This window comes from Sander lucioperca, chromosome 15, assembly GCF_008315115.2.
Source record: "Sander lucioperca isolate FBNREF2018 chromosome 15, SLUC_FBN_1.2, whole genome shotgun sequence".
In the NCBI taxonomy this organism is placed as follows: domain Eukaryota; kingdom Metazoa; phylum Chordata; class Actinopteri; order Perciformes; family Percidae; genus Sander; species Sander lucioperca.
The window spans coordinates 9,428,274-9,500,362 of NC_050187.1; the positions used below are offsets into that span (position 1 = coordinate 9,428,274).

General features: G+C 40.2%; 2 protein-coding genes across 4 annotated transcripts; one reads left to right on the forward strand and one right to left on the reverse strand.

Annotated features, from left to right (window-relative positions):
* The first annotated feature begins 6,913 nt into the window (after nt 1–6,913).
* Nucleotides 6,914–12,890, forward strand: LOC116047857. Of its 3 annotated transcripts, none has more exons than XM_031296865.2 (3): nt 6,914–7,235; nt 8,362–10,612; nt 11,572–12,890. In XM_031296865.2, exons 2-3 carry the CDS (start codon nt 8,380–8,382, stop codon nt 12,261–12,263), a joined length of 2,925 nt encoding a protein of 974 aa, XP_031152725.2. In that variant the 5' UTR covers nt 6,914–7,235; nt 8,362–8,379; the 3' UTR covers nt 12,264–12,890. The 3 variants fall into 3 exon arrangements, with proteins under 3 accessions (XP_031152725.2, XP_031152726.2, XP_031152728.2); XM_031296866.2 differs by lacking the exon at nt 6,914–7,235 and adding an exon at nt 7,324–7,794; XM_031296868.2 differs by lacking the exon at nt 6,914–7,235 and adding an exon at nt 7,324–7,696.
* Nucleotides 12,891–13,708: 818 nt separating this feature from the next.
* Nucleotides 13,709–50,877, reverse strand: blnk (B cell linker). The gene is made up of 24 exons (XM_035992478.1): nt 50,597–50,877; nt 50,232–50,294; nt 39,338–39,384; nt 32,082–32,147; nt 30,531–30,577; nt 28,992–29,029; nt 27,548–27,665; nt 26,590–26,693; nt 26,332–26,404; nt 25,710–25,793; nt 24,109–24,134; nt 23,988–24,016; nt 23,810–23,866; nt 23,662–23,689; nt 23,498–23,549; nt 22,195–22,249; nt 20,432–20,459; nt 20,296–20,326; nt 18,280–18,355; nt 18,096–18,124; nt 17,888–17,943; nt 16,956–17,033; nt 15,783–15,938; nt 13,709–14,768 (listed from the first exon to the last, which is right to left on the reverse strand). The coding sequence occupies exons 1-24, from the start codon at nt 50,663–50,665 to the stop codon at nt 14,652–14,654; spliced, it is 1,527 nt and encodes a 508-aa protein (XP_035848371.1). The 5' UTR covers nt 50,666–50,877; the 3' UTR covers nt 13,709–14,651.
* Nucleotides 50,878–72,089: the final 21,212 nt, after the last annotated feature.

Consider the following 72,089-nt stretch of genomic DNA (forward strand, 5'->3'; position numbering starts at 1 on the left):
ATTTAGAGCCAATAGACCTTGTTTACATAAAAGTATACCCTGTTTTTGAGTAAAAATAAAATGAAAATATGAATTATTTTTGACTTAAAATTATTTTGACTATTTGACTTATCACAGAGTGGTATATTTCAAAGTTTAGTGAGGATGCTGTTTCTTTCGGATCTTTTTAATGGCAGCCCATAATCACACCTGTTGTCCATATTGGGTCAAAATTGACCCCATATTGTTTTACTGTTATTTAAACAATATTTAGTGGATACTTAATTTAATTTTTAATTTATACTGTTTATTGATCCCCAGTGGGGAAATTACAATTTACACTCTGTTTGTTAGAAATCACTACACACAGGCCTGAAATACACACACATGCTCAGGACCTATTCATGCACAAATGGAGAGATGTCAGAGTGAGTGGGCTGCCAGTGCTGGACCAGTGCCCTGAGCGGTTGGTACGGTGCCTTGCTCAAGAGCACCTGGCATCTCTCCAGCTACCAATCCACACACTGTACTTTGGTCCGTACTGGGACTTGAACCAGTGACCCTCCGATTCCCAACCCAAGTCCCTACGGACTGAGCTACTGCCACTACTTCACCTACTACTGTTACACCTTTAATAACACCTTCATTCAAACACATTAACAGCATTTCTTTATTCCATTTGAAATTTAAGGCCAATAAGACAGGTCAAAAGTGGACTTTATGTCATCAATTCGAGACCTTGCATATGCAGTTGGACCATGGTGGCTTGTCTCTCTCTCTGCTGTCAGCATGCATCATCCGTCACTGGGAGGGATGGAAGACCAAATCAATGTTTCATCCTTTGACTGGAAATATTCTTCTGTCTCAGCTGGGTCCTCTTCCTCAGATTCTTTCTCATCAGTTGATTCTTCCTCTTCATCATAATAGATGCAGTCCTCCACTTCTGACACTTGTTCCATTTCAGCTTCAGATTCTACCTCATCCATTGATTCTTCCTCTTCATCATAATAGGTGCAGCAGTGCTCCACTCCTGACACTTCTTCCCTTTCAGCTTTAGATTCTACCTCATCATCAAGTTCATCAATTTCCTTCACTTCATACTCATCTTCCATTTCTGCAGCAGGCGATGTGGGGGCTTCTTCAGAGGAAAAAGTAGCATGCGGTCTGTATGTTGGATCTATCACCTCATCATTATTTTCCTCCTCTTCTGTCCCTGAATCCTCCTCATCAGTCGATTCATCCTTCTCATTATCTTCAGCATTGTCCTCCTGGTCTTTCTTTTCTTTCTGTGCAGTATAGAGCTTCTGCCTCCTCATTGTGCTGTCGGTCTCTCTCAGACTAAAATGTGAAATGCCCCAACACCTGTGAGATAAGACCTGTTTTGTTGTTTTTGTTGTTGTCATAACCATTGCTTGACCCCACGCATCAAACATCCATGATCAAAGATGTTTTGGCAAGCAGTATGGTGTGACAATTTGCTCCATTGCACCACTTTGTGCTGTGGGGTCTTTTTGACCCCAGAGGACAACAGAAGTTATTAAATTCAGTAAAACACCCAGAATTCAATCAAATTACTTCAAATTTATTTTAATCATTAAGAGCATAGTATAAAACAACTACCATTATTTGCAGACCATTTGATGAATAAAAAACATATTTTGACAGCAAAAGATTTCATTTTGGGGTCAGAATGACAACACGAGGATTAAAGCAATGTGGAAATCAAATCTATGGAAGAGTACTTAACATATATTCTCTTTGATTTGATTTCAAGTAATATATTGTAAAATATGATATTCATGATTAATGACAGGGATTTATCCAAAGCTAGATCACACTTGACGTGAAAGTGCCATTTATCTTCTTTGATTGAAATGTAAAATAAATAATGCTGGATTGTTAAATAATGATTATCCTGGAGATAAACTGAGGCAAGGTTTTCAAGTGTTAGGTCAAACATATCCTATTTGTTTTGGACTGATATCTGTACATCGCATTGGAGAAACCCCATCTATCACTATCCCTGTTATGTTTTCCATGCTCTATTGCATTAGCCCTGAGGCACGCTGAGCATCCCTCAGCTCATCTCATCTCATCATGATGCTGGTTAGAGGCTATAATGCTGCAGGGAATGTATCGGTTTAGTCCCTCTCTCTCATTAAGTACGAAAGTGACAAAATAGTTTTTGAAGGAACTGGAATTCACAGTAAGCAAATCCACAAGTGTTGTGTCTTAAATGTATGAAATATTGTGCAAATCTGAACAAAAGACAAAGAAAAAGACATCAGGGGTTTTCCTGCATAGAGGAATTGCTGGCACCCCCCAAATAGGTTTTAGCCAGCGCCAAAGGAAAATCCCAAGTGCCTAATGTCTTTGACTTCCAGCAGTCAACTCCCCTCTCTCTTGTACTGTATATGGCATCAGTAATACATTTAGACAGTTTCATAACCAGTTGAGAACTCCTTGTAAACTCCTTGTAGACCTGGTAAATAGTTGTCCAATTCCGTGTTTTGGTGCAGTTGATCCTTTTCCTTTTACATTTGGAATTTTGTGTTTTCCTTCACATATATAAAGACATTTTCGGTGTTTAAGCCCCCAATGTCGTCTTCCAGGCAGCGCTGCCTGGAAGGCACTAGGATTAGGCAGTGGTTAGGGTTAGGCTTAAGGTTAGGGTTAGGTGCCTTGAAGTCGACGGTCGCAGCGATGCCTTGAAGTCGACGTTGGGGGCTTAAAACACCATTGAGCGACATTTTCACCATAAATTGGTGTGTAAAAATGTATCAGTATGAAAGAAATGAAGTAATTGACGCTCAAAATTTCCTGGGGAGAGACCCCCCTGACCGAACGCTTAATGTGTGTCCCCCCAATGGTCCATTCTGAGTCAGGAAAAACCCTGAACATGGGTGCATGAGTGTTAGCATGCACTTGGGTCTGGGTACACTGCTATGAGAGCAATGTTGACATCTAGTGTAACAAGAATCACATATTTTGGCATATATACTATAACCAGATATAACCACATGTTAAGTTTCATGTTGACAAAAGAATTTATTGAGTCATTTTTGTAGTATGCATTCAAAGTAGGGCAGTTTACCCCAGCAGCAGAGCACAGTTCAATTTGACCCAAATAGGTGAAAGTGACATCAATATTACAATGGCTTCCCTGCCTTTCAAAAGCAGATGAACTAATCTAATGCCCCAGGTTACCCGACCACCTCAATTTGGTGCAGAGGGAAACTGATCGTCTGTATCAGTGGTTTTCAAAGTGGGGTCCTTAAAGGGGGTCCCCAGCGAAAAGATCTATCCGATGGCGGACCTTGGGACGAAATCGTCCATGGGGGTCTGTGGTCTAATTGGGGTCAGTTTAGGGGTCCTTGACATGTAAAAGTTTGGGTATACTGGTAAATATCATTAAAGATATCAGCTGATAAATCCCTTCTTAGTACAGGCATTATGCAACATGACCCCACACAAATTGTAACAACTCTTTCAACTGATCTAGTCTCATAAAAGTCTCCTCTATAACATATAAAAAATCCTAAGAAATAGATATATAGAAAGTATAGAAAAATACTGAAATTGATGATGTCAATTTCCCATTGCAGCCCATGTTAAGTGGAAACACTACCGGTTAATAGGGAAAATATTTTAACTAACAGATATCTCCAAGAAACTTCCCCCGATGTTTACTTTAAGACAATATTTTTTTGTATGACAAGTTTTCTTAAGTTTTATGTTTAATTATACAAATGAGGCATTGTCTAATTAAATATGTGCTAATTTGCATCAATAATGGTGTTTCAGTATTTTTCAACTTGGACCCTTGGAATTTTCCCATGCATTGGTGTCTAAGTGACTAATGTGAACCAAAACCTTTGAAATCTGGGAGATTATTATTAAATGATTCTAGAAGGTAAAACTAGTGTGTCAACCATATTTCTATGGTGTCGACTATTCTATAGCTTCCAAGGAGATGTATTCATGGAGCCAGTATGATCCAACTGCGTCACTTATTGTCAGGAAATGCATCTCGTAAATTCCTGGCATAAATAATTATTTGAATGTGTGACTTTGGAAACATCTACTAAAATTCAGAAACCACATTAAATTTGATCATAGCTGTAGCATATATATTGTGCTGGAAGTAACCTTACACTACTTCTTTATATGTTCTGTAGGAAGCACTAGTGCAAAGATATCATAGGTTCCATGTTGTGCTTAAATAATAAAAAAGGGCAGTCCAGAGAGTCTTAAAAGGATTGGAAATGTTAGTTGCTCTATGGTAGAAGCTGTTGAGGTGGTGGGTAGTTCTTCTTAATGTCTCACATAGAGGAAACAAATGGTGTCCTGCGAGAAGGGAATTGGTGGCCATCCTTTCTGTGCTTTTCTTTCCTGTGCAGTCATGCAGTGCCTTGGTGGAAGGCAGCTGACAGCCATTGACCTGCACAGGAATGTGAATGGTCCTGTTCTTTTTCCGTAAAGATACAGACAGAGTCAGTTATTGTGATGGCAGGGTTCAGAATGAACTTTTTCATCCACCAGTCAAATGACTAGTTCATTTTTAAATTTTACCAGCCACTCAATAAGTTACCATTGTTTATTGGCTGGTGAGTGAAGCAAACCTGCCAGCCACTTGCATGCCAGATCTGTAAATCGGACCCAGCATTTGGCTGGTGGATGGTGCTAATTTTGAACCCTGTGTGTTGGTTATTGATATTACACTGGATCAGTACTGGCAATGTGTCTCCTTAATGTTTGCACAAGTAGCATACTCTTTTGGGTCTGCTTATATCTGAAATAGTCTGGTCAGGGGTGTGTTGGTGAACCTGGTTTCTAAATCACAACCAATGATTTTTTTTTACTGATGTTTCTTGGTAACACAAATGCTCATCTTTACCTTATCTTAGTTTTTGGAGGGCTCGGTTTCAAGTTGTTGGCAGCACAAAGGTCACTCTGCTCTTATAGACTCATTCACATAAGATTTCATGACAAAGCAACTAGTCACGCTGCAATGATGGAGTGCTATGCATAGTAATTGCTGACCTAGTTCACAATGAAAGTCAAGAAATTACATGTGCAGGCTTCCTTGCTTACCATAAGCTGTAAAGTAGAATTAGTAAGTGGGTCCAACACATAAAATCTGCTAATTGCACATATATATTCTTTGCAAATTCTACACTGTTTGTTTTCTTTTTCTTAAACAACAGTTATTTTGAATGTATATATTTGTTTTTCTGTATTTATTGTTTTATTTTCTTTTGTTTGTTTGTTAATGTATGCATCTTTCACCAAGGCACATAAGTGTACTTATTCTGGCATTAAAACCTTTTCTGATTCTGATTCTGAAAAGGCAGTAATATGAAGTTATTCTGGATCAAGTTTTCAGGAGAAAACCTGACATCCGATGTGGCTCACGCGCCGGATGTCCCTTACCTTCTGCTCTCTGTGTATTGCCTTTCTCAAAATCCCTTTGCTACGGGAAACAACAACAACAAACTTCGAGCAAGCTACACACTGAAAATGGCAAGTTTTGAAGAAAATTGGGTCTTGTGATAAGGCAGGCCTGCTCGGTTCTTTCAGTGAATGATTGTAAAGATTTACAAAGAATATGTTACAGCATTTACTCTCTAACTGGGACGTTTTAGTACTGATTGGTGGGGATTCCTACGGACGAAGTACACACGGTGATACACTGGTAAGAGCAAATTACTTTAACCATGTATGCAGCTAATTTAAATAGCTCATGTTACTGTATAGTATGAACAGTTAACTTCATTTAATATTGTATGTCCCGTTTTCTTTGGGGGGTGCAAATGTTTCAACAAAAAAAGTTCCTTCCCGAGACCAATTTGCACCGTCGCTGCGTCCGGAGCACGATTGTGATTGGTTTAAAGAAATGAATGTCCCAGAATGCATCTGTGGTGTAGCCAGACCTTACTCCACGCGCTGTGGAGATAGGTCTGGCAATGTGAGACTAGCATGTTAAACAGTGATCACAAAGGTCACTAGTGTGAATTAATCTACAGTCTAGCATCTTAATGCAATAAGGTGTCTCACGTTTACTGAATTTAGTTCCACTGGCCTATTTTTATAGCTGCTGTTGAACTGTGTAGAGTGGCCCTTCATTGTATGTTAATATGATTTATGAACAGCTGGGCAGACCCAAAGGGTGTGAAGCCTCTGGCAGAAGTAACCTACAGCTATAAATCAGCCTAACTCCCAAAGTGTTTTGCAAAATAATGATTGCTATGTCTTGCAAAACACTTAGGGAGTGAATGTGGAAGTGTAATGCCATTAAATTACTCACTGTACGTGCCTGGAATATCAAGGCACATACCAGCCTGAGCATAAGCAAATAGACCCCAAACTGAGCATGAAAAGGGAAAAACATCTCAATTTTTGAAAATATTTTTTAAGTATCTTTCTATTTCAGAATAATACTATTTAAATTTGATTACATTATACAGCTTTTTATTTTTTAGACAAAAACTAGAATACGAACAGTACACTGATTAGAGATGATAGATTATACATTTTAAAATTAATCAGTGAAGGCCTACTCCTTCAATTTGAATAACCTATATAGGTTATTTAAATTATACAAAATGCATGCAAATGTTGTTTTTCTTTTTCTTTAAATCTAAAGCCTTTACCACCACTTTGAGTGTCTTGTGTTAAGAGGCTGATAGGTGGTTTCACTCCAAATGTGCATGGTAGCCTATTGCAGCATGTAATGGCTAAACATCTTTTGGAATTTCGTATTTCATGGTAGCCTGACGTGTTGAGGTGGGCACATTTGGTCCAAATATTTGGGTGCAGGGGGCAACAGACTGCTTGCCTGGCGGCTTTTATTTACAATGAGGAAACCGTCACTGTACGAATATTTGAGTTTAATTGTTTAACATGCTGCCCTCTCCAGTATCCAGAACGGGGATTGTGGGTACAATTTTAACCTGAGACTATTTGTAGCTACTAGTTTGGTTATTTTTACACCATTTTGTGGTTGTTTTACCTTAATGCTGATAGATGTGAATGGTCCCCATATGAATAAAGCACTACATTATGCATTAAGAGCAGTATTTGCATTAAAACAGCTCGGTGATTGTGTTCAGCTGTAGGCCCAGGACAGCACTCTCATACGGCTCTCTGTCGGAGGTACCAGGCTAAAGGCTAAAGCAGCTCACAGGCTGTAATCCCCGTATGAAACCATCATGGCTGCCACTCGCTGAGCTGTCAAGCTCTCCACAAAAGAAAAGGTAAAAAAAACCCGAGACAACTACACACACAACTACAGCTTCATGATTTATCTACAACTCGGTGGGTTTATTTGCAGTAATAACTCGATGCAATGTTTAAAAAAACTGGTTTGGCGTAACTTTGTTGCTACGCTTTTTATTCTTCAAGTTATTTCGTCTTTTGTAAGCTCTTGTCGCGTCACGTTAACGTTAATTCAAATCACTCAGACGCTATGTCAAAAAACGTTTTAACAGTTAGCCCAGGTGGTAAACAACAACAACCGTGTGTTTACATGCAAAATGTAAAAGGCTCCAGTGGTATGACAGTGGGATAGTTTTATCGTAACTTCGCAATTCCCAAGGCGGTCGTTGCTCGCTACAAAGGCAGTTTCATCACTTTGTTGTGGTTAAGTCAAACTGCACAATGGCCGCACATTCGCCGATTAATCTGCTACTAAGAAGTGCTACCTCAAGCTTTTCCAGTCTGTTATTGGTGCATTTGTTAGTTAGAGGAGGTTTTTAATATCGCCTCTAGCGCTAGCTATGTCTTAGTTCACAATCACAACTAGTATGTGGGCAGGTGAGTTAAAGTGCATTTTCTTACACCTGGGGGCAGATAAGAATCTAAATTCGTTGTTTTACGCCTCATATGAGTGGGATGAATTAATATCCATACAGAGGCATTTTACACCAAAGCCAGCAACAGGTGGACTAACATTACCAACGTGCAGTGTAGTGACTGGGAATGCAGTTTCTTTTCATGGGTTTACTGTGAAATGATGAACCAGCAGTCTTAACACACACAGCATGCTGTCTCTTTTGAAAGCATTTCATAGCAAGAGTAAATGCATCTAAAACAGGCACCCTTTGATTCGTTGCATTGGATTTAAAGCTGTTTTTTTTTTTATTTATATGTGAGAAAAAACGGGTGCACGGCGCTACCCATGTACCGATTCTGGTTAGTAGTGAATCCGGGTCAACTGAAGGGGGTCCGATAAGAACCAAACAAGTGTCACTTCTTAATTATCCTTTATTGCCACAAGCTAAACACACACTCATTTCTCCAACAGTATGTGCATGCCTAGATGGATGTGGTTTTGAAATGATATAAGTACAAATATGATTTTTTTGTTCTCTGCATTTTCAGAAACCTGGAAACAAAAACATGGATTCAGTGAATATTTGCGCAACTACCTCCAGAGGAGATAATAAACCGCGAGATAATAAACGGCGGGTCAACAAGAAGAATAGAGATCGGCACAAACGGCTCCACCTCAGGAAAACTGCCGCTCAGCCTCCAACTATGCAAAGTGAAGATAAGAATGGCCCAAAAAAGATAGCAGAGTGGGAGCAAAGCACAGTGTGGCCTTCATCAAAGAAGCCCCCCCAGAAAGCACAGCAGGCTCAGACAAATGACAGCGGAAATACACTCAGGTTCACATGCTCTCAATGTAGGGACAACTTGGAATATGTTCCCAAAGACTTAGTGAAACACTTTGAGGAAAACCACAAAGGGAGCCCACCAGTTTTTTCCTGTCATACGTGTACTTTCAGTACGCATGTGTTCTCCTACCTTCAAGTTCATCTTTTAAGCCACAAGGACACTTTTTCTAGTTGCAGCATTTGCAATGACAACGTTCAGCGCACATGGCCTGAATTCAGTGCACACCTGACTACGTCTCACCACCAAAATGGCAAATATTCATGTGAAATGTGTCAGAAATTCTCCACAGGTGATGTTAGAGTATTTTTAGAGCACATGTATGCACATCATTTGGGCCTGGAGGGAGCTAAGAATCTATCACTGCATACAAAGGGCAAGAATAAGTTTGGGCCTAAAAAAACTGATCAAACTTTATGTTGTCAGCACTGTGGCTATGAGGCATCTCAGAAATGGTTGATTACTAAGCACGTTAAAGCTGTCCATGTTTGCCAGAATGGTAATCAGAGGAAGAAGAAGAAGAAGGAGGAGGAGGAGGTTTGTTCCATAGCAATGAAACCAAATGACCCAATCCCAAAAATTAAGCCTAGATTAACAAGAAGTGCAGTTAGGGAAATGTGCTGGCTGACGCAGGACTGCCTTTCTCTGCCAGGGAGAGAGTTCCTGGATAAATACTGCCATCTGTCAGATCCACAAACTACACTAGAGGAGACGCAACAGTTTTTGATGAAATCTGTTGCCGGGGAAAACGGTGACCAGAAATGGACCAAGGCTCTTAAAACCGTTTGGTCAAATGTCCCACAAGATATGAATCTTCACCCAAAGTCAGAGAACGGCATTGTGTCGAACTCGTCGGATCTCACCGTCCTGACTGTCAAGAACAAGATAACTGTGGCTCAGAACGGCGCTACTTACGCCAAAAGGTTGAAAATGATGACATCATCATCATCATCAGACAAGGAAACGGTTTCCCCTGAAAGAGCTCCCGATGATGCTCATCGTGCAGTTGACCAAAATGGATGTCGGTCAGATTCGAAGGATCATACCCCTTGTCCACAGACTGACACCAAACTAAATAATGACATCTCAACGCCAGCCCAGAGTGAGCCACCCGAGCGCACTCAAATGCAGGAAAACAGAGAGAATCAGGAATTAAAGACTGATCAGGGAATTCAGAAACATAGTAACAAACCTGTGGAGCCTATGCACGAGGATGGGATTAATATCTCCAGTGAGGTGAAGTTGACGAATGAGAGCGAAGAGCAGACATCTGTTCATAAAGCTGCACCAAGAAACAAGAGACGAAGACAAAAACGAAGGGCCAGATCTAAAAGAGTGGATAAAAGGTCATCGGGATTGGCCTTAAAGATAGTGTTGAAGAAGAATCCAGTGAAGGAGAAGCAGTGGGTGTCGCAAAGCTCTTTGTCTCCATCAGTAGGTGGTCCGACGGATGACCATCATGGACCGCCAAGCCCTCACACAACACTGGAGGAGACGGCGCAGATCCTCCCCAACCCGCTGCTAACAGGAGAACACCAGAAGAAATGGACCAAAGCATCTGAGACTGTTCTGGACGGCCCCTCTGAAGCCATGACTTTAAGTCCACAACCAAAGCCAGGAGAAGAACTAACCCCCGGTTGTGCTGCAAAGCCAACGGCGTCTAAAAATATGAACGGAAACACGCACGGCGTGTCATCGACACAAGACGACGCAGAGAAGGCCCTCTCGGAAGCAGAAGTCGACGAGAGCGGTTCAGCTTGTAAGACGGGCCAGTCAAATTCGACGGGCGCAGCTGAGACTGAAGTACAGAAGGGCCCCGAGAACGCACAGCTCCAAACATCAGGCAGTAGCACGGACTGCTATCTGTCGGCCGATGAGATGGCTGCTGATGGAGCGACGACTCGTAGCAGTTGCACCAAGTCCTCCCCTGTTTCGCACCCTGTTATTACAGCAAAGGGTAAGACTGCAAATTATAGTTCCTACATATAGACATTATGGTTAAAAGATTTAGCATGCAATGGCAATTTTTTTGGAGTACATTTGTATGTTTGATTTTTGTTTGATGTTTTGAAATTTTGAAATTTGACAATCGGGAGCAATAGCAAATAGGGCTGGGTTAAAATAATCGATTCTCCAATTAAATTCGATCGATTGATCTGATATCGATTAAGAATCCCCAAATGAATCTTTTTAATATATGCCTTTTCCCCGTGGATGTATCTGTTAGTCCTGTAAAAAGTACTTAAAACTAACTTTTTGGAGTCAACTCTTACTGTAAACATTAACCTGGTGCTTTATAGAAAAAAAAATACTTGAAAGTTTCTTCTTGCTTGTACAATTTACAGCAGAGATCTTCAACACAGTTACTGCTGGGCGGCCCCAAGTTATTGTTTAATCATTTAAAAAAAAACAAGTGTGAAAGTAAAAATGTCTGAAAATATACATAAACATGAGTCCAACATATTTAGCAAAGATAAATGGGCCTATTTTTGATTTCTTTTTAAATTAACACATCGATGAAGGTAGCCATCCATCCATCCATCCATTAAGGAATCACTGTGCTACATGTATGTTAAGCAGTAAAACATGATGTATAATATGAATGTCAATTATTTTAATAGCGTAGTATTGTATGCACCACAAAAAGGTATGTGTAAAGGCTTTAGGCCGCCCTACACGTTATTGTAGGCCCAGTTGAATATCTCTTTCAGCTAACATGTCCTTGGCCTAAAAAACGTTGAAGACTCCTGATTTACAACATAACTTCTCTGAGAATCCCTTTTTATGTCCAAGCAAAATTGGAATTGTCACTGAAATTTCCCTAACCTAATTGATATCAAATCGTAAATGTAATCAAATTGATTTTAATAGCAAACCTGTTTTGAAATGAGTGTTTTTTCACCTTTTGTCTTGCAGATAAGCTGAACTCTGAAGATGTGAGCCTTGCTCTGTGTTCAGAGCCGAGCGATGAGGTTGTTGAGGGGCTGAGAGGCAGAGAGGTGCCCGCTGACTCTTGCCCAGATCTCCTCAGCAACATCCGACCGGAGCCCTCGCCAGCCTCCGGGCATCGGTGGCAGACGCGCCCAAAGAACCTGGAGAGGACCCTGAAGTTAGTAGCCATAAATCCCTCTCAGTTGGTAAAGCGCCCAGCGGGAGACCAGCCTGTTGTGGTGCTAAATCATCCCGACGCCGACATCCCCGCGGTGGCCAGGATCATGGAGGTCATCAACAGGTACAGAGGAGAGGTGCAGAAGGTCGTACTGTCACGGAGGACCGTGAACGCGCTCGCAGCCATGGACGGCGAGGCACCCGAGGCCCCCGAGGCGAACGAGCCAACGGAGGCCCAACCCGATTCCGCGGGCCACGCCAAAAACTCTGTGCAGGAGCGATTTATGTTGAAATTGAAACTCCGTAGGTTGAGCAGGAAAAAGTACGAAGTAGTCGGCGCTGTCTCTCCCCGCAGGGATGTCGCGACCAAGTTTCGCTGCTGGTTTTGCGGCAGGGTCTTTGCATGTCAGGAAATGTGGATGGTCCATCGGCAGCGACATCTGATGGAGTGGAAAAGGCCAAACTGTGAAAAACTCTTAAATGTCGCACACACTGGATGACCAAAAACTAGTCTGGAAAATGATGACTTTGCAATATAACAATCATGGAAACGGTGATAGCCAGTCTCAGTTTTTTTTTTTTTTCTCTAAGTCTTAATTATGATTGGTTGGTTATGGGAGAATCAAATGATTATTACACCTCCTGGAGGGTTCACATTCTCAGGGTGAACATTTACCTTTCGTCTCTCTCCCAGTTGGAGTAGCTTGATACAAAGTATTTGTACATTAGGGATTTATTTGTAAAGCCACACAGACATGGTGTGGATAATTTAGTTCTTTGTAGTGTTTGTATTTTGTGTACGCTTTATAATAGCTTATTTAAGGTGATTTCAGTACACTGTCTTGGATGGATTCTTTTATAGAACACTGTAATATGTACATTTGCCATACTATCTGAATCAGTTTATGTACGGGTAGGCTCTACAGTGTGGTAGCTATCATATTTATGTTTTTGGAATGGGACGCAGAGACCCACAAGTTATACCAAAACTGCGTTTAAAGAAAAAAGAAAAGAAAAAAAAGACAATAAGCTGTTTTATTCTACATATATTTATGACTCATAGGTTTAGCCTTTATGTTTTTCTTGATGATTTATTTTTGGGCCATTGACAGACTCTGTGTATTTTTTGTATAAACTCCAAATTATGTTCAAATAATAGTATGAAAGGACAAATCCATCGCAAAATGAACCTAGGGGTTAATAACACTCTCTGGGATATGTTTTCATGCTAATCGAATGTGACCAGTTTTAGGGCAAACTGCTAATTAGCTTATAATGCTAGTCGTCAGGGCCACACGAAAGTAAAAAGAAATCGCTATTTCTATACCACTAACAAGGCTCAAAATAGCACCACACTTCCACGGTAGCGCGGTAGTCGAACGACGAACGCCGTGCTTGAGCTATGTTACTGCTTACTGGTTACATAGCGTTCAACTGCTCATGACTGTTTTCCCAAGATGGCTCTCGCCTGTATACGAGAAGGTACAGTCTTTCTAAACTATCTTTTTAATAAACTGTCTGTACACTTACAAAGTTCTCAATGCTTGAGTGTGTGATGACCCTCATTATGCTACCGTTGAAGTGTGGTGCTATTTTGAGCCTTGTTAGTGGTATAGAAATAGCGATTTCTTTTTACTTTCGCATGGCCCCGACGACTAGCGTTATTAGCTAATTAGCGGTTTGCGCTAAAACTGGTCACATTCGATTAGCATGAAAACATATCCCAGAGAACGGTCGATTCGGTACCCATGTGTTATTAACCCCTAGGTTCATTTTGCGCCGGAATTGTCCTTTAACTGTAAAAAGGGGGTTATATTTTCATGCATTTATTTAGTGGAAGCAGATGTCCCTAAAGACGCGCTTAATTAATGTAAATTAAAAAAAAAAAAACAACTAGCAAAATCTATTTAAAATCTGGACACGGGGCCTGGATGATTTCATCATGTTTTGTTTTTTTCCTTCCTCTTTTGACTTGAAATGATAATCTAATCTTTTTAATTGCACTATGAAAGGAGGATTTATATTTCCCATTACCTCACCTTTATCAGGCCTAAGCTTTTGACAATCTCAACCAGTGTCCTACTGTAGCTCAGCATTGATCCCTCAGTATTCACAGCAAGGGAACAGTGGCTCCTGTGTGCGTTTGTTAGTCAAAGACCATTACACAGGTGCACCTGTCCTGTATGTACTGATGTTGTACATGTATCCCTGTTTCTGGAATGCACACTTCAGTGTCACTCACTGTGTATATACTTTTTTTCAATTTAGATAAGATTTATAATTGTATATAGTCCAGGTAGAGGGACTGTAAAAATATTACCTGAGAGTTTTCACCAAGTGCCTATAGGAATTCTTGTTATGCAACAAATATGCATGATAGCATAACTTGTTGACCGGACAATAAATGAACCAGTTTTGTCAGTCCCTGGTGGCATTTTTGTGATGACTGAAGATGTGAGCTAAATTATACAACACAAGAAAAGAGTTTTATTAAAACAAAAATATACAACCTTTGTATTTCTTTCTTTGTGGCTCCCCCAAAGTATTTGCTGTCATAAACAAATGATTTGTCTACCTGCATCCTTCAGCCACAGCCACACTGTGTCATTACTTGCATTCATTTAAATACCGACTGAGCATAAAAAAAAAAAAATCTAAATAAAACAAGTTAAAAAAAGACAACTGAGTCAGTGCTATTTTTGGCTCTGCATGGCCAGCAATACAGGCAAGTCTAGCATACAATCCTGTTGACAGGACCTCAAATTAACACTAGAGGAGGAGGAGAAAAGCATCACATAAAGGAGTTCTGTAAACAGTCTGACGGTTAACACAGCAGGTTGGGATGTACGAGTCTAGTCCCTTGGCTGTTTGCACTCAGCGGGGGTGTTCTAAGGCCTCACTGGGTAGCACAGTTTGGTGGCTTCCTTGGTGTTACTCTGGCTGTCAATCAGCATCAGAGGATACTTCTGGTGGTTGTCGATGATGTGGGAGAGGCTGCTGAAATACTGCAAAAAGTGGGACAGTGATGAAGTTGGAATTAAAAGTTTAAAAGTTCTCGAAATCATCAAATTAGGTCAATGAGCTAATTATTATTATTATTATTATTATTATTATTATTATTTATTTATTTTTTGACATTTTCCCAAAGGACATTTTGAATGATCTTAAAAGTGTATTAATGATTGGCAACAACATTGATTTTTAAGCATTTCTTTAAAAAATTTAAGAAATTGTGCAGTGTCACAAAAATGACTCTTCTTAAAATTGCTATAAAAATATATATTAGCTTAGTGAAAGTGGAAAAAATTAATATACAATGTTATGGCGCACACATTTTTGTCCTCTAAGGACATCACCTTTTTAAAGAGAGACACCAGGGTTGAACATTATTTGGCAAACTAGTATGCGTACAGAATGTCTGTAGCTTTAGTCTAACAATCCTAGCTAGGGCGTAATTTCCACTGGAGACAGGGGGGACAAGAAAATCCAGTTTGTGTCCCTCCCACTTTCAAATTTGTTTGATATTATTTTATTTATAAGTCTCAGTGATCGGCCCCTATTTTAAACAAAAAAGAAAGTAAGACATCATTTTCTTATACATAGTTTAATACTATTCTTTCTGGCATAATTTATCATTATGATCAACTGAATTATTTCCTGGATTTTGTATCAACATAGTCCCTAAACTTATGCAGAAATGCAGGAAACAGGATTTAAATAGAAAACATTTTGGCGAGGACCACCATACCCCCTGTTTTATGTCCCCCCCCACTTCTCAAACCAAAGTTACACCTTTGAATCCTAGTGTCAGTATTGGACTTCAACACCCATAGCCATTACTCAGGATAAGCAGCTAGATCAACATGCATGCCAAGTGAGACATAAACACGGCTCCTTCTACAATTGCTATATACTCAAAGCCAGACAAAACATTGATTAACCCCTACACAGTTCATTCCCCATAGGCCCCAGTGACAGTCAAACACAGAATAAGGGAACTGAAAAGTCCTCCACTGTACCTCCTCCCCTTTCTTCTCTCTTCCCAGAGCGTACTGCTGAGTGGTTGGTATGAAGCGGATGGGGATGTTGTACACTCTGCCCTTGTAAAACACCACTAACGTATATGGCTGCTGTGCGTCCTGACCGGAGCTCTTCCTCACCATAAACGCCCCGTCCTGAAACACAAAAGCGCTCACAGTCAGACCCAGCAGGGGGCGATGGGATATAATCCATCACAGTTCCAAAAAAAGACGATGTTGTGCACATCCATGTAGTTGCTGATGCAGGACAAAAAAGTGAATGTTCAAAGAAGGTAAAGTCCGCACAACAGCTTAATGCTCCGAAAAAATACTTTAATAGTGCAAATAAGGCACACAACGTTTCAGCCCACAATATGGCCTTCGCCAGGTGTATTTGATTACAGTGACCTCTGACCCTAATCTGTTTTTATCACTTCACATGGTCAGATATGCAGTATGTGATATGCGAAAAATAAACATACATTGAAATACTACTCAGACATAGATGTACACACTAACATCCTGCTTTTTTTTTTACTTTTATTTCTTTGTTTTTCAACATGGTGCTGAACAGGTGTGTGTGTGTCTGTGTGTGTGTGTGTGTGTGTGTGTTTGTGTGTCACAATGTGCATTATACTGATGTAGGATTTGTGATCTGTCTTGTGATCTGTTGTTTTGTTAGATGTTGTCATGGTTTTACTGTTGGATTTAAATTGTGCCCTGCCCAGGGACTGCAGATGTAAATTAGCCTATGGCTAACTCTGGTACAATGCATCAAATGGCAACATTTATGTTAAAAATTGTACATGGTCCCTAACAAATAAAATTAATAAAAAAATAAAAAAGTACTATTGAGATTAGGCAATTAAGATGACAAAATAATGACCTTTCACTTCACTAATTAATGCATGTAGTTGTTTCAGACTCCAGCGGGTGTGACTCTCATAAATACAATTCAAAATCACAGCACAACAATTTAAGATGGCAGCAGTTTAAAATAGGGCTTGTTGAGATTGGCCTCACTGCTGCACCACAGACAACTAAAGTGTCTAAGATTAAAAATAGTTACAATTTGGTGCAAAAGACAATCGAACCAACAGTTGAGGCAGCCACGTTTTTCACAGAGACCCCTCATTTGGATGACTGTGCTCTCCTAAATTATAAGATTCTTACTTTATTTGAGCGACACAAGACATCGTCAGCAGTCTTGCGGTCACATGTGCTGGCATACCAGGATTTCTTATAGACGTCCTGAAATAAAGACAATGGAGAAGTTGGGGGGGGGGGGGGGAGACACTGCAGGTGAATGGGGATAAAAGATATCACAATGAAACTTCCCTAGTTGATTACTTAGATTTTTTTTTGTATTGCAAGTTTTCTGAATTTTCATGTTTGAAAAATTTCAAATGAAGCATTTTCTGGTTAAATATTTGCTAATTTGCTTATATTTCCTGAACATAAATGTGAACATTGGCTAAAACCAGGTTCAAAATTCTTTCTCGCTTCATTTTGTTGACATATTAGAGTCAAAGGTTTGTACAGAGGGCATTTTGGATATCTCTTTTGATCGCTCCATAAATCTGAAAATACTGTCAAACAGCCATAAAAAAATAAAAAATGTTATAGGTGTAAAATGTTACATGAAACAGGCAATGATTTTGAGAAATCGGCATTCAAAGATATGAATTGTAAAATTCTTCACATTTTGAAGACACTACAGGTGTATAGGGTAAAACATTTTAACTAACAGATATCACCATGAAACCTCCCCAGTTGATTACTTACATTAAGACAATTCTGGTTTTTATTACAAGTTTTCTGAAAATGTTATGTTTAAATATGCAAATGAGGCATTAACTACTGCTAACTTTTGGTGAATTTAGCAGAACTTTACAGGCGCAAATAGACAAAGTGTAGAAAAATAAACATCTAAATGTGTATTTTGGATGCCCCCCCCCCCACCACTACTCTAAAAGAAGACATGGTTATGGAAGCAAAATATCCCAACAACTCAAAATTGTTACCATCACTCTGATTATACTGTATGAGTATCGTTGTGTTAAGTTATTGGTTCATCTTTACAATATAATGCTGTCAGAGCACACCTTATCTTGGTCTGTTAGTCCATTTTCAGCAGAGACGCTTCCTCTGTCAGCTGGTTCTGGGACAAGAGACACAAACATAATAATGGGGGTTTCGTTTGATGACGTAGACATGTAACATTTTGTTTTTGAATTACTTAACACTTAATGTTAAAGAAAAAAAAACTCCTGTGCATATGGTTTGTGAGATTTAAGCAGGAGCTGTACTTACTGGGGGAGGGCAACTGTTGAAGAGGAATTCTGCGACAGAGACCACAAACAGAGCAGAGCACAGTAAACACACAGCACCAAGCTGTGATTAAAGGCAATTTCCCTCAGTTGAGGAGCATTGAAAATTGCATATGCTCAGTGTACATAAAACGCATTGTGTAAAACGTGTGTGCTGCATTGCTTACTTTGGTCGTTTCAAGTCCAGTGTAAAAGCTTTTGGTGGAGGCTTCTGGTCAATTTGTGTCACAGGAAGCGTTTGGCCTGTGGAAATCCAGACGTATGGTAACTAGGGCTATGTTTGCTGTTTAGTAATGAGTAGAAGTTGAAGACACTTTCTACAAATGACATATGTATATAGGTTTTTCAGTTGTTTCAAGGCTTTACTTCACTCTCTCCTAACTTCCTTCTTTTTGACGTTGGTTTTATCATGCAAGTTGTTTTGTATTACATTTTGTGGTGTTTTGTTTGTTATGTACTTTTTTATTTATGTAGCCTGATGTTTATCTGTGTATTGAGTCAAACTTCACCCCATCTGTCCTGGTTGTCAGCTTATGCTGTTTTAAATGTGCTGTATAAATAAAGATGACTTGACATGACTTGACTTATACTAGCACTGTAGTACTTGGGTCTGGACTCCTCGAGACGTTTTTCTATTGTCTTGGACTTGTCTTGGACTTGTTGGTATTGGCACTCGGACTTGTCTCAGACATGGCCATTGGTCTCGCCAAATATTCTAGTTGTTCTTGACTAGGGCTGGGTGCCGAATTCAATACTTTTTAGGCACCGACCGAATTGGCTCTAAAGTATCGAGTATTGAAAAATGCCTCGTCAGTCAATACCCAATTTCAATACCTAAGGAGTAGATCTCATCAGTGTCAGTGAGCCAATAAGCATGCAGCATGCTTCTACCAAGATCTAATAATGTTTGTGATTGGCTGTCTCACGTTACACGCCATAGAGACGCAGGAAAAACTCTTTCACAGAGATAGAGATGGTCCGATACCATTTTTTGCTTCCTGATGAACTTGCGTATCGGCTGACACCGAGTATCGATCCAATACAAGCGTGTCATATATTTTATGTTTTAACAGCTGTATACTACTATCCCTGTATGGATGTGATATGATTTCTCTCTTTGTATGTCGGACTGGCTCAGGTTAAACTTTTTGTGAAACATAAACAAACACAAACAATGAACGCCATAGAACTTTCTTCTATTATCCAGTTTGACAGTAAGTCATAACGGAAAAAACCCCATAAATGAACTATTTTAAATTAGACTTTCTTCAAGGATGATTTGGTGTTATCGGATTGGTGCTTAAACTCCAGTACTGTCCGATACCAATACCAGCATTTTAGGCGGTATCGGAGGCTCTTCCCATACTGGTATCGATATCAGAACATCTCTACACAGAGACAGGGCTCACGTAGTAGGAGCTGAAATATAAATAAAAAGATTTGTGCCGTGGAGTGTAATGTTGTAATTTCTTCTTTTTTCTTTTTTGGTATCGACAAAAGTATCGTTTAGGAACTGGTATCAAAGTGACAGTATTGGTATTGGTATCAAAAGTTTCTGAATGATACCCAGCCCTACTTTTGACCGAGTCCAGCAATATATAGCGCACACACTGAGGCATGAGTCATTTTCATTTTGGCCACAAACACAATGTTGGCGAGCGGAAGCATAACACAATTTGGTTTTACAAACGACACCAAATTTGTCCACAGTGCACTGAAGAGGAGGAAACACAAGGCAACAGAACTAAACTCGGTCTTGACTGTCTCTCATTTGCACTCAGTCTTGATTTGGACTCAAACCTCTTTGGACCGGGACTTGACTAGTCCTGGTCTTGGACTCGACATAGGTGGTCTTGACTACTACATCTACATTCCCTTATAACTGGAATAGATTTCATCTGGAAAACGAATGACTTGTATCAAAGTGCAGCATATGTATGTGTGAAATTAGCTCATCATTGGACACAAAAAGTCGGCAAAAGTTTGCAACTGGGCTAAATTACCATCTTCAAATAATCCACTGAGTAAATTAAATGTGCGCTGGTAACAATGTGGGTTTAATAGTGTCTCAGGAAGGGAAACACTCCAGTCATAGAAACACCTGGGACTAACTTAAATTAATACAAGTTCTGGGGTGACTAATAATGTCTACATATAGTATCTGAATTAATGTAAACACTTACTTTCAAATTTCCTGGGTTTTAAAGCTGGCCTCTGCAAAAAGAAAAAGTACTCACTGTAATGTTGACAGACATCAGCTGATCCCATAAAACAAAGTAAAACACAAAAAGCCATGAAGATTGAATGTGATATTCCTACCGGCTTTAAAGGTATTTTTGGTGACCTCCTGAGAGGAAAAAACAGAGATGATCAGACAATCAGTTATTCCCTTCGTAAAGCTTAATCAGGTTACAGTATACAGCGTTCCCACACAGTTCCATGGACAAAGTTTCAAAACCATTCCATGAGATTTTAAGGACCTATAATAAAATGTTCATAACCATTCACAACGTATAACACAAACAGAACGGTATAGAATACTTTACTCTAAATCAGATTATTTTATATTTAGGGCCAGAATGGATCTGGATGGAAGGCCACGGGCCAAAAAAATAAACGTTGATGTTGAACACTGCAATTGTTGTAATTCGTCGTAGATAAAACTTACATATTTAATTTAATAGGGAAGTTTACCAGCACTGTGCTTTACATTGGCGTAAAACTCAGATGAAGTACTTTTTAGCTGCACGAAATGTGCATTTTGTAGTCATTACGGTTAGGATGTTACAGCACTTTTAAAGTAGCGGAATAAGCATGGCGAACAAAAACAAAGGGAGCACAGGCCAACCTTGGCTATTAACCTTGTGTTGTCTTAAAAATTAACACCTTTTTGACGCTTTTTCTGACATTTATATCCCTTTCTTCGACACTTTTGATGCTATGTTTTTGTCTCTTTTTTAAACGTTTTTGATGCTTTTGTTACCCAACCACCATACACCACTAACACCAAGTTATTACCAATAGGTTTACACTTATTTTGGAATTCATGGACAATAATCCTCATTTGTAGGAAATTATACCTCACTTTTAAGTTAAAAAAGCAGAAATTATGAAATATTTAGACTAATATTAGAGGAACGTATGTTGATGGATAATCAGAGACTTCAAAGAGTCAAAGTTTAGTCAGAATACAGTTTTGAAACCATTTTTTTGAAATGCTAAAACTTGAATAAAACATCCCAAATTCAATAGGAAGTGATCATGAATTGTACATGCGAAGAGCATTGTATGGAATCCATATAATTTTTGGGTCATTTTTATTTAAAAAAACACAAAACAAAAAAAAAACATATTTCTGATTTTGACATTTTGAAAATGGGTCAAATTGGACCTGAGGACAACATGAGCGTTAACATTACATTACAAACATTATTAAAAACTTGATAAATATCCCTCTTAAAGCATATTCAAGACGGATAAAAAATGTGAGAATTCCTATTTTTTTTACTATTTTTAGGTTTTCCATGACTATGGGAACCCTGAGTATATAGCATGGACTGTTAATATTAATGGACAACGCATCCGGTTCGGCAAAGTGCTGCAAATGCGGAAGTGCCTTAAACCTGCATTCTATCTGAATTCCAGCAGGACTACATGTGCGGTTGCAAAAGGAGTTCGGTTTCTATAGAAGTCTATGAGAAAGTGACCCACTTCTCACTTGATTCATTACCTCAGTAAACATTTTCATAATGAGTTTATGGTCTCATTCGCTAGTTTTAAGTCTTCTGCAACACAGAATGATGTTTATTTTTTAAATTATGGTCTCGTTGATTTTAAAATCGGCGATAAAGCAGGGGGTGTTTTAGGGCGTGGCTATGATGTGATTGCCAGTGAAAGTGTGTAATGTGACGTGGCTCCTCCCTCACTCCTCCCTCTCGTCTAAAATCGTCACATCCGCAACCAGGATGGCTGCGCCCGTAATGGCAAAGTCGACGACATCACACATGCTCTGTCCATTAATATTATACAGTCTATGGTATATATCCTATAATTGGAAAAATGTTTGGTTAAGTGATGCTTACGGCAAAGGTTTTGGTAGGAGTAGAGGAGGGCTCTCTGCAGGTTTATTACTGGAACCTAGAGGAGCACACAAAGCAAAGACTTGTGATCTACCAGTTATTATGACTGCTGTTAGCTTTGGAAAGTCATAAGTTGCTATTGTAAGCCAGGTTCTGTCTGAGGTTTCTGCCTGTTAAAAGGAAGTTTTTAGGGGAGATGTAAGGTACCTGTAAATTATAGTGTGATCTAGATCTATTCTTTTTGGAATGTGTCCTAAGATAACGTCTGTTATGATTTGACACTATAAATAAAATTGAATTGAAAATGGAATTGTCCATTTAAAACAATGTTTCCTTCCACTGGCCATCCTCTAGATGGCATCACCGAGGATATAAGGCTTGCTGAATCCAATTGCATTAAAGGGCAACTATTATATAGCATTTTCAGAATTGTACTTGCATTTTGTGTTTGTATAGAACATGTTTACATGCTTTAATGTAAAAAAAAAAATAGAATAGAATATAGCAGCAATTTCAAATAAAGGATTTTAAACCAAATACTACATGAACAAAAAATGTTTCAGGAGTTATGTGACCCGGAATTGGGGAGAATTTAACGACAGTTAAACGACAGCCAAGGTGACATTGTTTACTGCTGTTAGCATGTAGCTACATGCGACAATGTTAACACCGCAGTAGCTTAAAAAAAACAACACTCCAGTCCTGCCTACTTGGAGCAGATAACCAATCACAGAAGTTGTAGAGTTGCGGAAGAGTTGAAAAACTGTTGAAACCGGAGCGTTCAGAATAGTTGGAAATCTGAACGTTTTAGCTCACGGGGATTCGTCTAAAATAAGTTTACCTCGTTATTTGAAGTTTTGGCCACGTTTAACATGAAAATCCAACATTATAACATTGTAGATATGACGAAAAGCATAATATGTCCCATTTAAATCACTTCTTTTAAAACACATTTTTATAGACTTATAGCTTTTATGTGATGCTGTCTTTTGATCATCTTTCTCATGTCTTTTTACCCTAGCACCTGTTCATTTCATTCTGTTTATTGAATTGTCATTTTTTTCCCACTCCTTTAAAGCTGCCCCATCTTCTGTTTTCTCTATTACAACGTCTAAATATGTGTATTGATTTGTATGTGCTTTTGTTTCCTCTGTCAAAGCACTTTGTAAACTATTGTTTTTAAAAGGTGCTATACAAATAACGTTATTATTGATATTATTACATGCTAGAATAATTCATGGTAGCAGTTTTTCTTTATACAAATTGAAATGGAAAAAAGCCAGTCATTGTTTGATTTAATACTCACCGTCACTTGGATGGCAAACTTCATATTCATCGTCGCCTGTGGGCTCCTGGACCTGGACAATCACAATACGGATCAGTCAATGACCTCCTAACTGTGCAGCATTCAGCAAATCTCTGCCAAGCACCTCTTTTTAAATGAAATCTTGCATATTTGTCATAACTTACAGCAGTAGGAGATCTCTTCATATTCACTCTGAAAAGGGGGAAAAAAACTCATTGTTAGTGTAGTAATAGGAAAGCAAAAGCAAAAACTGCATAACTTCTACTTAATGTCGTACTTTCAGGCCCCTAGATTCAATGTTGCGAGTCCTACCTGGGGCTGGGCTTCGGCGGTAAAGAATATGAGTGTGTTGTGGGGATTGGACACAGTCTGCAATGTAAATGATTAGTCTCAGACTGTAGACAAAATGTCTTCTTAAATACTGTCATTTTATATTGCATGTCTATACAATTACATGAATGAACCGAAGCTAAAACAGTCTCACACTGACCTGCTTGCTGGAAGAGATAATGAGCTTCCCTATAAAGATACCAGAAAATGGAACTAAAATGAATTCCACATGTAAATGTACCTTAAGAAATAATTGGAATTGCGATTAAATAGAAGCCTACCTCTTGGTCAGGAACTTCATAAAAGTCTGAAAAACAAACCAGAGCCAAAATCAGACATACTGCAGAACCACAAAAGCCTTGTTTTGGTGCTGGAATGCATTGTTTTCATACTTTAGACAGACATGTCTCTTCAGCATGTAGCAGTATCTGCCATTGGGCGTTTTTAGTGTTTGGACTAACGGCTTTTGAATGACTCTCATTGTAGTGTATTTACAAAAACCTTTCATGCATATAGGCCTATAGTCTGTTGCTGATGCTGTAACTGTCCCTTAAAATAATATGAAGGAGCGTACACCCCAAAAAGAGGCAAAAATAACCGTTGAGGGGGCTCAAAACATGTACAGAAAACAAGTACATGTGTCTAATTAAAGAAAACAACAAAGATAAAGATGCAATTTCTTGTGATTTCATGTCTTCTATGTAGCTTTAAACTTTGGAGCTTCTGGCTCATTCTCTAACAGATTTGTTGTTGAGATGTACATGATTCTTGAAAAAAAACCATCCCGAAACAATGTTTTCAGTGCAATGTTTTGAATAAGTAATTTCCTTTACATAATTAAAGACCTTTGCAACATAAATTGATGCAGAAAAGGCACACATTGTATCATAAAAATTCACCAGAATGCAGGAAATGAAGGGTTTGACGCTCAAAATTTACTATTGATATACTTCCTGCTCACAATATTAAGGGCTGTAAAAAAAAAAAAAACTTCTTATGAATTATACTCCTGCATCGTGTCCCTCTGTGTGTAGCGCTTGGGTTCCCTAGTTTTGCTGTAACAATAACTGTAGACAGTTTATAATTGTTTATATACCACTTTTCATATTTCCCAAACTTTTCAGAAGAGCCTTGTTTTAAAGCTAGTGACAATGCATTTTCTCTAAAAAAGAATCAAAATAATTTTTTTTCCATTGCATTACAAAGCTTACATGATCCAGTGAGCAGTGAAAAATTAGCAACTAATTAAATGCAGTCATACAAAGAGTGGGTTTACATCATTATGTAGTTATGTAGTTTCACAGTACATTTTCAGATGGTGTATTGAACACAGGCTTTAAATCTAAGAGAGTTGTGACGAGTGCAGCTTGAACAACAGTTGTAGAGGCTGACCCCTTGTGAGCTAGTGTTGGGGTACAGCATGGTTATTGTTGTACTGGTCTATATTCACGACCTTCCACTCCCAGGATTGCCCCGTTTCTGCCGGAAATTCTGCCGTATGTCCTTTTTTTTTGACCGGATGGCCGTTACCTTCCTCTTCCATTGGATTTCTGAGGACTATGGTTAACTGCTCCTCAGATCTCTGCAGGGTAAATCCAGACAGCTAGCTAGACTATCTGTCCAATGTGAGTTTTCTGTTGCATGACTAAAACAACTTTTAAATGTACACAAAACAAGTTCCTTCCCGAGGATATTTTCCAGTGGCTCCGGGGCTCCGTGCAGCGCTTAGCGCCACACAAGACGATTGTGATAGGTTTAAAGAAATGCCAATAAACCAGAGCACGTTTTTCTCCTTTCACGGAATGCTGTGTGGACCAGCCAGACCCTCCTCCACAGCGCTGTGGAGGAAGGTCTGGCAAAGCGAGACTATTGTTGTACCTACCAGGACTGGGTGGACGCCCTGGTAAAGGTGTAGGCAACATGGGACGCTCCCTCCCTGCTCTGCTCCCACCGTGCGTGATGGGATCTAAAGAGAGGCATGGAGATTATTATCATTATTATATCTTTATAGTAATACTAATCTTTTATTTATATAGCACTTATCAAGCATGCTGTCCAGATTAAAATATTAACAAAATGCAATTAAAGAATCAGAAACCCATGTAAGCCTGCCCCCCCCGCATCCCCCCCCCCCAACCGTGTATGACATACTAAATGTGAATGTGAGAGCACATATTTAAAGCAAGACTGAGCCCATACGTAAATAGTAAAAGTGCAAGATAGGATGTCAATAAAAGACCAAATGTATAGAAATGCATCTAAAAATACAGAAATGATGATACAATGTCATGATAGTGAAATTCAAATAAAACACCATAAAATAGTAATATCAAGAGGAAATATGCAGTGATGCAATAATGGAAAAGAAAACATGGTTAAGTAAGTGTAGGCCATCTTGTAAAAGTGAACTTTAAAGAGGCACATAGTAGTAGTCCTTGCAGTTCACCCCAGATATTCTAATCACAAAAAAGTCTGTCTCCTCTCTCTTGTGATATGTATCTTACTGGAAGACTGATTCTCTGCAGGTTCTACGTAGTTGTCATCATCGTTACTGCAGTCTGGATCAATGTAGTCTTCCTGCCGAACAACAACACCATATTGTGAAAACAGGGTCAGTCACTTACGCATTGGAAGGCATTTACCAACATACGCAGGAAATGGTGAAATTTTCCAAGGCACAATAATGTTTGTGGAAATGTGTGAACGACTCAGGCCTGCAGTACAGTATTTATGTGAGCTTGAGGTAGGGAAAGTTGCTTTACATCATCGCTTCCCTGGTGGGTTGGTTCAGGGGGCAGTTGTTTGAAGGCTTTGGTTGGGCGGAGGGGCTTTTTGGGCGGCCGGCCGGGCCGGTTACGGCAGTTGTCTGGAAAGGAGAAGCAGAAGCAGAAGCAGGACGTCAGCATTTGCATGAAGCCCCCTGTGTATTGTGGCTTTGGCTCAACGGTGTAAAGGGCCTTAATCGACCAACATAACTCCAGCTGGAAGAGAGCTACGACTGTTAAGGAGAAGATTCAAAATTCCTTTATTTGTCATTTTTATGCACCACATAAAAACTAAATTGTGTTTCACACATCCACTAGTCCAGGGGTCTTCAATGTCTTTTAGGCCAAGGACCCCTTAGCTGAAAGAGAGACAGAGCAGGGACCCCCTACTTATATTGTGTGAAATTGAGTTGCATAATAAACTGGAGCTACAATAACGTGTAGGGTGGCCTAAAGCCTTAACACCATACATCACGTTTTAATGCTAAACATACATGTGGCACAGTGAATCCTTAAGCTTAACTGTATCTCTGGATGGCTACCTTAGTGGCTATACCTACAGGCCGATAAGCCTGCAGGCGTGGTAAAAACACTACCGCTTTTGTCCAAAGCGGCCGCTAGAATCAACTCAAACTGAAAGTTACATATAGCCTCTTTAAAGTAAATAATGTGGCCTAATTTGATCCTTTCTTTCTTGGTCTTGACTGTCTCTCATTTCTTGTCTTGACTCGGTCTCGACTTGTCCTGGTCTTGGACTTGTCTTGGACTTGACAAAGGTGGACTTGACTACAGCCCTGCTCAATAGTGCCTAAGCTATTGAAGATGTGGAAACTGTGTGAAAATGAATTTTGAATGTCATCATCAGGGGAACTAATAATGCCAGTATGTTTAGCCATTTCTTGTGAAAAATAAGTGCTGACATAAACAGTTCTTCATGTCAGATGACTGTACTGACCAAGATACTCCCCCCTGGGGAAGGAAGCGGAGGGAGTTGTGGGGAAGACTCTGTGGCTGGGAGGAGGCTCGTAGCTGTCGTCCTGGTCCTCACGTGGATCCTCGTACATGTCATTATCCTGGGAACAACATATTTGCAATGTTTCAGACAAACTCAATTTAGTTGGAAGCCAAGGATGTAATGTACTATGGAAATAAAAACCAGACAGTACAAGTCAACTTATTAATTATACAGGGAATATTTCACATCCATAAAGCTAAGTTCTCAAAATCTCAGCCAGCATTTGAACGCTTTAGAATTGAATTCAAGAACTTTGAATCCATTTAAATGATATATATACAGTATCTCACAAAAGTGAGTACACCCCTCACATTTTAGTAAATATTTAATTATATCTTTTAATGGGACAACACTGAAGAAATTACATTTTGCTACAATGTAACGTATTAAGTGTATAGCTTGTATAACAGTGTAAATGTGCTGTCCCCTCAAAATAACTCAACACACAGCCATTAATGTCTAAACCGCTGGCAACAAAAGTGAGTACACCCCTATATTAAATTCCCATAGAGGCAGGCAGATTTTTATTTTTAAAGGCCAGTTATTTCATGGATCCAGGATACTATGCATCCTGATAAAGTTCCCTTGGCCTTTGGAATTAAAATAGCCCCACATCATCACATGCCCTTCACCATACCTAGAGATTGGCATGGTTTTATGTCGGTTAGCCTAATAGCTGGTTTGATTTGCATTGAGAGATGATTTTATGGAAAGTACCCCATGCCAATCTCTAGGTATGGTGAAGGGCATGTGATGATGTGGGGCTATTTTAATTCCAAAGGCCAAGGGAACTTTATCAGGATGCATAGTATCCTGGATCCATGAAATAACTGGCCTTTAAAAATAAAAATCTGCCTTCCTCTATGGGAATTTAACATAGGGGTATGTATAATTATGCCCCCTGTATTTTAAGGAAGAACATTTATTTATTTACGATACATTATTCATTCACAAAGAAAATTGGTGTCCTTAAAGGTTGGATTTTTCCTATTTCTTTTAATTAAGGCATTAAGATCAATTTCCTCTATTTAGTCAACTTTAGCATGGGTTCATAAACTTATGAGCACCACTGTAGTTGATAGGCTACAGTATTTTTTTTGTATTTATTCTTTTTTCTTTTCCCCCCATTTTTGTTATTTATACATTTATTCCTTCTTCTTGGGTAAGCTCATCTTATGTCTTGATAACATAATATGTAATGCCTTCATGAGAGTGAAGAAAAGATTGTTCTAAACTATAACGAGTATGATGCCGAATTGTTGTATAGTTGTTTTCTGTGTCACTTGTTTCGTGAGAATTTACAATAAACTTGTGGAAAAAAAGTGATGTTTTGAACAAATATCTGACAACAACAACACTTTAAATGACATATTTCCCAACTTACATAGTCAGGTTCAGACAGTTCGTCATCTTCCCTGTCATCTGTGAACACAGACATTCAGAGGGGTTTCATTACAAAGAGGGAAAAAACGAGCTTGTGGATTTTATTAAACGCAGCTACCTAAAAAAACATTAAGTACCAGCATTAAATTCATCGGAGCAGGTGTCAGAGCACATTTTCTAATTTTAGAACAAAGCCTACTCTCCAAGTCAGCTTCGTCGGTTGAGGAACCAGCGGTGCATGTTTCCTCACCTCTTGAACTATTGTGTACTTTCTCTGCAAGGGGACTAAATTGATGTTTTTATGATGCAGTTTGAACAAAAGCTTTACATAATTATGCACAAGCATGCAGTGTTGGAAGGAGCATTCTGATCCTTTACTTCAGTAAAAGTACTAATACCACACTGTAAAAATACTCTGTTACAAGGGAAAGTCCTGCATTGAAAATGTTACTTAAATTAAAGTACTGTCAGAAAAATGTACTCAAAGTATTAAAAGTAAAAGCACTCAATGCAGAAAACTCACATTTTAGAAACTAGAAACGATCCAAACAGTTCTGTCAATCAACTTAGTGTTTAATCAGCTAATCATTTCAGCTCGACTTGTTTTGTGTGAAGAAATCTTAATTTGTAAAGTAACTAGTAACTAAAGCTGTCAGATGAATGAAGTGGAGTAAAAAGTACAATATTTCTCTCTGAAATGTAGCGGAGTAGAAGTAGAAAGTGGCATGAAAAGAAGCGACTCAAGTAAAGTACAAGTACCTAAAGAATCTTTGGTGCTTTTTGTACAGCACTTTGGTCAGCTTAAGCTGTGTTTAAATGTTCTCTAGAAATAAACTTTACTTTACTTACTCAAATGTGTACTTAAGTACAGTACTAGAGTAAATGTAGTAAGTTACATTCCACCACTGACAGCGTGTTTCTCAAAACAATAACCCGAAACAGGTGCAAGGATGTCTACTTGTTTCTGCAGCTCAGTTGCAATGTTTTTTTGGAAATCTGGACATTTCGTGAGGATGGAGGCTTCTGTCAGGCGGGAATTAATTGAGATGAAACAGATCCTGCACTAAATGCTTTCTCTTCTGGGAATTGTTGGAATTATTGGGTCTTTATAAATTATAGAGTGTGGTCTAGACCTACTCTCTGTAAATCTGTAAAGTGTCTTGCGATAATTCTTGTTATGATTTGATACTATAAATACAATTGAATTGAATCCTGTAGGTGTTTGTTCCGATGGAGAAGAGAAAGCAAATACAAAATCATGAATGATGTGTAAGAAAAGTGCTAATTGCAAGGTATGAATTGAACGTTTGGAACACAAAAAAGGTGATTACGATTGTAATAATATACAATATCATCTCCATGATTAGCGAAATAAGCTGAAAATCTTATAACACTTAAACTTTCAAAAAACATGTTTTGTCTTGTTTTGCCAACAGACATGATTTTTCTTTCAGTATCATAAGAGGTTTTAATAACAGCTTATTTTGTACCACATGTGTCAATCTTGGTGTGGGACCAGTGATAATGACTCAGTTCTTACCTCCATAATCTCTCGCAGGGACTTTTGGAAGTGGTTTGCCTTTCAGCCTGTCATATAGAGAGAGATATTGGCATCATGCAGCAGGCAGTGAATGACTCAACAGTGATTTGGCAATGATTTAACAGTGTGAACATATTTCCTTACTATAAGACTGTCCTTCCCTGAAAGCAGCAGTTATGACCCATATTTACATGTATAGCAAATATGAATCGCCCTTTAGTAAATATTTACGCCATGTAGTGGCCGTGGTCATTTTGATGGGAGCAAAGCAGGAAGTAAGGGCGACATATAAGAGCGACATATGAGAGCGACGTATAAGAGCGCCACACTCCGCATAAGGGGGCAAGTTTGGGTGGTGGATGGATCCAACAAACTTTCAAAGGACTTTCACCCAGGAGACCGGGGTTTGTGTTCCACTTGAAAACAAAAGTAAACAGAGACTTTACAGAACAAACAGAACTACGTCACATTAAAGCTTTAGTGTGTAACTTTGTGAAACCTGTCGACGCGCCGACAGGTTTGTTGTCGTTACTTAGCGACAGAAACTACGCACTATAGCTGTAAGTAATCTGTGCTATGTACTAGGGGTGGGGTAAAAAAATCACTACAACATAATACCGTGACATTTCCTGCGGCAATACTGTATCGATACAGGGTAAGTATTGATCTTTTATTATATCAATTGCGCATAACAATTAAACTTTTTGGTACTAGAATAATTCAATTGAAGTGAGATGAACAAACATGGAACTTTATTTTTTTAGATAAGCTGTTTTCCTTTAATTTGAAGTTGGAAAAAGAGGTTATAAATTGCAATATATCGCAGAAAATTGTGTGTGTCGTGATCATATCGTCACGTGGGCCTCTGGTGATTACTACCCTTAGTATGTACCCAAACCACTATCTTTTCTAAACATAACAGAGCGGTTTTTGTGCCTAAACCTAACCAAACTCCGTGTGTTACGTTGTTACGTTTAGATATGAGGATGAAAAACGCTCCAATGGGTCGGTTGCGTCAGAAAGTAGGAAAAAACAACCTATATGGCCGTATGGTTTGGAGGACTTGTTGCTAAGGAAATTAAACTGAAATTATAAAAGTGGAATTGTTTGAGTAATGGTACTTTGTCTTGGTGCAAGACACATTCCATTTGCATACTCAGCAAACACCTGTACTGTAAAACTGTAAAAGGGATATTACCATAACCACAGTTAGCAGACTGCTGTGCCTATTTACCACACATGTCATTATAGTATCTATCCTTATGTGCCTTGAGGGGACTCATTTCAGGAAAGGAAATTGAAACAGCCATCTGTTTCAGTTATTTTTGGCTTATGGGTCTTACTCTTATTCCAACGGTTGTGAAAGAGGAATTGACATTCTCTAATACACCAACACAAAGGGAATTTTTAGATCAGCCAGACTTGTCAGCGATTTGCCTCTTACTTACAAATACACATACATTTTAGACTGATATATTTCCTACATTCAAACATAATATGTGTGTGTATACTTTAAAGAGAGCAGTAAATGGTAACATTTTGAACACTGACCTTCTCAGTTTATTCAGTAAGCTGCCGTCATTTTTTTTGATGTCTTGAACAATCTTCTGAAGCTGCCTGGAAAACATGGTATGTCATTCATAAACAGTCTTCAAAAAATACATTTGCAGTCTTATTAGCTGACCAAAAGTGTTAGACAAATAGATAGTTATTTTTCAGCTTTTAAAAGGTACTTAAATGTACTTAAAGGTACTTAAATGGTCTACTTAACCACTTTTCCATTTAAGTTTTTTTTATTTATTTAATGGTAAATGTAATGTAAAAAGCAAATTCTTACAATAACATGACATTTGTTTTGCCCAAGTTTGAACCCTCTTGTTGCTTGCAGAGAAAAGTTACGGTAACAGATGTAACACAATGCTTTTATTATACTACTACAATACTCCATAATATACTGCAAAAATGTAAGTGGTTGTGGTTTAGTTTTTGTCCAAAGCGCCAAATATAAACACAGTTTCATTATATATTAAAATGCATTGGCAAAAAGTTTCATGATTCACAGCAAAATATCAAATAAAACTGAACTTCTTACCGAATCTTTGCTGTAGCAGGAGCAGCGAGTTTACCTAACGTTTCCATATTCATGTTTAACATTTTTGGACCTGAGTCCCGTCATGAATTAAGTGTGTGCTGCTAGATCGTTCGCAGAAATGATAATGAAAACAGTGTTTGGCTACAGGTCATGTCTTTGTCACAGAGGGGAGGAAATTCATTCTAACCAGCCTCTGTTGGAAAAAAAAATCACTTCTCCTTTCCACTCCCTGTCTTTCAGTGAACAAACCTCTTGCATCACATCTCTCCTGACCCTCTTCAATTCCACTTCCATCTAGACAATGTTGCCATTTCAACCGGCTGCTAATAACTTACATCATGTGAATGAGATCACTGGATGAGGCCTTCAAGTTAATGGAGGCATGTTTTGGAACAGTTTTTAGCAAAGTCATCTAGGACCGGGCAATACACTGTATAGATATTATATTGATATATGAGGCTAGATATCGTCTTAAAATTTGGATATTGTAATATTGTGATATTAGGTGTTATGTGTTATGTTTAGACGGAAACGATCTGAAGAGAAAACGCAAAAGTGGCGTTGCGTTCTCACTTTTAATGCCGCATTTAGACCAGCGTTTTGGGGGGGAAATCAGCGTGCATATGGTGACGCAAAAGTGTGTGAAATTCGATGTAGTATGCACACCAGGCGGCTAGGTGGTAGTGTGAAGCACTGCCTACTTCACTCACATGCGGCAGACACACACACACACACACACACACACACACACACACACACACACACATATGGAGAAAGAGAGAAAAAAAAGAGACGGAGGGACTGTTGTTTGTAGCTGGAGCTTGTTGCAGGGAACGGTCAGCTGTTACACAAACTCCTGGGTGTGATATTTCTTTTCCTAGAATGGCAAAGGCATGACTCGCCCTACTCTGCCTCTGATTGGCTCACCCTGCTATTCTTAGCCCAATCAGCCTAAACACACTACCACCATTGAAAATGAATGGAAAGACTTGCATATGAGGGCCGCTGCAAGCTATGTGAACATGGCTTAAGGTCATGTATGGTTTGTCTGGAAAGTTCAGTATTGTAATCACCAGTGTTTCCTGTATATGGGAGGATGAGTATAAATCATATAGACTGTATAGAAAGATTAGTGGGCAGCCTTTCCTGTTAGGTTGGCAGGATGATCCACTACAGTGTGTGTGTGGTCCACATTGGGATTTTTCTGCCAAAAGAATGTCTGTTCTACCTCTGATCACAGTCAACTACAGCAGAGAAGAAGAAACCAGAGAGCTGTCTGTGGTGAGAAATGTCCATCCTGAATTAAAGAGACAGTTTTTTAAGGAACCAGCTGTGTATGATTCACACTAAGATTTAGACAGCCTTTAGCCACCATTTGGTCTTGAGATTGATGTGAAACCACTGGGGAAACTTATGCTTATGGGAAGTTGAAATTCCTGTGACCTCACTAAATCTACGTTCACACTGCAAGTCTTAATTCCTAATTTGGATTTTTTGCTCAGATTTTTTTTGGCTGTTCACATTACCTTTTAAAATGTGGCCTATATCAGATTGCAGTGTGAACTGTTTCCAGTTTCGAATTGACCCGCATGCGCAAAAGAACAATAACAATGACATCAGACGCAGCACGCTGTTGCACTAAAGTTAGGGAGGTTATGGAGGAAGTAAGCATTTTCGATTTTATTTCAAAGTGTTTGTGTAATGGCTGAGGAGGAGAAGAATGAAGAGAAAGAGAGCCAAATTGGCTATTTTGGCCTTTTGCGGGGTTATGGCTGCAAATTCACTACAGAGGTCTGTGCGACGGGACGACCGATTTGCACGTCAGGACCACTACGGGCATCCACCAGAGTTTCCTCTGGCTCCGCCCTGCCCAGGCATAGTTCACCATCTTTCGGGTCCTATCGCACGCGCTCACGCTCCACCTCCCCGGCAGTGCGGGCGAGATTGTCCAGTGCGCGTGCGACCCTCACTTTCATTGCGCCACGGGGCCCTCTGACTCGCGCGAGCGTTAGACTCCTTGGTCCGTGTTTCAAGACAGGTCGGGTGGGTTGCCGACATCGTTGCAGACCCCTGACGCCTTTTACGTGAGCCGATCTCTGCCTCCGCACTGAGGACAGTCCGCCCCGGTTGACAGCCGCACCGGGAGCAGGGACCCCCGTCCCTCCCTGCGGAGAGAGAGGGCGCAGCAGGGGTTATTGAGGTAAAAGTCGCATCAAATCCGCCTTGGTTGTTCACACTGCGGCCGCATTGAAAAAGATCAGATCTGGGTCTGATTCAGGACCACATATGGAAGTGGCCTGAATCTGATTTGAAAAAAAGATCTGGGCTAGATTTGAGTGTTCACACTACTTCTGAAGAAGTCTGACCTGGTCACTTGACCCCAAAAGATTTGGGCCACTTTTGCCTGCAGTCTGAACGTAGCTTAAGTGTTTTTCAGTTCATTAACTACATAGAGCTGCACTGTGTTTGCTTCTCTGTCACAGACAGGTGAATAAGTGGCAAAAAGTTTGGTTTATTCCTGGCTAAGTGAGATAGTAAAACATGGGTTATATAGTAACTGACCCACTGTCATGGTTGTGGTTTGATTCCCTGTGTGTTGTTCGCTTGCTTCCTGTTTCCCGGTTATTTGCTCTCCGTTTCCCGTTTTGCTGTATTGTTTTCGTTCTCTCCTGTTTGTCTCTTCTTTCCTTCTGTCTGTAGTCTTGTTTTGCTTTCCTAGATCCATTCCAGAGGCCTGTACTACGAATCAAGATCAACATGTCCTGGATTTCTTTCAGTGATCCGGCTTCACCTAACCTAACAACCGCGGTCCCGCATAACCTGTATCACGACGCTGGTTATCAACTAGTTCAGTCAACCCAGGTTTTTCCAATCTAGAGACGTGCGCGTTCACATAAAAGAGGCGGTGTTTGCGCACCACGACCAATCGCAAACATCTACCAGAGCTGCATCTTTTAAACAAGAAGAACAAACTATAATTCTACATAAATATGAAGAACACAGACACGGTTTTACAGGCAAAACGCAGGAAAGAAAGCTGGCAAAAAAAGCCGACGCTGTTATGCGTAAATCACAACGTTTAGCTTATCAATATCCAGTGGTGTAGTCTACGTGATAGTAAGCTCCAGGATTTCCATATACTCACTTAAAAATGCCCAATGACACGTAACAACATACTTTCCATTATATGTTTGATATATTTTGAATTGTCATCTGTGCTTTTTTCTTCACATAGGCTCAATGGATGTATTTCACCATAAATTGGTGCATAAAAGTGTATCGGAATGCAGGAAATGAAGTCGTTGATGCTTAAAACTTCCCTGGGGGAGGACACCCAGACCCCCCACTATGATATGCCCCCCTCCTCCCCCAAAGGCAGATTCTGGCCAATATACAGTACACCCACTACAATACATTAGACTAAACTGTTCACTTCCCCATCAGTCAGGCACAAGATCTGACCATATATAATTACACTTTTGCTTTCCATAAACTGTCGTTGCTTTAGGCTTTTATTTCAGTTGCAACCCCAGCAGTGGTGCGCGATCGTGAGAGAAAATAAAAAAAAACATAATTTAAACCGATGTGCACATTGGCAACACACGGCTAAAGAAGGCAACAAATAGCCTATAAGTAATTCCCTCCGCTGAAAATCTATATCTTTCATAAAAATACCCATCAGGGAATGTTAACGGGGTTGTCGGTCTCTAAATGTTTTAACTTTTATGAGCGCACCTCTCTCTCTCTCTCTCTCTCTCTCTCTCTCTCTCTCTCTCTCTCTCTCTCTCTCTCTCCGCGAACCGAGCTCCAGCTGATCTTCTAAGAACGGTGACGCCGTTATCAGTCGAGTATTGATTGGTCAGTGGGCGGTGCTTTTACACCGGTGGCTCTCTAATCTCCAACATAACCTGCTCCCGACCAGAGGCCTGTACTACGAAGCGAGATTTGGCGTTAACGAGGTAATTTCAGGCTCAACCCAGGGTTTTCTGTACTACGAAGGTGGATCACTTGTGATCGGGTTCAATCGCCGTGGTAATTTATGCTGAACGCCTAACCTGGTCGGGAGCAGGTTATGTTGGAGATCAGAGATCAACCGGTGTAAAAGCACCGCCCACTGACCAATCAATACTCGACTGATAACGGCGTCACCGTTCTTAGAAGATCAGCTGAAGCTTGGTGGGCGGAGAGAGAGAGAGAGGTGAGCTCAGAAAAGTTAAAACATTTAGAGACTGACAACCCCGTTAACATTCCCTGATGGGTATTTTTATGAAAGATATAGATTTTCAGCGGACGGAATTACTTATAGGCTATTTGTTGCCTTCTTTAGCCGTGTGTTGCCAATGCGTACATCGGTTTAAATTGTTTTTATGTTTTTTTTTTATTTTCTCTCACGATCGCGTACCACTGCTGGGGTTGCAACTGAAATAAAAGCCTAAAGCAACGACAGTTTATGGAAAGCAAAAGTGTAATTATATATGGTCAGATCTTGTGCCTGACTGATGGGGAAGTGACCAGTTTAGTCTAATGTATTGTAGTGGGTGTACTGTATATTGGCCAGAATCTGCCTTTGGGGGAGGAGGGGGGCATATCATAGTGGGGGGTCTGGGTATTCCTCCCCCAGGGAAGTTTTAAGCATCAACGACTTCATTTCCTGCATTCCGATACACTTTTATGCACCAATTTATGGTGAAATACATCCATTGAGCCTATGTGAAGAAAAAAGCACAGATGACAATTCAAAATATATCAAACATATAATGGAAAGTATGTTGTTACGTGTCATTGGGCATTTTTAAGTGAGTATATGGAAATCCTGGAGCTTACTATCACGTAGACTACACCACTGGATATTGATAAGCTAAACGTTGTGATTTACGCATAACAGCGTCGGCTTTTTTGCCAGCTTTCCTTCCTGCGTTTTGCCTGTAAAACCGTGTCTGTGTTCTTCATATTTATGTAGAATTATAGTTTGTTCTTCTTGTTTAAAAGATGCAGCTCTGGTAGATGTTTGCGATTGGTCGTGGTGCGCAAACACCGCCTCTTTTATGTGAACGCGCACGTCTCTAGATTGGAAAAACCTGGGTTGACTGAACTAGTTGATAACCAGCGTCGTGATACAGGTTATGCGGGACCACGGTTGTTAGGTTAGGTGAAGCCGGATCACTGAAAGAAATCCAGGACATGTTGATCTTGATTCGTAGTACAGGCCTCTGGTTAGGCGTTCAGCATAAGTTACCACGGCGATTGAACCCGATCACAAGTGATCCACCTTCGTAGTACAGAAAACCCTGGGTTGAGCCTGAAGTTAGCTCGTTAACGCCAAATCTCGCTTCGTAGTACAGGCCTCTGGTGTGTGTTCGCATGCTTTACTTCCTGTATTATTTTGTAGTTTTGGTTTCATGTGTCTTTGCCTAGCATTGTTTTTTTCCTGTTGAGTCTGATTAGTGTCTAATGTGTTTCAGCTGTTTGCTCTCTCCAGTAGCGGAGTGGCAATCGGGAGAGTCGGGACATTTCCCGGTGGGCTGGTAGTGTTTCGAGGCCGCGAGGGCCGGTCTGATAATAATTATACATTGCAAGTTCTTAGCAGCACCATCCGGCGGCCTGGTGTGCGGCCGCTGCCCGCTGGTCAAACTGTGCAGCCTCTGCTCAACCCGTACGGCGGGCCGCAGCAGCCTCTTATTTCAATACAAACACAGGCTAATCAGAAAGCACTAACGAAGTGCAGGTCACAACCATGTCTAGGATTTTCAGAAATATAGGGGGATCAGTGAGCAGCCCCTCCCCAAATGGCATAGCCCTGGTCGGCCTATGACGTAAAGCCATCGAACACCTCTTTTTTTCCTCGTCACGTTTGGAAGTCTATCGGTAACGTTAATAGTCTAATGATGGAAAGCAAAAAAGGAAAAGGGAAAGGTGGCACTGAGAAGGTCTGACTCAAAAGAAAACAAATTATGGAGGAGGATGCAGCAAAATGCTCCAAAATAACGGACATGTTCTGGGCATCAAGGGGTAAAGATACTACAGGTGAAATAAGCTAACTTTGCTAAGCACCTAATGTCACAGCTAGGCACAGATGGGAATTAGCACCAGCTACCAGCCAGCCAAAAGCTTGTGAAATTTGAAAGTAGCTCGTGGTAAATATGAGACAAATTCATAGTTTACTATTGAGTGGCTCTTGAATGTGTCCTTCAGTGGTTGGCAGATGTTCTTAGTTTTAAAATGAGTAACTTCCCTTGGCTGCTGCTATGTTAAGTGTATAAGGACACTAGCAGAAGCTAATGCATGTTAGAGCAAGGTGACCGTGAAAATTCACGACATGGCCGTTGCATGTGAAATTCTATCACACAAGCTAACGTCACAGACCACTCAAAACTTCACGCCAGAGAACACGTTTTAGTTGATTTGACCATCAGTTAACTACTTGCGTTGGGCTAGTGTGGATCGTGTTGCTGTGCTGTGTGTTGTTCATTCATTCACCGGACCATCCAACCCTAACCCTAACCATCTAAATCTAAGTAGAAGTACTGACACCACAGTGCAAGTAAAAGTCCTGCATTGAAAATGTTACTTCAGTAAAAGTATGTAAGTATCATCACGAAAATGTGCTCAAAGTATTAAAAGTAAAGAAAAATCACTGCTGGAAGGGAGGTAAGGTTAGAAGAAAGGAAGGTGATATTGAGGTGTGTGATGATAGCGGTGTAAAAGCGTTACTTACGGTTGGTGGACAATGGTAAACTTGTTGATGTCACTGTCAGACAGGCTCTGTGAAAGCATCACAGAAATCAGTTCAAAAATCACAGCCTAATGAGTTCTAAATGACTGTGATTCCTTACTGAGGTGACAACACAGGAGTGTCACCTTAACTAAACCCATGCATCTGAGCATGTTAATGCATTAAAACTGCAATACAACACACATTTATGGTCAGGCATCACCTCTTAGCTAACAGGAGATGGCAGCACCTCACTAAGGGCCGTGTCATCAGCACAGTTTGTTCTCCTAATGTAGCTCTCATGTTATTTTTAAACTAAACCAAAGAGGAAGAGAAACCACTTTATTAGTACATACTGTACACAAATCATAAAATTATAAATGCAAAATTATAAATGCAAACACCGTGAAGTCACTGCAGCAATGGAGAAGCTGCTGGGGTTTGTGCCATCGCACAAGGATGGGAGATTAAAATCAAATAAAGTTACTGATGTTCTGTGTGTGGTCGAGTCACCAACTGTCTGAGTCCGAGTCAAGTCTTGAGTCCCAAGTGTTCGGTTCCAAGTCTGAGTTTATTGTTTATTAAGGATCCTCATTAGTCATCACCGTAGTCAAGACTATTCTTCCTGGGGTCCAACTCAAGATAAACATACATTATATTATATCACAGCTATGACAACATCCTGAATTTCATAAAACAAAAGGCATGGTAGCATGTTTTTCCAATATGTTACAGCTCTATACATTATATTTTTTTAAGTGCATTGGTTCTGGGCATAGGCAGGGTAAAGCAATAACCTACTACTAGAACAGGCTGGTGGGTTTGCCTAATGTACAAATATTCTTTACAAGTACATTAAGGTCTGGGGCGGCCTCTAGCTCACCTGGTAGAGAGTGCCCCCATGTAGGCTTGGTCCTTGCCAGCAACCCGGGTTCTAATCCGACCTTAGGCCCTTTGCTGCATGTCATCCCCACTCTCTGTCCCCAATTTCCTGTCTCTCTTCACCTGTTCTGAAAAAAGGAAGGTCTATTGCTAGTCTTTCATCTACTGTCATCCATGACAGCCTAGTATATATTTCTTCCACATTACACCTTGTGGGGTAGCGAAGAACAAGGCATGCTGCTCTGTTCTGAGTGAGCTGTAACTTGACAAGCTCTTGTTTTGACTCACCAGACCCGATCATAGGACAATAATCTAGATGGGACGAGACTAGATTCTGTGTTACTAATTTTATGGTTGAGTGTGTCAACAGATGAGCACTTCTTCTAATGATGGAGATGTTTCTACTCATTTTGGACACTGTGTTGTTAATATAAGCAGTCCATGATAGTGTTTCCATCTATTGTGACACCCCACAATGTGGCCACTTTTACCTGTTCGATAGCATGTCCGAGTCCTCAAAGAATCGCCATGACCTGAGTTGGAGTCCAAGTGTGTCTCACGTCCCCAGTGTTTGAGTCTGAGTCAGTAAAGAAGAATCAGAGTCGAGTCCCCATGACCTGAGTTTTCGACTCTGAGTCACTAAAGAAGAGTCAGAGTCCAAGCTGAGTCACCATTGCCAGCGTTCGAGTCCAAGTCTTCTCCTCAGTTGTGCTTTCACAAATGAAACATTAAGTGGTGCTCTTTCCAGCAGTGGATGTAAAAAAAAACTGTGTGTAGCTTCTTTAACGCAGAAACGTAACCAAGACTGATTTACAAACACACTGGTAGTACACAGTTCATGAACCGACATCATAACGGACAGAGGACTGATGACACCATCTCTAAACCACAAAATAGAAATAGAAATTATGCTGTTGTCTAGTTTCCCTTTTGTGAATTTAAACTGCTGACCTTCAAGTGAAAAGCTTGATCCTCCAGCTAAAAACACACCACCATTATACACAATTTCATAAATCATCAAGCATTTAAAATGCTTAATCTGGCAGCCCGCTGCATTGGGATTCTTTGCTGCTTTGCAGTAAGGCAATTGTGATTCACAAATGAAAGGAAATGATTACCATAAAATATGCAACAAAATCCCGCTAAATTATATATTCCCCTCTTCATTCATAATTCATTGCTCCATGTCGTAACTTGCTCTGTCTCTTCTCTGTTTTATATTTGTCATAATTTAATGAAGATCCATGACAACAGATGTTTGTGAAAGTGTGGATATTTAGCTCTTAAGTTTGTAAGGTGTCAAATAAAAAAATAGAGAGGCTTGTGATAAGAGGCTAATGTATGACGTATGAGTCTAATATGGATAGTTAATTTAGATATGAATAATGTATGTTCGGCCCTTTATCTGCAGAGTCTCCTTTGAAACAGGTGTAATGATGTACGGTTTAGATGCCTACAGTTGATTACATAGTAATTGTTGTTTATGATGTTATAATGCAGCTTACATTCCTTAGTGTGAGAGCCTAGGTGCAACATACGGATGCATTACCTCTAGGAATAAGCCCAAAGTATGGTGAAAGCCCTTTAAGCCGAGCTTGCGATTGAATCATTTGTAAATCAGAGTGAGATCACTTAATATGAAAGGCTTTACCTCCTTCAAAGAACTGAACCTTGGCCTCACAGATATACACTTAATCTTCCCACTGGCTTACAGGAGAATATCAGTATGAAATCAGACTTAGCCTTTTGACACTGGATACAGTTATCAAAGACCCCAGTGGATACTCAGCCACTGCTCCCACATTGAATTATTTATAGGAGTGTCTGTGCTTGTTTAAATGAGACACAACAGCTCTACAAGCTGCAGCCTCTCCTTTGTACTACACACCAGGTACCCTCACTCAAAGCAGCGCTCAGTGACATCTTAATTCTCACTGTTATAACTTACATACAGTCCAACTTTCATAAGTAAACAGTCTCTATGGTCCAATCCTTTTCAAGCTTGAATTCTTGCTTGCAATGACGTGATTAGTGTGAGTAGCAATGCCTGTGCGTGCTACATTTTGAGCTGGAGGTTATTTGAATGAATGCTTTATCGATCCTTATATTTCATTTCCCTGTTTTCTTAAAAGCTACGTAGAATATTTGAATATCTGATATTTGTATCATCTGGTGGTAGTATTAGCAGGAAGTCTACAGTTCAGCTAGTGGCTCGCTGTGGCTGCCCTTACTGTATGTTAACATGCTCTAACAATGCTAACATGCTGAAAAACAAGCTGTTCTTTAGAAGGTATAACTTTATCATCTTCATCATTTTAGTTTAATGTGTCAACATGCTATCATTTGCTCATCACCATCTGGTACGCTGCTGCCACTGCTAAGGACAAGGGCAGAGTGCAGCGTATCAATATCGTATGATTGGCTGCAATCTTCCGTTTCTCCAGGACCTGTACACCTCCAGTACACTGAGGCGGACAGGAAAGATTGTAGCCAATCCCTCTCACCCCAAACACAAACTGTTTGAACCCATCCCCTCTGGCAGGAGGCTTCGGCCTATCAGCACCAAAACCTCACGCCACAGAAAACACTTTCTTCCCCTCAGCAGTCAGCCTCACTGGCGATACATCTATTTCTGATTCTGTTTAGCAGTTAACACAAAATACAGCTAAGGCAATAGTTTTGCAGATATTTCAAAACCAAAGTATTGGACAAATTACAAATTTGACCTGCTGCTAACGCTGGATAAAAAGTCAGGATATCACCAAATTCATTAGGATTTATCATGGGCACCATGAATCTATGTACAACATTTCATACCAATCCATTCAGTAATTGTAGAGATGTTTTAGTCTGGACTGAGGTGGTGGACCAACATTGCCATCCCTAGAGCTATACTACTAGCATGGCTAAAAAGATATTTGGGGTGGACACAGATTGCCAGGATTGTTTCTTTTCTCTAAAATGATGCCATCAACATAATTTTAAAGATAGTATAATAATACTCCATTATGCTAAACACTAGCATATTCACAATGGATAGATCTATATTCTTGAGGTTATCAAAGAGGTCTTTGCTGTCCGGCATCTCTGCAGATGTTGGGTAAGCTGACCTAAGGCCAAACAACCAAAAAGCTCTGGGCACAGCTGCCAAAGTTTAAAGCACATAACCTGGCAAGTACACACATTAAGAAGCTCTTTAGCCAGAGAGAGGGCCACTTTTTTTTCATGCCTTTTTTATGTGGCTATCTGCTCTGTTGGAATGGCAAACTGCATGTGGAAGTTTATAAAAAAATGTCAGAGGAGTGCTCAGAAGGCCACAGAAATGATGAAGGTGCTCTTTGATAGGGGAACACAAATGTACAAAAGAGAAAAAAAATCCAAGGCACTCTTCTAGAAAATTATTTAAAAAAACCCTTTATTTAAATGGCTCTCATCAAGAAATCTTAGTACATTAAAAATAGCTGGGTAGCAACCCACACGTACTGGCACAAAACGGCCTTCTTCTGCATGTGGAAGTGTTGTTGACGCATTGAACATTTGTTAATGCTTTCCTTTGAAATCAAGTTTCATTTCACGTGCCCACACAATAAGCATAGCTTTCACAGTGTCAGGGTTTTGGTATTTTGTTCTGTTTTATTGTGTAGTCTTGTTTCTCTGTTTTGCTTGGTTTCCTGTTTTATTTTGATAGTCTGTCTTGTCTCCCTTGTCTTGTCTAGCTTACGTCCTGTCTTTGTTTGTTTCCCGCCTTTTTTGATTGTTCTGCCCCACCCTGATTTGTTCCACCTGTTGTTTCACCTGCCTCTCGTTCCCTCATTACCTTGTGTATTTAGCCTCTCTGTTTTCTCTTGTCTCTTGTCGGATCGTCTCGTCTTTTTGCTGTGCGTTCTGTTTGTTTCTGCATTCCCTGTCGTAGATTTCCTTTATGAATTGGATTATATCTCCAAGTAAGTTTTGCTTATCTTTAAATAAAACTCTTTAAACTGCATTTGGGTCCAAACCTTGCCTGCCTTCGCACCAGATGTGACACACAGCAGCTGTGCAAAGTCTCATGGCTGTCATGAGGTGAGAGACCTTCCACGTGTTCCCACATCTACACTAAATCTTCCAAAATCTGTAACAAGTGTAACAAGCTAATACTGGTTAAAAGAGGACATATTTTGCACATTTCATTTAGCTGTTTAATACTTGTATTTGGGGTTTCTACTAGACCATGTTAACATGATTTAATGTTCAAAAGCACATAACTGTTCTCATAATATAATCTCTGAATATACCTGTATTCACCGTCTGTCTGAAACGCTCCGTTTTAGCGCCTGACTCTGTAAGCCCCCCTCCCGAAAAAGTGGATTGAGGGTTTTGATACTTTTACATTATGTATATGGCATTGACATGCTTTATAATAAACATGGAATTTTCCCTTTTCATAAGAGGTCCCATACCTTTAAGGACTTTTAAGGTGTTTTCCTCCTTAAGACCCTAATACGCTGCTCTGCTTGCATCATTCATCACAAGGGGGCTGTGTCCAAATTCTAATTAGATTTAGTGAGGCTACAGTTGGATATACATAATACCTAATCTGTTAAAAAAAGTTTAATAGTTTTCTCTCTTTAACTATAGCCTACATACATGTTTACAAAGCACATCATTTTTAATTATAGCATGCCACTGTAGATGTTTGATGCCAACAACAAAGCACTCATGTGATATATGTTGCCAAATGGGTGTGTATAGGCTGTCCTTTGCTTTGAGTGTGACTTCCTCACGCAGCCGCCACACACAGACAGCATCACAAAGATAGAGGCTGACAATTCTTTTGATCTACTACATATCTCTTTTAACCTCTCTACAGTCTACCCGTGTGTGTGTGTGTTTGGAACAGGGTATCAAAAAGATGAATACCTTTTATCTACGCTTTGCTGACTGACTGTCATTCCCGTCCACACTGTACTATATTTTAATTAAATTTATTTTTAATTTTATACTTTTTATTCATCCCCAGTGGGGAAATTACAATTTACACTCTGTTTGTTAGAAATCACTACAAACAGGCCTGAAATACACACACACACACACACACACGGTTCATGCACAAATGGAGAGATGTCAGAGTGAGTGGGCTGCCAGTGCTGGACCAGTGCCCTGAGCGGTTGGGGGATATGGTGCCTTGCTCAAGAGAACCTTGGCAGTGCCCAGTAGGTGAACTGGCATCTCTCCAGCTACCAATCCATACTCCATACTTTGGTCCGTACGGGTACTTAAACCAGCGACCCTCTGGTTCCCAACCCAACTCCCTACGGACTGAGCTACTGCCACCCCCAAATTATATAATTTTACAGCCACCCACCACTCAGACAAAACTTGACTGGATATTCTTCCCCACTAATACCACTAAATAAAGAGATGTTATAGGTGAAATGTAAAGAAGGTACCTATTTATTGGGGGATTTTATGACCTTTGCGCCATCTACTGCATAAACATCATATGAATATGCAAAGTAGGCCAAAGGCAATGCTCAGCAGGAGCATGCTTGCCGGATGACATTCAGAGCCCACAGTCCAGGCCCTCTCTGCCCTTAGACACATGCTGAGTTACTGATGAGTCAAACAATCTTAAGATTGTTCAATCTTTTCTGCTGCATTTGTGATGGACTGATTGCAGTGATAGCATACTGATGCTATTTCATAGGTCTAAAGATCTATCTAGAAGTTTAAGACTGGTTCCCAAACATTTTGGCCTGTCAGATGAACTCATACCTTCATCAATTCCCAAAACTATTCATTGTAGAAACTAGATATTGTTAATTTTTTCATACTTGTTGAACGGTCAATTGATTGGTTGGTTTAGTCAAATCATACGACTACATCTAGTTGTGTTCTAACCATTTATCTATTACTTTTAGCTAACCATTTCAGCTGCTTATGCAATACTTTCAGCTAACTATTTGAACCGTTTCTCCACTACTTTTAGCTACTCATTAGAACTATTTAGTCCTTGCGCTTAGCTATTTATTTCTACCATTTATTCATTACTTTTAGCTAGCTGTAAAAATGTCTCTGCTTGCTTGCTAGCTAGTTTCCATGCACTCTTACATAACTGCAACATGAAGTGTGCAGGTGCTACAGCTGATTTATTCTTTTAATCAAATCATAATTAAATTATTTTTAAATTAGTTGAGCTGCTCCACAATCTTTCCATGTTCCCCCTGGCAACAGTAGAAGTACCCCTGGGGTACAAATACCGGTTAGGAATCACTTAATCACTATCACTTTTTTTTGCATATAGAATATTCTCTGTTGATTGTGGTATGGTTATTCCCACTAAAAGGTTCAGTTACATGATATCTCCTAGGTTTTAACATACCACTAATAAAATAATACTTGTATGTACATATCTCAAACCTTTTATTTAAGGTGACCAGAGACAAACTTTCCAACTTTGAATAAAGTAAAAACATCCATCATTCTGCACAGTGAAGCTCTAAGCTTAATGGTAAGAAAACACAATTTTGGGTGAAAAAATGTCTGTACATGTATTTCACTCTAATTTATAACCCCAAAGCATCAAAGCTCACAGTTGCTGTTGTTGCAAACAGGCTGTTTGTCCAAAATAGAAGAAACAACACTCATAACTGAAGAGGAAAATAGGGCCACCTACTGAATTCTGAGATAAAACATTTCCAAAGCTGACACTTCTCAGAAATCACTTTAAGAGCTAAAAATGTCAAAACAAATCTACGAGGATGCAGATGGCAGATTAAACATTAACACTGTCTTGTCTTGCACACAAGGGGAAGTATAGGACAAGGTACAGGGACACACAAGGACAAAGAGACAAATTACACTTTATACACACAGAAGGCTCTCTTCACAGTATACTGGCCAGGTAATCCATCAGCTAACTCACTGGTTCTCAAACTTTTCCTGCCATGCCGCCCTTCAGAAGCCAAACAAAAATCTGTGTCCTCCCTCTCCCCAGCAAAAGTGATTTAATCTTCATCAATCATTGACAACTAATACAATGACCCTAGTTGAATTTGATTTAAATAAACAAAATGATCCACCATTGAGGAACCGATCCATCCAATTGTTGAGATTTTTCAAATTGACCAACATTGTCATTCCTGGAGCACCACCATTATGGTGGTCTGGCCTCCATCATGTCGGTAATATTGAATGAAAAGATTATAGAGCGATCGATGGGTCACCAAAGTCATTAGAATTCATCCTCAGAGGATATCGCTTGCTGTCGGGCAGAAACCTTGTATCTCCATGTTTCGTCATTTCATTTTTTTTTTTTTCAAAGATCAGTGCTATTGGTCACCCTTTACGTCAGTCTGTGGGTTTAACAAATATTTAATCAGCCACTAGTGTCACGCCCCCGCCTGCTGTGACTTCCGTCTGGTGTGTGTGTGAATGTGTTTTGGTTTATTTCTTCATTTTGTTATGCCTGCCGTTTGTTTTGTTTTTTTGTCTGTCTGTGTTTCTGTTTCTGCCTGCATGTTCCACAGTGTGTGGACACGTCCCCCCCACGCTGACTCTCCTCACACCTGGCACCAATTCCAATCGGCGCACCTGCTACTCATCCTGCGCCATCAACTGACTTAAAATACCAGCCTGACTTTCCTCTCCCTGCCGGCTTGTTGCTTACCACTGAGTATGCATATTCACCAGCTTTCAATATTTGTATTTAGTCTAGTTTCTTGTCTTTGTATTTACCTGTCTGCTCCATTTCCTGACGTTACTAACTGGAAGAGCTCTGTCCTAGAAATAACCCACCTTCAGAATCCTCTGCTGCCAATAACCACGCCACGCACTGGAACATCAATTCTGCAGCCGCACTGAGGAACACAGCCCAGCATCCCCTTCTGCCAGCCCAGCCTTCTTTGGACCCAGCACACCTTCTACCAGTCCAGCCATCGTCGGACCCAGCACCCCTTCTGCCAGCCCAGCCTTCTTTGGACCCAGCACCCCTTCTGCCAGCCCAGCCTTCTTTGGACCCAGCACCCCTTCTGCCAGCCCAGCCTTCTTTGGACCCAGCACCCCTTCTGCCAGCCCAGCCTTCTTTGGACCCAGCACCCCTTCTACCAGCCCAGCCTTCTTTGGACCCAGCACCCCTTCTGCCAGCCCAGTCTTCTTCGGACCCAGCACCCCTTCTACCAGTCCAGCCTTCTTCAGAACCAGTACCCCTTCTGCCAGACCAGCCATCTTTGGACCCAGCACCCCTTCTGCCGGCCCACACTCACAGCTTCAATAAAATATGATTCTTTACCACCTACTCCAGTCTGTGCCTGAGTTCTGTCCCCCATTCCTGACGAGGCAATTTCATCTGACTTTGTTGAAGGTAAATGGCTCAATACAATGTTTTCAAATTTTTCTTTTTTCCATTACCTGAGAAGCAACGGTTTTGTACTGTTTTCACTGACAGTGACATATCTGTAGCAAACTGCACAGAAATCCATTGAGTAGTTGTTTATATATTTAACTCTGAACCACATACAGTATGTCAACCTGACGGTGCCAGAGGAAAAGCCAGGAGATCACACAATCCTCTGGGGACCATGCATGTCTGTACAAAATCCCATGAAAATCCATAAAATAGTTGTTGAAATATTTCAGTCTGGACCAAAACCGACATTGCCATATAGCCATGCCGCTTGCGAGGCTAAAAGTCAAATGCAGCGACCAAAGGTTCACACAACTAGGTGCCCTCAGCGTTGAAGCTAGTTAAATTGATGGTGTGTGCGTGTAGCCAGCTGTGCAGTCACGGTGAAATATTCTCGTTCAATACTGTGTGTGTGTGTGTTCGCTGGGTCTGTAGCTATGGGATCTATCAGTCGATACACATACTGTATGTATATATGCATTTTTTTCAGATCTGCACTGATAACCTGCATATCAAAGCCTCTGCTCTGAAAACATTTTCATTTTGACAAGTCCACAGTGAGCATATTTTGGGGGGAGATAAGCCTGTGAGATATAGGGGAAATATCTCCAAGATACAATATCTCTCACCTAAAATGGAATCAGCTCAGGGTCAGTGAATAATAAATAGAGTAGATTGATGCTGTCATTTCTTAACCTGGCAAGAAGTGTTTAAAAATGGCCAATGAAAAGACACATTTGAATAATTGCTTCTACAGGCAAGCCAGGGTGAGTTACTGAGGTATTATTTAGCCTGGACATACTATATATTAGGAAGTTATAAACCCATGGTTGTTTTTTTCACTGCATATAATCCTCGTTGGACAGTTCCCACCCACCATTCATGACTGAAGCAGATGTAATGATACTTGGGGCCAAGTTTCATTTCAGTTCTTACACTCTCACAGTTTGCACCTGCACTCGTGTCAGTGTTCCTCTCAGACATCAGAAGGGCCTCACACAGTGACACACAATGTGGATGATGAGGACAATGTATTTCAAAGCGGAAGTTGCAACTGATGTACTCACTTCCATATTAGGAGGGCCACTGATTACACACCGCAAGAGTGTGGGAAGTAATACAAGGGAGTGGATTTACTCTAGTCACACTTCATATCCTGTAAACTGTCCTGTTTTACAATGTTGGAAATGTTAAGCGCTGCAGTACAATTTTAAGATTCATAGTAAGTTTATTCTTCAATTTATTCAAGAAATGGCATTTTTAAAAGATTCAACTATCTTAACATGGATAAACAGACTGCTACGAACACATTTGATTGAGGATGTTACAAATGTTTGGCATTGTGAACTGGGGTTTCACCAAGATTTATAAGTTTATTTTTTTCTTTAGCAAAATGGACACAAATAGCTCGAGGAAATTAGTAGAGTAGCCAGTTCTGCTGTTTTTCATACCATAATCATAATTGCTCGGGAGGATTTGTCTAGTTTGATGTAATTACAATAACAAACTGAACACAACCACAACCCAGATATGATCCTCAACGGATTAGATTGTGACTGCAAGAGGGACAAAACGAGTATTTTCTGGAAATATTCAGGTGAAACGAGAAAAAATGTGAGGTTAATGACTCACCAGAAATCTTTGTCCATTCATTTTCAGTCTGTCCACGGTGGCAGCACATTCTTGCATGTTGTTCTGAGGGGCAGTACAGATTGGCTCACTCTCCTGAATTTTACATTTACATTTAACGACAGATGAACTGAACTCCATAAAATGTGTCTTCCTGTCATCTTATGCCACCATCTGTTTATTTCAACACTTGCTTTAGCGGTATACATACCGTATGAATGACAAGAAATGGTCAAACATGAGATTTCACATAATCCACATTAGCTAGATGAACTATGAACTTTTACATTTTAAAGAAATAGTTCCATTATCATCCATTGGTTTTCTGACAGTGCCTTATTTTCTCTCCTATTCTTTCTTGTACTCACCTTGCACATAAAGAAGGCCACCTGCGATGAGTCCCAACCCTCACACTCCTCTCTGGACGGCAGGTTCATTTTGTCTCAACGGGGAATCTGTGAGCAGAAGTGTGCCTTTGGAAGTACAGTTACAGACTGAGCTGTCACGCACCGAGGCTCCAACACACCAGCCAGCTGCAACAAGGAGAAGTACACAGGGAGATCACCTCAGTAACGGCTACACGCACTCTCCGTCTCCCTCTCCTTCATCCGTAAGTAATGTAGCAAATCATGGTACTTTTGAGACGTCTGCATTTGTCCCCAAGATCGCATTGAGGCATCGGCGATAGGGAAGCAGGGACTTCCTCAAAGTCATGTATAAAAAAGTCTTAAGAAACCAAAGTGTCATAACAGAGAGTGACTCAACTTTCACCTCCAGGGCATGATTAATTTACAGCCAAGCAGAGTCAGAGGCATTTATTGTTAATTTATTTTTGTAATTGGGGGAGTTGCATACCTTGTAAAGTGTCTTAATTGTGTAGAGGAGCACAAAGGGAGTCTAGCTTTGTGGAGATGTTGTAATGTTAGAAATGTTTTGTAGGACCATCTATATAGTGGGATATAGTGGCGCGGTCCAGGGTACATTGCTGGAGGGGCAACATTACGGGAGTTCAATCTCAAAACAATGTGTGCCGTCTTGCCTCTCGTCCATACATTAACATCAACAGACTGTACTTTGTTGATGGATTAATCTTTGATCGCAGGGAGGACAACGTTGCATCCAAGTAGACATCCCAATCATTGTGATGTGTGTTGACCAGATTTCTGAGGCCTTAATACACAATTGTAGTAAACAGCGAATGCTCGTAGTTCCAGCTGATAAGATGGATACACTGTTCCAGTGTTTCTAAAGTTTTCACTTATTTATATTTTTTAACTGCAAATCTACAATTTATTATTAATATCTTACTGATATATTTTAATAGCAATGCATTGTTTTTATTTTACACTTGCTTTGGCAGTGTTAACGTCTGTTTCCTATGCCAGTGAAGCCCCATTAAAATGAATTGATACACTGACCTATAACACCAGTAACATATCCACTAGTTACCTCTTTGTATGGTCATTGGTTATCACATCCAGACCGTTGGTCTATTGGTGATGAGCAGAGCTGTCACACTCCATTTCATAGAAAGCAGGTCACAAAGAGAGCTGTTCATCTGTAATAAATAAAACAATGTATTAATAAACAACCAGCCAACAGTCCTGTTTCGCTTGTGTTTCCACAACAATGTTAGTGAGTAAATCTACTGAAATGGCCACCACACCTTAACAGAGGAGTGTGGTGCGTAAGATCAAAATGCAGAGGTTTAGTTACATATATCATGGCTGTGAAAAAACAATGGACATGTGCACACCTTTGTCAAGTGCAATCTCATACAGAAGGCTCCAATGTAATATTGGGTAGGGTCATCCCTTTTTTCCTAATCATTTAGGATGGTCATCTGAAATGTATCACGGGTGAAGGGAGGGTCAAGTCTATTTTGACTCAAGGTCCCTTCATTTCTCCGGTGGCCCCTGAAATAAATGACGAACAGTCCCTAAAGCCAATGTAAAGCACCGCCGTCAGAAGAATGTGACTTGCTCTGAAACGTTTATTAAACGTTGTTGTAGTGTTCCCTGGACCAGTAAGAGCCATTAAAAAGGAGTTTCACAGTGTTGCAGGTGAATGATGTAAACCCTTTGAAATAAAAGATTATGAATTATAATTCTATTAATGATGGTGCTGCAGTCTCAGAATGGGATTAGTAGGCCAAGGACTTTTTCGCACGCAGGATTGCACCTAAATGAAATAGATTATAGGTTCAATGCCATTTCACCAGTAATATTATACGTATGATTAAATAGGAAAATTATACACTATATTGGAACTTATGCATTTACTCTAGCAGCAATTTTCAACCATGTAAATTCTCTCTTTTGCAGCAGCCGCTGTGTTGCTTTTTTAACTTAATATATATTCAAACTCACTGTATTTGCGCATGAGTATTTCCGCCGACCAGTTTGTTTGTGGTTGTTACCATGGTGAATCGTAATATCATTGCTCCATTCATGCTGCCTTTTTATAGTGGTGGTGCACGTGCTTAACTCTGAGTGAACCTACTCTGAGTTGATTGAACCAGCTCAAATCAGCTGTCCTGGAACCGAAAACTCAGTTTCCCATCTCAGAGTAAATCAAATCATAGTTCAGGGTTAACCCTAACCCTAACCCTTACGCAAAGAAACGTAACCCCATTTGTACAGGTCCTATCCACTGACCAATTGGCTATCCTAACCTTAACCACTCGAGGTCAAATGCCTAACCCCAACCAATTGAGCTGCTTCGTAGGGTGGGTCTTGGCGTGGCCATAGTGGGATTCGTAATTTCGCCACTAGTGGGCTGTAGGACCAAAGGAATTTTTCAGGTTATTGAGAGTTCGGAACAATGGAGCGTCGGAGAAATCCCCGTTTGTTAAATCTTCCTGAAACGGGCCCGTGGTCAAGTTGGACAGTTTCCAGCCGTTTCAAACTGCCTTCAGTCTGAACAGGAAGTCACAGAAACACTCACATCCTGTTAGGTCTGATTCCGATTTAATACAATGTTATCAGACCCTTATATCAGTTCGTATACAGTCTCAAGTTGTTTTTATTAAGACAGTAGCTGTTAAAATGCTCTACAGGCGATCTGTTGCTAATGTTAATAAACAACAGAAAATTATGTTCATTTTCAGGTTCGTAATTGTATTTTGAGGTTGTACCAGAATAGGTTTACATGGTTTAATTTTCAAAAAACACCATATATTTGTTGTACTGCACATTGCTGCAGCTCCTCTTTTCACCCTGTGTTCAGGTCTCTGTGTTAGCTACAGAGTGAGACCTCTCACTGCTGTAACATCTTTGTTGGTAGTCGCACATGCGCAGTAGCTAGGTGAGATCACATCTAGCATGCTACGGTTAGCCACCTCGTTTCGGCTAGTGACGTAAAAAGCCCTGCCGATTTTGTACAGCTCACCCGGAGACTGAAGGCAGGACACATTCAGAAACCAGTATCTCACTCAAAACAGCATGGATGTTTTTTTTTCCAAGTTTGTATGCGTGTGGAAGCACCAGAGACACAAAATAACAGCCCAAATCCCAGAAAGTGTTTTTTTTTTCATAATATGGGCACTTTAATAAATTATTCAAATATAACTTTTCATCCATCCAGTCAATTTGATATGGAGATAAACAACAGTCATGTTAATGATTAAAGTAGATAGATGTAGCATATGTTTAGCGGTACGGTACACATGTGTTTTAATATGGATGTGTTTACTACTGTTGCCAGGCAGCCTGCTTTCCTTTACCAGTTTCTTCTTCTCTACTACTTCTTGTTCATTCACAGATTATTTAGTTTGTATGCCTTCTGGTGTTTCGGAGGGTACTGCAACAAACAATGCGTTGAGCATTAAACGTCTCGGTGCATACTTGTAGCGCGTGCGCCATCTACGGCGGCCCGCGCACGGTGTCGCGCTCAAGTATACCCGAGACTTTGGTTTTTCACCTCCGATGTAGAGCAGCGTACAGCCACTTCCCTAAACTTTGTCTCATCCAAAGACCAGAGTTTCAAATGGGGCTCTGTGTCTGTCAGAAGGTCTGAGATCTACCTTATCAGCAGAGGAATCACGTAATGTACAGCAGACTATTGGGCAGGTAGATTATTTCCTGAAATATTGTGACTTTATCCTTGTAATAGCCTATTCTAACTTTATTTTTCTCAAAATATCACGACTCCTCCAAATCTCAGAACACAGATGGGATGAGTTACATTTATTTTTCTCAAAATATCACGACTCCTCCAAATCTCAGAACACAGATGGGATGAGTTACATTTTGAATGTGCACAAAGTTTTGAACAAGTGCAGAAATCTTGCTCCAACACGTCTGAGTAATTAAAGTCCAGGGGTTTATTAATTAATTAATTCAAATTAATTGATATATGGTTTATTAATTAATTAATTCAAATTAATTGATATATGGTTTATTAATTAATTAATTCAAATTAATTGATATATCACTGAGGTGAATAATTGTCAATGCACATTTAAGGAGGTTACTTCCTCAACAATAGATGCAAAAAAGGAGGGAAGAGTAAATTATGCCTAGACTACATGTGTGCTGACTATAATTAGAAAAGTCGATCTACAAGAGAATAAATAGTTGAAAGCAATTATATTCTATTCCATTATGTTTTTATATTTTGAATTGTCTCTTATGTTTACCTTTACATGAAGATATTTCCAGCATAAATTGATTCAGAAAAAGGTAGAAATAGATGCAGCCTCTCTGCAAGCCAGGAAGTGATGGCAAATATTATGTTTCAATGGGTTTAATACTTAAAATTCCTCCCCGACTTGGTGTAGAATATTTGATAGTAAAACACATTGCATTTCCAGACTATCAAGAAGATCCGCTGGCAAATATGCCAAAGAAGTGGCCCGTTTGGGGAATATATTATCTCTACATGGTAGCTTCTATCCGTACCTGGCTGGTACCGGAGCACTAAACACAAACACAGAAAACACTCCTGCATCCCTCTTAGCTCTACATTAGCGTGCTCTCTTGAGCTTCGCATTCAGAAAAGCTTTTAGGCACAGAGCCGTGCTCAGTCAGTGAACAACAACCAACCTGAGGACGTCTTCCACAATAAAGCCCTTTGACCTAGCCAGCTGGGTCAGAAAGCTTCTCCTGCTGCGGCCCATTTTCCTCTCCACCAGGTACAGTCTGACATCCTCAAACTTCACCTCTTCACGCCTGGGAACATCAGCTTCCACTGGCCTCGACCTTTTCCTCACTGGAGGCACAATAGGACCGTGGAACATCTCTCCTGAGGTGAGATATCTGAAGTATTTCTGCACCTCTAGGAATTTCTGCTTTTGTTGTTGTGTGCCACTTAGTTCTCATCCAGGAAAAAACACCCACTTTTGGTAATGACAGTTGTTTATTTCACAGTTGTAGCTCTCATTTTTTTTTTTTTGCCAGAGTGTGTCAGTTGGTTAGAGTTGGCAGACAGGACGTTGGCAACAGGTGTTGAGGAATTGGTGTTTACCAAAAAACACCTGCCAAGATGGAAATGATTGAGGATGGGAGAAAGGAAGATAAAAACACCCTGTTGGCAAGTATTCACTTCCTGTAAAAGTTGTTATGCAAACACATGGTTGGGAGGAAGTAAACAAAGCCTTATGCAGTTGCTTCTTAAAAAACCTCACAAACCCCTCACAGCTGTCCTGCCATGTCCGGTTCGTCTCGCCACCCACCGGCTCATTATGTTCGGACCAAGTCTGCACCATCTGCTCCATCGCTTTAATTAGCTTACTGCCTAAAATGAGAGGCTTTGTGGGCATTTCCCCTGAGATCCCACAAACTCATACACGCACACAGGTATAGTACATGCAGGGCCATTGATGATTAGGGACATTTATCCTGAGAAAGGAACTGCATGTGCAGTGGTCAAGAACATAAACTGAAAGTAGATTTATTCTTTTTAACTCGTCTATTCTGTTACTTGCCAGGGAGGTAATTACAACATGAGCCCCTGCCTTGTGTTATTTCTCTGTTGCTACAACAACGGGAAAAAGAAATGGTTTAAATGTCACTTTGCTGTAATTATCTACAATAATGCATCTGCTTCAGTAGACCAAATAGAATTGGTTTGTCGATTTAGGCGAAAAAAATCATTACAGGCCTTGATTCCACTCTAATTGCAAAGCCCGTTCATTTCTTCATTTTAATAAGCGCACCTTGCCTCTGTCAGCTAGACAGAATTTATTACACTAGTCTCATTAGTGTAGGGTTCTGAGGTGTTACCGGGTGTCACAGGGCAGACGTGACTAATTGTTGGACTATTTACCCCCCTCCAGTCGCTCAGCTGTGTTTGAAGGTGCTGGTCCCTATTCAAACTGAGACAGATGAAATTCTACCATCACTAAGACAAATGGCTCTCACACTGCCAGCAGCAATCACTGCAAAGAGCAATGAATCCAATGTGTCAACTTTATTCAGTATCTCTGTGGATGCATGTCACCATATTTAGTCAATTTGGTTTAGAACATATGCTGAGTTTACCTCTGAAGTCGGAGGCCAGAGGTGGGAATGACGTCAATTGATAAAGATGCACCTGTCACAGGGAGCTTCGCAGCATGTTGCCAAGGATTAAATGCCATGAAGAGATCTCTTTGCACTAGTGGTGTGCGATACTGCAAAATTTGGTATCGATCCGATACCAAGTAAATACAGGGCCAGTCTCACAGATACCAATACAATACTGATACTTGCATGCATCATCAATTTGCTAAATCTTAACGGATTTACCTTTTTAAGTGGTTTTGTGATTTATTTATTTATTTTTTCCTTTGTATTGTTAATAAGTTAAAACCCAGGACAGAATTTTCATATGCTTGTATTCGTTTGTTGAGTTAACACTGTATTGACAGCCTTTTTACAAATTATATAGCTTGCCGTTTTTTCATTTTTGGCCTGAAAATATACCCACACAGTGCTCCACTTCCTCTCTGCCATTCTTCTGCTCCGTCTCTGTCCTGCTTGTGTGTGTGTGTGGTGCTGGCCGCCGCCGGGCCTGGCTGCTTGCTTGCTTGTTTGCCTGGCGCCGCCGAGTCACATGACGGTACAACATCAAATCACAAGAGGGGGGAGGAGGAGCAAAGTGTGCCTGCTCCACGCTGAAACCGGCTGTTACAGGAGCGGCACACAGACAGCCAGGTCGCCTCTTTGATGAAACCCCAGCAGTATCAATCTCATTACACTGGTATTGATCAATATCAATACCAACGTTGGTATTGATATTTTGATCGATCCGCCCACCACTACTTTGCAGCCTTATGTCCCACAGGGGATAAAGAGGAGTTAGTAAGTAATATTTAGTGTTAACGTCAGTGACATGTTTGAGCTGTTGCCCAGTTTTGACTCGTACGAATGTAACGCTATCGTCAGCTCACTCACTGTAAATGCAAACTTGGGCTACTGACTCATTAGCTGTTAACTGTAACGCTATTGTTAACATTAAACAGGCTAACGTTAGCTAACTGGTGACGTTAACAAGCTAACAAACACTTAACAACATTAACAAACAAAGTCGCTAGCAAGCTTACCAACTTGGGTTGAATTCCCGGTTGCAGCCTCAGCAGTCCTGAGGTCAGGGGTTGGCTCGGCTCTGTTTTCCTGGTGTTTGCTTAGGCCTACTTGATGTAACGTTAAAAAATCCCACCACGGGGAACCGTTGTACATCGCTCTGACAGTCAATACTCGCGGTGACCGGACTGGCATCTGATGTGCCGTGTGTGTGCACAAACGCGAACGTTTATGTTGTCAAGGAGGTTTAGGTACACATAACTTATGCTGTGTGTCCATTGTCAGTGTCATTTCCCCGCCTCCCTTTCATTTCTCTGGGAGCAGCCGTGCAATGCATTCTGGTAGCGTTGCGGGGAATTTGGAGAAGCATGGCGTTGAGTCGCCCGCTCCTCATTTGCAAAAAGTTGAATCCAGCCAACTTTATGCAAATGAAGAGCGGCCAGCTCGGCTCAACGCCTCTCAAAAGCTGACAGAAATCTTTCAAACTGACCTCTGTCGATCTGAAACGAAGACAGATTCAGCAACTGCATAGCCTAATTCTCGCTTAAAATGTTTTCAGAAACACGTTTCGGTGAACTATTTTCGTAAAATACGAGATTGTATTCCGAACGAGGCGCCATCATGGTCGGTTTTGAAATTCGGGAGCAGCCAGCCCCACGTGACGCGTTCGTCTAATCAGCTGCAGCCATCGCGGTTGTAGGAGGGTGTAGTTTTCTTTGCTTGTCATTGGTCAGTGAAGAGAAACTCGTGGCAAGTTAACTAGCGTGCAATGCTGAGAAGCGGGGCAATCCCATCCGTGAAAACAACGCGTATATGGACACGTAACGTTACATTCAGTTAACACTCGGTATAGCGGAGCCTTTACGAGACGTTTTAAAGCGCGGTTAATAGTGAAATCTTTTAACTGCTGCATCCCTATTCCAGACCAACAAGCTGGAATAACAGTGGGGTTAGCCATTGTTAGCAATACCAGAACAGAGTAGCAACATGTCCACAGATAGAAGATGAATACTATTGTGTGAATGGTTGGTTTAAGGAGACACAAATAAAATAGATAATTTGATTTAATTTCCAAAGACTTAACCTGGTGTACATTGAACACTATTCAAATGTCATTTTAAATTTGAAAATGTAAATGCAATATAAACAATGCAGCCACATTTTCCATTCATGCAAGCAATATTTGGGTCACAGTTCGTATTCAACCCAGTTTCACGGCAGTTCGTGAAATGTTTACGTAATTTAATCTATTGATTCGTGTACACGGACATGTTTATCTCGTTTTTTTCGTGATGGTCAGCACGTCTTTTAAACTAATGTATTTCAATAGGAAGCATCTTTCGTGATCACAGCACGATTCTTTCTGCCAGTCAGGCTGCAGCAGAAAAGGTGTATACAGCTATGCTATTATTGGTATTTTTAGCCCTATAACCGCTGTTTTAATCAACATTTATTCACAAGATCTTATCATGTATATGTTTTACTTTTAATTTTATTATTAGTCTTATTGCCAGGGAAGCTGGATTGCTTTGTTTGATATTTTTAAAACTATAATGCTACATCTATTAACATTAATTTAGATGTCATCATGGTATTCATGTCTTTATTTTAATTATATTATTTCGGTCTTATTACCGGTGAAATATTACACTATGCTGTAGGACAGAACACTACGATATGGGCATTCAAAGCCGATATCCCACAATGCAATGCAGACATTAATATCAGAGAATCGGACAGCGATCAGCGGGTCTTTAACGACAGTATCACTTCAATGTACATATTTAATCAGTGGTTTTGTCACCAGTAACAACACGTTGCTCAGTTTTGTTCCAGTAAGTTATGCACCGCAATGTTTAAAAAAAATCAGTGGAATACTCCGGAAGTGACGTAGTAATTACCGCTTGGCGGATAGGAAAGATAAAAATACATATTATTCGTAATATTGATGTTTTTGTCTAACGTTGTATTTGAGGATTGAAATAATAAAGATAACAATAATAATAAAATACAGTTTCATTTATTTGCCTCATATACTGTTTGCTCGGTCGGCCGGCGGCAATGTGAAATGGAATGAAGCCCATTCACGGCAGACAGCAGAAAAACAGGAGCCGAACAAGTCCAGCCACCCACCCTGGAAGAACTACAAGTACACTAGCTTTGTAACAGGTTCTGCGGCGCGTCTCTAGTGGGAGTTGTAGTTTTTTTTTTTTTTTTTTTTTAAACCTTTATTTACCCAGGTAAGTCGATTGAGAACAAATTCTCATTTGCTACGACGACCTATCACATTCACACAGTTACACATTCATACCTGGAAGCTGCCCAGTACAACCACAGTCTGATCTGTTGCCACTGAGCAGCTCCACTGGAGCAGTTGGGGTTAAGGGCCTTGCTCAAGGGCACCTCAGTGGTGGTAATGAGGGAGGGACAAGCGCTGCTCTTTCACTTTCCCAGTCTGTCAGTCTGGGGATTGAACTCCTTGCTTCTTTAACCTCTAGGCCACCACTGCCTGTTTTAAAATATATTGGCATATTTCTCATAAGTAAACGTTGGCAGTGTAGAATTTTGGATAAACCCTGGGGTTTTTGGGATGGGGAACACACTGGTGTCATCAGATTTTAAAAATTGAATCGTTAAATAGGTGAAAATAGCTTATTACCATATATGGCAGTGCTTACAGTGGGTAAACTTCACCATATCTACATGACAGCTGAGGTCCAGAGCTTTCCTATGTGTGTAGCACCTTATGTTGCTACTGTTAATGACAAGCCTTGAAACATGGACTGGGTTCAAGGTTCAGAGGTCAATATTTCAAAGCAGGAGTAATGTATCCTCTTCAGACTGACATATGTTACTGGCGAGGTTGAGACCTTTCCAACGATGTGTTTGCTATAGTCCTATGACAATGTTTTAATTTTTACATATGGAGACCACTTTGCAGGTGATAGTCTCCTTTATTGTCCCCATAGGGATATTCTCCTTGAGTTCAAATGCTTCACACTTGACGTATTGTTTTATTATACAGCTGACATATACTTACAATAAAAAACAACATAAACAAAGTGGTATGTAGCCAGACTGAAGCACATCACACAGCCATCTTTCACAAACAGTGATAAGAGCAACCTACACACAACCCTATATGCACAACCCCTGCAGCCTCAAGCAACATTATTTAATGTTTTAATTGAGGTAGCTCCAAATTAGGCATATAGTTTAGAAATGCTAAGTTTACATTTCTTCTGCCAGAAGATAAGAGCTCATTCTTGACATGGAGAATAAAGATGGATCATGATGTATGAATATGCTCTGTAATGCAGCCTTAAGTATAACATAAACACTCTGATTCACCGTGAGTGTCTGCTCTAAATGATAAGACACACTTTCCACACTGGCCTTCCAGCCAAAGGTGTCCATATGAACACCAAGGTGCCTATAGGAGCAGAGCCGATTGATTGGTTCATCATTTATGACCTCTGATACCCTCTGACCCATGTCACGACCCTTTCCTGTTTGTGAAATGGTTGAATGACATTGGCCGTTTCCCAATACCAAGAATGCAAAGAACAGACTTGTGTTCTTGGGGAGGACGTTCTTGCTAGTTGTACCTGGAAGAATGAACTTGCAAGTTCACAAGCACAGAAAACACTGTTAAGAGTTTGAGACGATGCGTACTTCCTGTTATTGCTCAACCCCCCCAGCACAGAGGCTACCAGCAGGGCTCCAAAATAACAGCTAGAAATAAAAACCACAACAATATAACCACTTTATATTAAAACAATCTCCGGACAAGAAAACCTCACAATGTTACAACTATTGCAATAATATTGAAAAATAAATCTTATTGAGCTTTAATTTTATTGTTTATGGTTTAGCTCAAACACTCCTTACTTATTCAAAAGAGTGGAACGTGATCCCTACTATTATTAGTGTATAAGTTTAAGTCAGTTTAAATTAAAAAATAAGTAGGCATGCACTGGTGTGTCCTATGTGTTCATGATCGTGATCATTTCTATATTATTGTAGTGCCCTGTATATGCCCAGGGAGATGGACATTAGCAATTCAAATTATAAAGGTTGGTGTCTCCCCTTTAGTCTACATAACATGTCAGCATGTTACCACTTTATGTACAACTCTTAATTTATCATACAGACTGAAACTCAACTTCTAATAAATCAGAAAACAAATACACCAAAAAAAACTAAATCTATATATACGTAAATGTATAGCCTATGGCATAATTTAAACAAGTCTCCCGAAAAGAAACGTGTATATATCTCTCCCCCTTGTGTGTGTGTGTGTGTGTGTGTGTGTGTGTGTGTGTGTGTGTGTGTGTGTGTGTGTGTGTGTGTGTGTGTGTGTGCGTGCGTGCGTGCGTGTGTGTGCTTGTGGAGTTTAACTCTGAAAAGACAGTTAACCACAGGTGTTGTGATATTTAAACAAACGATCCGTCAACGGCGAAATAAAAGCCTCTTATTTACGGGACCGGTCTAAAAGACCTCCGGCTTCCAGCGGGGTCTCTGAGCGTGACTATCCGAGCGACGAGCTAGCGGCCGGGGCAGGCGCAAGCTGGCGGCCGCCTCACTTCACGGAGCTCCGAAAACTCCGAAAACCTTGGAGCAAATTGTCAATTCGGCAAAGATTTTCGCAAGACTGCCTATATTCGAAATCTAAACCGTTCATTTCTCGCCTAAAATGTGGTCAGAAGTTAATTTGGTGATGAATAAGATGGCGAAAATTGTTAAAATTGTCCCATTTTTGGGCTGTCTATGTACCGGAAACCCGACCATCATTGAATGCCGAAATGAATGTTGGGATACGGTTGCAGCGAAGTTCATACAAGTTACCAACCTGTCGGTACACGATCCGTTCTGCCTGCACGATCCGTTCTGCACATGCGCAAAATGTTCGCGCATGCGCGGTTGTACGAGGATTTACGACTGCACGATCTGTTCCACGCTTCCGGTCGACAGCCAAGCTAACGTTAGTTTAGCTAACAGCTAATTCGGCTAACTGCTAGCTGATTGTAGCGGTCTGCCGTTATCCTCCACAGGCAAGCTAACGTTAGTTTAGCTAACAGCTAATTCGGCCAACTGCTAGCTGAGACAGCATGTAATAACTTTAAAAGACCCTCAAAATAAAACTTGAAAATAAACGTTGACATATATAACAAACACCTAACATATATAACAGCTGTTACGTCAGTTCTACTTTACTTGTGCTCATTTAAAATACAATCACTCAATACTTGTCTTTATTGTTATTACTGTGAAGTCTTAATTTAGCTGTAGCCTGCTTTTCCCATTACGTTTGAGTTAACGTTATTTTAGACTGAATCTAGCTGTCAGCTAGCGGTTAGCCGAATTAGCTGTTAGCTAAACTAACGTTAGCTTCCCGGTGGAGGCTAGCCATAGGCTAGCGTGGAACAGATCGTGCAGGTCGTATGGATACGTAAAACAGTATTATCTTGCGCATGTGCAGAACGGATCGTGCAGGCAGAACGGATCGTGTACCGACACAACCAATGCATCCTCGGTAAAATGGGCGTGTCAAGAACATTTCCGGGAATCTTAACTGTTCTTGGTGAAATGCGAACTTGTGTATTGGGACAGTACTTGGGCAACACGAGATGACGTTTCACAGGGACACAAGAACACAAGTCAATAAAAGAACACAGATTGAGAAACGGCCATTGTTGGCATGGCACCACTGCACACAGGTCTTTATTTCAGCAGAAAATGCAAAAGTAATTGTGTCTGTGTGCAGTAGGCTGAGGTAGAAGTGTGCCAAAAATGCCAAAACACATGTAGTATATGTACACATACCCATACAAAGCTATATACATCTTACTCTGTGAACAAAAACCTCGGCAACAATCTGCTTATCCTTTTAATTTCCTGCAGCGAAAAACATATAAACCATGATAAGATCTTGTGAATAAATGTTGATTAAAACAGCGGTTATAGGGCTAAAAATACCAATAATTGCAAAACTGTATACACCTTCTCTGCTGCAGCCTGACTGGCAGAAAGAATCATGCTGTGATCAGGAAAGATGCTTCCCATTGAAATACATTAGTTTAAAAAAATGTGCTGACATCACGAAAAAAAAGGAGATAAATGTGTCCGTGTACAAGTATCAATAGATTAAATTACGTGAAGATTTCACAAACTGCTGTGAGACTGGGTTGTCATATTAAAATGCAATTTTTAATCATCACCCCCACTCATTAAATGGCTCTTTTCACTGAATATGCAAAAGGATGAAGGACATCCGTGCTCTCCACATTTCAAATGGAGGTTTGTTGGTTTGTTTTTGATAAGCCATGATGACATTTTAACTGTTAAGGAAATTAAACATTTTTATGGTGCATTTTACAAATGCAAATCTGAATATACTTAGTTTGTTTTTGTGTGTGTGTGTTTTTTTTTAACTTTGCTCTGACCTTTGTGAACCGTTGACATTTAAATGTTCTTTGCTCTCAGTTCCTTGACTTGTGGGCTTCCATTCTCGTTTCCAACATCAGTGTTACACACCATAGTCTGAAGGTGTAGAAACTGGAAAGAGCTTTATCATAAGGCTGAAGACATAGTGCGCTTTGAATTTCCCAACACAAGCAGCCACCAATGTCTGGATGTTGAATGGGATAGCTTACTGGTCCACAATGACAAAAAGCTGATGGTACATACTGTACTTTAAGGAATCTTAGGAGATGGTTTGCTGCCTGTGATGAGCTGAAATTGGCCGTTTATGGCCTCTTGATGTAGGTTACAGGAGATGCATCAGCAGAGCTGATATATCACTATCCCAGCCTTGGAAACGAAAGAAAAACATTAGAAACTACTCATTTACCTAAAGATAACAGCATTGTGACAACAATGTCCTTTAACAAAATGTAATGGTACTTGATCATTTTGAAGCTGTAGTCAATATTCAAATAGATGAGTTAATTTACATCAGGACTTCAAATTTAGTTAATTTTGCATAGTAGAATTATTAAACCAGGCCACAGAGTGTATTTTGGAAACAGGAAATCTATCCATATTTACCACAGCATCAGGGTCATCAGCTGCCCACAGCTCCTCAACATAAAGATGGGAGGGAAGACTCTAGCATTCTGCAATGACTTTCTGCTTGAAATACGGGGGCCACTTTACAAGAAGCTTCCCAGATAATTTTGTCCCTGAATATCAAGGAAAACCCTGCACAATGTGCACATGTTACTTTATTGGGTTTTGCATTTATACATACTTACCAATCCTGGTATGTCAGTATGTCAAGGAAAAGACTTAAAGCAGCCATATTATGCTCATTTTCAGGTTCATAATTGTATTTTAAGGTTGTACCAGAATAGGTTTACATGGTTTAATTTTCAAAAAACACCATATTTTTGTTGTACTGCACCGCTCTCTCTCACTGCTGCAGATCCTCTTTTCACCTGGTCTCTGTTTTAGCTACAGAGTGAGACCTCTTTCCTTCTTCTTCTTCTGTACTATCTTTGATTGCACTGCACATGTGCAGTAGCTCATCAGATGTAGATCATGTCAGCTAGCTAGCTCCATAGACAGTAAAAGAAAGGCTGTTTCTACAACTTCGGTCAGTTACAAGGCAGGATTAGCTGGGAGACTTCTAAATGAGGGCGCACATGGAAGTAGTTCTTTTGTAGATTATGGTGAACTTGTGTGTGTTGTAGCAGTGCTTTGCTATTGAGAACGAGGTAGCATGCTAGCGTTAGCATGCTAGCATTAGCATGCTAACGCTACGAGCTAATGGTTGCGGTTAGCCTGCTCGTTTCGGCTTGTGACGTCACAAGCCGTGCCGATTTTGAACAGCTCACCCAGAGACTGAAGGCAGGACACATTCAGAAACCGTATCTCACTCTAAACAGCATGGATGGATTTTTTTCAAAGTTTGTATGTGTGTGGAACCACCAGAGACACAACATAACACCCCAAATCCCAGAAAAAGTGTTTTTTTCATAATATGGGCACTTTAAGATGTTGCATCCTGGTCATGAACCAGCTTCTGTGTACTCAAAGGTGGCTCTCGTCTTCTCTTTAACTACCACATTATCTGTAGAGTGTCTAATTATGTATAATTATCATCACTGAAGAGCTGTTCAACAGTTAACAGAGATTGTCGTCGGGTTGTTGAGCTGTCCTGCAAATTAGGACAACTTAAGATGTCACACAACAACATAACTAGTAACTACAAAACTAAATGTGATTAATAGGCTCACATTGAAACAGGCTAACCCTAAATGTGTATCACCAAATTTACATACACTTTACAGACATAGGTCATTGTGAACAGCAAGCAAGCGCTGAAAGCATCTAGATCTGCAGCAAGAGACAATTGTAACATTGTGGACAGCTAGCCTCAATGCTAATAGTCCACATCCAAGTTACAAATCAAGTCCAGGTGCCAGAAAAGCAATACTGTTATCAAGAAATAAAAGAAAGCATTTTGTTTACTTATGGTACGATGTAAAGCTAAAACCAAAGTCAAAGGCCAGTCAGCAGTTTTCTTACCAGAGAATCTCGCTTCAGTCGGTGTGTGAATGTCGAGGGGGGGGGGGGTGAATTCACATTTGAGGTGTCATAGCCCAGACTGATCTCAATAAGTGGCGTATGTATGACACACCAATTGGTATGCCATTTTTACGTGTTATCAAGACGCATAATCGCTTTTTAGTGTGTTTATCAACGCCATTTGGCCTCCATTGATACATTACCTTGCGATTGTGTGTCAATTTACGCTGTAGCAAGTAGTATGAAAGCAACTATGAAAGCAGTTGGGGTGGTGGATGGGTCAAACATCACAGGACTTTCACCCAGGAGACGGGGGATCGTGTCCCGCGTGTCACGTTTCCTAAACCCAACCGTCGCTTTCTTCTTTTCCTAAACCCAACCCCGTTATTGTTTTCCTAAATCCAACCGTCCGAAAAACCATTATGTCTGCGTCTTGATAACACGCCAAAATTGCATACGAATTGGCGTGTCATACATACGCCACTTATTGAGATCAGTCTGCAACCCGTCCGCTGTATGATCTTAAAGTGGAAGCCGCTCTGCATATGAAGTGTTCAAACTCGCCAGCCTGTCAGACTAGCAATCAGATCTCAAATCTGCGATCTCGATTGAATGATTTGAAAATATAAGCGTTTGCCTAGGTAAAAAATCTTCTACTACGCCAGTTTGTTAATGAGGAGAGTCTTTTATTTCTTATTTTATATGAGGGCCAATATCCAAACAAAAGCTCTACCTCTCTCTTAATCAGGGCTAGGCAGTAATTCATATCTAATCATGTCTTCAGTCCTTACTGTGAAATCAACTGTGATGAATTTTGTGAGATGTAATAATTCTGTATTGTGCAGCCCTACCGAAAATGCCATTTCACCATTATGATGAAGTACCTCATTCTGGACTGTCGGCTGGTTGTTTATTAATACATTGTTTTATTTATTGTGACAGCTGCTCATCATTACAAAGAGGTAACTAGTGGATATGTTACTGGTGTTATAGGTCAGTGTATCAATTCATTTTAATGGGGCTTCACTGGCATAGGAAACAGACGTTAACACTGCCAAAGCTAGTGTAAAATAAAAACAATGCATAGTAAAATATATCAGTAAGATATTAATAATAAATTGTAGATTTGCAGTTAAAAAATAAAAATAAGTAAAAACTTTAGAAACACTGGAACAGTGTATCCATCTTATCAGCTGGAACTACGAGCATTCGCTGTTTACTACAATTGTGTATTAAGGCCTCAGAAAGCTGGTCAACACACATCACAATGATTGGGATGTCTACTTGGATGCAACGTTGTCCTCCCTGCGATCAAAGATTAATCCATCAACAAAGTACAGTCTGTTGATGTTAATGTATGGACGAGAGGCAAGACGGTGCACACCGTTTTGAGATTGAGGGCCCGTAATGTTGCCCCTCCAGCAATGTACCCTGGACCGCACCACTATATCCCACTATATAGATGGTCCTACAAAACATTTCTAACATTACAACATCTCCACAAAGCTAGACTCCCTTTGTGCTCGTCTACACAATTAAAAGACACTTTACAAGGCTTGTTATTACAGAAAAAAGAAAAAGGACTGACACTCTGCTTGGCTGTAAATTAATCATGCCCTGGAGGTGAAAGTTGAGTCACTCTCTGTTATGACACTTTGGTTTCTTAAGACTTTTTTATACATGACTTTGAGGAAGTCCCTGCTTCCCTATCGCCGATGCCTCAATGCGATCTTGGGGACAAATATAGACGTCTCAAAAGTACCATGATTTGCTACATTACTTACGGATGAAGGAGAGGGAGACTGCGTGTAGCTGTTACTGAGGTGATCTCCCTGTATGTACTTCTCCCTGTTGCAGCTGGCGGGTGTGTTGGAGCCACGGTGCGTGACGGCTCAGTCTGTAACTGTAAACATGTTTGACTATTTCTTGTCATTCACACAGTATGTATCAGACATGGGGGACTCGAGTTAGACTTGAGTTGCAAATTTTAGGACTTGAGACTTGCTTGATAAACATTCATATAAAAGACTCGACTTGACTTTGACTTGATATTTATGACTTGAGACTTGACTTAGACTTGAGCCAAATGACTTGAAATGACTTGATTTTCTGTTTAATAAATATATATTTTTCCCCCTCTGATATTGAGGAGGAGTTAACTTTACGATTTTAGTGCTGTTGCATGGGCGGGAACCCGTTGATATGATGACGCGGTACGCGGCGGCAGACCTGCAGTAAACAAGACTGGCTACGGCTAGTAACTTAACGTCATGGCTCCCTCTGCAGAGAAAATAATAGTTTGGCTATAAGGATTACACATCTGACCAGGCAAAGAAGAAACGAACGGCAGTTTGCAAGGTCTGCACTACAAAAAGTTCCGACGTCAACCACCATGTCGAATTTCATCAGACACTTCAAATCGGGAGAGATTCGGGTTCCAGTCCAGCTATTTGGACGTTTGTGATGGACAGAACTCCCTTCAGTTTTGGGCCATGAATAAGCACACCCTCCCCTCTTTGTTCAAAGTGGCGGTAAGAGCGAATAAAACTAGGCACACACATACATACATACATATTACACATAACATAAACTGCACTCTCTCTCTCTCTCTCACACAACACACTGCACTCCCACACACACGCACATGCACATGCACACATTCACTCAACAATATTAATAACTTTTCACTCACTCTCTCTCTCAAACACGCACACATTCACTCACAAATACACTGACAAATATTAACATACTATCCATTCCATGTGATAAATACACTCAGTCAATCTCTCCAAATTACGCAAAGGTGGTGGTATTCAGCTACTCTTAAAGAATTTGTTGTTTTTTTCTTTAAGAGAAGGAAAGGTTAAAGGATGTGTTTCTGTCCCATAAAAGTGAGGCATGTTTGAAGAATATTATTTGACTAGAAACCATTATACTTGAATTGTTTGAATGAATTTCATGATTTTATGTCATGTTGGAGGCATATTGAACAAATATGTATGTTGATTTGTTGTTGGCCTAATATCAGTTTTAGGCTGTGCTTTTATCTGTATAAATTTAAACTGTTCAGCTGTATGTGGCTTGGACGCAATGTCTTTTGAATATTGAGTAGGAAAAAATGCAAATAAAACTCCAGCAGTTCATAACCACTGTCTTTAGCTTGTTTAAAAATGGAATCTTTTGTATGACTTGCTTGACCAAAGCTATGACTTGACTTGACTTGCTTGATTGCCACAAAAAATGACTTGGACTTGCTTGAGACTTGAAGGTTAAGACTTGAGACTTGGTTTTGACTTGCCAATGTGTGACTAACTCCCATCTCTGGTATGTATACCGCTCAAGCAAGTGTTGAAATAAACAGATGGTGGCATAAGATGACAGGAAGACACGTTTTATGGAATTAAATTCAGTTCATCGTCGTTAAATGTAAATGTAAAATTCAGGAGAGTGAACCAATATGTACTGCCCCTCAGAACAACATGCAAGAATGTGCTGCCACCGTGAACAGACTGAAAATGAATGGACAAAGATTTCTGTTGAGTTATTACCTCACATTTTTCTCGTTTCATCTGAATATTTTCAGAAAATACTCGTTTTGTCTCTCTTGCAGTCACATAATCTAATTTGTTGAGGATCATATATGGGTTGTGGTTGTGTGCAGTTTGTTATTCTAATTACATTAAAATAGACAAATCCTCCCGAGCAATTATCATTATGATTATGGTATGAAAAACAGCAGAACTGGCTACATTTCCTCGAGCTAATTACATTTTGCTAATACAAAATTAAATGGCTAAAAATCTTGGTGAAACCCCAGTTTACAATGCCAAACATTTGTAACATCATCAGTCAAAAGTGTTTGTAGCAGTCTGTTTATCCATGTTAAAGTGCCCATATTATGAAAAAATCACTTTTTCTGGGATTTGGGGTGTTATGTTGTGTCTCTGGTGGTTCCACACACATACAAACTTTGAAAAAAATCCACCCATGCTGTTTAGAGTGAGATACGGTTTCTGAATGTGTCCTGCCTTCAGTCTCTGGGTGAGCTGTTCAAAATCGGCAAACGAGCAGGCTAACCGCAACCATTAGCTCGTAGCGTTAGCATGCTAACGCTATGGCTAACACTAGCATGCTAAAGCTAGCATGCTACCTCGTTCTCAATAGCAAAGCACTGCTACAACACACACAAGTTCACCATAATCTACAAAAGAACTACTTACATGTGCGCCCTCATTTAGAAGTCTCCCAGCTAATCCTGCCTTGTAACTGACCAAAGTTGTAGAAACAGCCTTTCTTTTACTGTCTATGGAGCTAGCTAGCTGACATGATCTACATCTGAGCTACTGGGCATGTGCAGTGCAATCAAAGATAGTACAGAAGAAGAAGAAGAAAAGAGGTCTCACTCTGTAGCTAAAACAGAGACCAGCTGAAAAGAGGATCTGCAGCAGTGAGAGAGAGCACTGCAGTACAACACAAATATGGTGTTTTTTGAAAATTAAACCATGTAAACCTATTCTGGTACAACCTTAAAATACAATTATGAACCTGAAAATGAGCATAATATGGCTGCTTTAAGATAGCTGAATCTTAAACCTTGAAAAATGCTATTTCTTGAATAAATTGAAGAATAAACTTACTATGAATCTTAAATTGTACTGCAGCTCTGAAAATTTCCAAAGTTGTAAAACAGTTTACAGGATATGAAGTGTGACTAGTGTAAATCTACTCCCTTGTATTACTTCCCACACTCTTGTGATGTTTAATCAGTGGCCCTCCTAATATGGAAGTGAGTACATCAGTTGCAACTTCTGCTTTGAAATACATTGTCCTCATCATCCACATTGTGTGTCACTGTGTGAGGCCCTTCTGATGTCTCCGAGAGGAACACTGACACGAGTGCAGGTGCAAACTGTGAGAGAGTAAGAACTGTGAAATGAAATTCAGGGATAATAAAGCTGTGGCCCTAAGTATCATTACATCTGCTTCAGTCATGAGTGGTGGGTGGGAACTGTCCAACGAGGATTATATGCAGTGAAAAAACTGAACCATGGGTTGGTTTATAACTTCCTAATTTTTAGTATGTTCAGGCTAAATAATACCTCAGTAACACGCCCTGGCTTGCCTGTAGAAGCATTTATTCAAATGTGTCTTGTCAGGCTAAGAAATGACAGCATCAATCTACTCTTCTATTTATTATTCACTGACCCTGAGCTGATTCCATTTTAGGTGGGAGATATTCCATCATGAAAATATTTTCCCTATATCTCGCAGGCTTATCTCCCCCAAAATATGCTCACTGTGGACTTTTATGAGTCAAAATGAAAATAATGTTTTCAGAGCAGAGGCTTTGATGTGCAGGTTACCAGTGCAGATCTGAAAGATGCATATATACATAAAGTATGTGTATCGACTGATAGATCCCATAGCTACAGACCCAGCGAGGATACTCGGGCTCTATTAAGCTCAGGTAAACCCATGCTCGTATTGAACGAGAATATTTCACCGTGACTGCACAGCTGGCTACACACATCATCAATTTAACCAGCTTCAAGGCTGCAGAGTCAAATATTCAGTTTATGAGTGCACCTAGTTGTGTGAACCTTTGGTCGCTGTATTTGACTTTTAGCCTTGCATGGCTCTATGGCAATGTCAGTCGGTTGGTCCACCGCTTTTGTCCAGACTGAAATATTTCAACAACTATTTTATGGATTTTCATGGGATTTTGTACAGACATTCATGGTCCCCAGAGGATTGTGTGATCTCCTGGCTTTTCCTCTGGCACTACCATGAGGTTGACATACTGTCACGTCCTGCTCCCGTGTCA

What these genes read in the sequence shown, in the direction of transcription:
- LOC116047857 (XM_031296865.2), top strand. Translation starts at nt 8,380, where the DNA reads ATGGATTCAGTGAATATTTGCGCAACTACCTCCAGAGGAGATAATAAA. An exon ending in CCCTGTTATTACAGCAAAGG is followed by an intron (nt 10,613 to 11,571) that starts GTAAGACTGCAA and finishes TTTGTCTTGCAG; the next exon opens with ATAAGCTGAACTCTGAAGAT.
- blnk (XM_035992478.1), bottom strand. Translation starts at nt 50,665, where the DNA reads ATGAACCTGCCGTCCAGAGAGGAGTGTGAGGGTTGGGACTCATCGCAG. An exon ending in TCAACAGTTGCCCTCCCCCA is followed by an intron (nt 17,944 to 18,095) that starts GTAAGTACAGCT and finishes CTCTTGTCCCAG; the next exon opens with AACCAGCTGACAGAGGAAGC. An exon ending in GACTAACAGACCAAGATAAG is followed by an intron (nt 17,034 to 17,887) that starts GTGTGCTCTGAC and finishes TCTTTATTTCAG; the next exon opens with GACGTCTATAAGAAATCCTG.